Source organism: Mesocricetus auratus, unplaced genomic scaffold, assembly GCF_017639785.1.
Source record: "Mesocricetus auratus isolate SY011 unplaced genomic scaffold, BCM_Maur_2.0 Super-Scaffold_4256, whole genome shotgun sequence".
Classification (NCBI taxonomy): Eukaryota; Metazoa; Chordata; class Mammalia; order Rodentia; family Cricetidae; genus Mesocricetus; species Mesocricetus auratus.
The window spans coordinates 71056540-71124414 of NW_024429182.1; the positions used below are offsets into that span (position 1 = coordinate 71056540).

The 67875-nt window shown below is 48.3% G+C and overlaps 6 protein-coding genes across 13 annotated transcripts in view; 2 read left to right on the forward strand and 4 right to left on the reverse strand.

Moving 5' to 3' along the window:
* Nucleotides 1–3220: 3220 nt before the first annotated feature.
* Nucleotides 3221–8840, reverse strand: LOC101841405 (alpha hemoglobin stabilizing protein). 5 transcript variants are annotated; one of them, XM_040753437.1, is made up of 5 exons: nucleotides 8641–8840; nucleotides 5974–6052; nucleotides 4061–4240; nucleotides 3808–3882; nucleotides 3221–3574 (listed from the first exon to the last, which is right to left on the reverse strand). In XM_040753437.1, exons 4-5 carry the CDS (start codon nucleotides 3880–3882, stop codon nucleotides 3341–3343), a joined length of 309 nt encoding a protein of 102 aa, XP_040609371.1. In that variant the 5' UTR covers nucleotides 4061–4240; nucleotides 5974–6052; nucleotides 8641–8840; the 3' UTR covers nucleotides 3221–3340. The 5 variants fall into 5 exon arrangements, with proteins under 5 accessions (XP_040609371.1, XP_012967883.1, XP_040609360.1 ...); XM_013112429.3 differs by lacking the exon at nucleotides 5974–6052; XM_040753426.1 differs by having other exon boundaries at nucleotides 4061–6052.
* Nucleotides 7924–29341, forward strand: Rusf1 (RUS family member 1). Its single transcript, XM_005064317.4, has 13 exons — nucleotides 7924–8283; nucleotides 8502–8616; nucleotides 16006–16051; nucleotides 17702–17734; nucleotides 17822–17927; nucleotides 20282–20383; nucleotides 24696–24766; nucleotides 24849–25033; nucleotides 25117–25174; nucleotides 26598–26668; nucleotides 27430–27573; nucleotides 27671–27748; nucleotides 28128–29341. The coding sequence occupies exons 1-13, from the start codon at nucleotides 7990–7992 to the stop codon at nucleotides 28223–28225; spliced, it is 1401 nt and encodes a 466-aa protein (XP_005064374.1). The 5' UTR covers nucleotides 7924–7989; the 3' UTR covers nucleotides 28226–29341.
* On the reverse strand, nucleotides 28538–34479 carry Slc5a2 (solute carrier family 5 member 2). The gene is made up of 14 exons (XM_005064316.4): nucleotides 34360–34479; nucleotides 33622–33693; nucleotides 33441–33545; nucleotides 32529–32693; nucleotides 32133–32238; nucleotides 31540–31620; nucleotides 31158–31387; nucleotides 30699–30834; nucleotides 30355–30462; nucleotides 30074–30224; nucleotides 29787–29955; nucleotides 29496–29711; nucleotides 28846–28969; nucleotides 28538–28761 (listed from the first exon to the last, which is right to left on the reverse strand). Exons 1-14 carry the CDS (start codon nucleotides 34477–34479, stop codon nucleotides 28538–28540), a joined length of 2007 nt encoding a protein of 668 aa, XP_005064373.2.
* A 14978-nt stretch (nucleotides 34480–49457) lies between these two features.
* On the reverse strand, nucleotides 49458–55888 carry Tgfb1i1 (transforming growth factor beta 1 induced transcript 1). Of its 4 annotated transcripts, none has more exons than XM_040753461.1 (11): nucleotides 55691–55888; nucleotides 54435–54550; nucleotides 54254–54306; nucleotides 54005–54142; nucleotides 53761–53848; nucleotides 53537–53642; nucleotides 53232–53426; nucleotides 50915–51088; nucleotides 50579–50660; nucleotides 50264–50412; nucleotides 49458–50083 (listed from the first exon to the last, which is right to left on the reverse strand). In XM_040753461.1, exons 2-11 carry the CDS (start codon nucleotides 54449–54451, stop codon nucleotides 49817–49819), a joined length of 1269 nt encoding a protein of 422 aa, XP_040609395.1. In that variant the 5' UTR covers nucleotides 54452–54550; nucleotides 55691–55888; the 3' UTR covers nucleotides 49458–49816. The 4 variants fall into 4 exon arrangements, with proteins under 4 accessions (XP_040609395.1, XP_005064375.1, XP_040609402.1 ...); XM_005064318.4 differs by having other exon boundaries at nucleotides 54005–54147; nucleotides 55691–55723; XM_013111243.3 differs by having other exon boundaries at nucleotides 49829–50083; nucleotides 50915–51089; nucleotides 53237–53426; nucleotides 54005–54147; nucleotides 55691–55718.
* A 1712-nt stretch (nucleotides 55889–57600) lies between these two features.
* On the reverse strand, nucleotides 57601–65088 carry Armc5 (armadillo repeat containing 5). The gene is made up of 6 exons (XM_005064320.4): nucleotides 64626–65088; nucleotides 62207–62314; nucleotides 61329–62115; nucleotides 59516–60012; nucleotides 58776–58908; nucleotides 57601–58676 (listed from the first exon to the last, which is right to left on the reverse strand). The coding sequence occupies exons 1-6, from the start codon at nucleotides 65086–65088 to the stop codon at nucleotides 57884–57886; spliced, it is 2781 nt and encodes a 926-aa protein (XP_005064377.1). The 3' UTR covers nucleotides 57601–57883.
* Nucleotides 65089–65711: 623 nt separating this feature from the next.
* Nucleotides 65712–67875, forward strand: part of LOC101842915 (zinc finger protein 239-like) — a 4158-nt gene continuing 1994 nt past the window's right edge. The window contains exon 1 of the mRNA XM_013116039.3: nucleotides 65712–67875. This exon is cut by the window's right edge and continues 1994 nt beyond it. Coding sequence (XP_012971493.2) covers nucleotides 65712–66725 — 1014 coding nt within the window. The 3' untranslated portion in view covers nucleotides 66726–67875.

Sequence of the window (67875 nt, forward strand, 5' to 3'; positions counted from 1 at the left end):
TTCTGGAATTAGATGTCTATTGGCAACAAAATAAATAAAAGTTAATTAATTAGAATTTTAAAGTGTCCCCTCTCTTTTGGACTTGCACTCCTAGACTCCACCCCCTTTCAGCCAAGATTAGTGGGAGGAGTTGGGTAAGGGAGTGACAGCAAACTAGAACATGACAGGGCTGAGGGCCCCCCTAGAGCTCAGGGCTACCAAGCTGCCTTCATGATAATGAAGATGACAATGATGATAGTGATAATGAAAATGACCATGGTGCTTCAGGAGATAAATTTGTACCATAACATATACTTGTTTGCCATACTGTTGATTCTAAAAGTGTTTGAATAAATACGGGGAAAATACCGCTTTCAAATGCATTGAGACACAGCCGGGAGCCAACCAAGGAGGGAAGAGCAGCGGGCAGACAGGCGGCCTAGAGGCCAGTGGCGATGAGGAGCTCCTTTGACATTTACAGTCTTAGTTGATGTCAACGGAACAGTTGTCCCTGGGAAGTCCACCCTGAAGTCTCCAGGACACTAGGGAGCAGTGCTCCTGGAGTGGGGGTGTTTGGAGGAGGTCATGTGCAGTGACAAGAAATCCAAGAAAATCAGAAGAAGCCTTTGCCCTTGTCAAGGATGTCTTTAGTCTTTTCTGGGACTGTCGTTTAAAAGCATTTTTGTCAACCTTCCTAGCACCCCAGTCACCTATTGCCACCTGTCCTTCTTATCATCCCAGGGAGGGAAGTTCTGTCAGAAGCAGCTGCGGAGGGTTGGCAGGTCAAGGCTGCCAGGTTACAGCAGAGGAGCCAGAGGAGGAATGGGCTTCACATTCTGAAGTCTCGTCATACGGGGTCTTTTTATTGGGGTGGGGGGGACATCCAGCCAACAGTCACATGGGATTGGAGATGAGATGCCCTCCTTGACCTGGCAGCTGTTCTCTGACCTTTACTGGTGATATTTTAAAAGCCAAAGCAAATTTGAGTTCGTCAGTGTTCTGCTGGTTGACTGAGCATTGGTTGCTCACTGTCTGAACTAGTGTTAGGACGAAGTCACAGCATCTAGAATTGCTTTTCGGAGAAGACTGTTTTCTGCATTGCTTTTGTGCTCACAACCAAACGTGGGCAGTCCTGTACCAGCTGTGATATACTCACTATATGTGTCATTTTCAAATAGATACAACAATTATATTGCTTGCTTTCATACTTAAAATCTAGATAGCTCTTTGAAAAAACCCTTAATTCGAATGTTATACCATAACCTTTAAGGAAGGAACCTGCTTGAACCCTATGGGGAAATTTGACTATAAGAGTAATATACAACTTTTTTCAAGTAAAATTTTTATGTAAAATTTTCACAAAGCTTATAAAGATTTTATAAAAGTCTGAAAAAAAAAGAGAGAGCCAGGTTCAAGGTTAGAATCATGCCACTAGTCAGAGCAACTTCATCCTCAAGATTAGTGTGAATAAAGTCTGTGTGCAATCTGGGGACACAGTGAGTGAGGGCAAGGTGTCTGCCATGGGCACAGGGAAGTCGGGTGGGGCGTGGTATCAGAGCTGAAGGTGTGGTTCAAGTTCGGAGCCAGCCCTTGGTGAGGGTTGGTTCCGGGTGTAGATAAGGTGGGACTGTGGCTTCATCTCACCTCCTTCCAGCTAAAGTTTGCTTCGTTTTTCTTAAGCAATGGATTCAAGGCACACAGTAAGTCAGTAACTTTATTTGTATTCATTTTATTGTTTTGGACTATTAGAGATTCCACCACCTGTGATACAAAGCTCAAAGCATTCTAGATGTTCTTCTAGGTAGACTTATGACTAAACACATGGAATAAGAATGTAAGAACTTGGACACCACTAAAAGGTACCTTCTCAATTTCATAGTTTAAGGAACAGTTGGTGCTACATTGTTCACCTTACTAGACATACCTATACTCATTTATTGTCTTCCCTGGTCTGAATGCTCGAGGAGAGGTTAAATAGCATCCCAAGACTTACAGAAAGATTATCTTCATGCATTACGGCCAACTGGCTCCTGACTAGTCTTTGCACGTACATTGTGTGCTCAGTAACATTGTAAATAAGTAACTTCCTTATCTGGCTCCCCAGTGACTCCTGCACCCACCTATACTCTACTCCAAGTCCCAACCCAGGAGTCAAGCGGTGTTTTGTCCTCTGCAAAGGCACCAGACTCCCATTAACAGCCTGAGATTTTCCAAGGGGGTCCATGGAAAAGTCTCCAGCCACCATCAGAACTAGCTGTCCTCAGAAGGGCATGTATCCTGCTTCCCTGGAAAGCTGCCACTCCCAGTAAGTTGGGGGTGCCCTCCAAGTTGCTGGCACACTGTGCTGGTTCACTGTTACTCTGAACCAGATGTAACCCCACCCTCGTGTGTCCTCCATGTCTCCCTCCCTCCCTCCCCTTCCTCCCTCCCTCCCTCCACTCTCAAACTGAGCTTCACAGATGCACCTTACTCCTCCCAAATTTTCCCACTGGAAAGGAACCATGAAGAACGACATGAAAACACTCTTCCTCTCACCCTGCTGCTGCCTCCATCCTTTGTGTGGTCAGGCTTTCATGGAAGACTGAACTATGTTCTTGAAATTTTTTCCCTAGCCTGGCTCTGTATGCACCCAAACTTCCTAAAGTAAAAAGCCTGGAGCTAAAAAAAAAAAAGTCCCTAGTCCATGAAACAGCTAATGCAGTTGGAAAGCTGACTGCTTCTGTCTCTATTTCTGGGGCCTGGAACCTACACTGTGTGATGGTAGAGCCAAAGGTAAGGATATCCCACCTGATATATAAAGGATGTGCCAAATGGTTCCCAACATCCTATCCAACTGTAAATGACTACGCTGCACCTCTGAGGTCCTCAGGGCTGCCTCGTAACTGAAGATCCTAAAATATTGTCAAGATGGAGCTAAGAGAGATGGAAATACCAGAGGAAAGATGAGGCAGAGGCTCTGCTGCACAAACAAGTCTGGAAACAGTGGTTTACAGAAGACTCCTATTTGCTTTTCTTTCTTCTGCTACCTTCCTCACTCAGGGCTTTCTCTGTGGCCCCTGGCTGGCTGAACACACAACTACACCCTACTCCAACATTATCCAGTGTTTCCTTAAAGCTACCAAGATCTATTGCACTAAATTAAACCTTTAAAATCATTTTTTAAAAATTGCTTAGTGAGGAAAAAGTGATCAAATGAGCCCCCATCCAGGAGCGATGGGAAAAAGAGACAGGAGTCAACGAATTAGTATCGGCCTTTATTGAGATGTCAAGGTACAAAAAGGCCGTGGGACAACAGCCCGAAGACATAACCCAGAGACTAAGAACTTCAGGGTTCTTAGATGTGATGCTGTGAGCCTTTAGGCTATGAGGAAGGTGGTTCACTGTTTGGGTGATCTCTGGACTTCAGAAAGGTCCTATATTTGGTCAAAAACTGGCTGCCCAAAGTCTTCAGCTCTTGCTGGAGTTCTTGCAGAGTCTTGTCTTGTTCCTGCTGCCCCCCAAGCACGAGCGGCTTGTAATAGTTGATGTACAAGTTCACCCAGTCATCCACCACAGTCACCATGCCTTCTTCAGGGATAAGGGGGTCACTAAAGACCTGGGGGTGGGGGTAGAAGAGAGAGATTAGCAAGGGAGAATGTGCTTAGCAATGTGGAGTGCCAGGATGGTCTTATAAACGCTCACATCCTCTTTTCTTGAGTTTGCATTCCCTGTTTCTAGACATTTGGACCAATGTCACCATTGCCCTTGTAGTTTCAAATGAACTTTCTCTACCCTCCCAACACACACTCTGTCCATCTCTGTCCTTTAAAACAAACTGCGCCAGCTTACCTGCTGATCCAGCAGAACATTAAATTGCTTTATTCCTGTAGAAATCAGCTCCTCATTGGTCTGAAAAGGGGCCATCTGTCAGTTAAAGAAAGAGGTAAAATGTCACCTTTTCTTTCACACCCGAGTATCCTCCCAGTTCTCTCACCCCTTACGTGCCCTCAAACATCCCCGAGGAAGGAGCGGGAAGCCTCCTTTCCGGAACCTTTTCAGTCCTGCTCTGTTGGAAGTCACACTTCTACCCATGTGGGCTTACCTTCAAATCCAATGGTGCTGAGCTTGCCCGCCCACACTCTTCAGGGTTGGTGTGTCCTCTGCACCAAGCTAGATGTAGGCAGAGTCCAGGGTTAGCTTAAGTCGGAAACGCCCTGCTTGGAGGTCCTGAAGGAGTATGATAGGTCATCTTGGGGCGGGGAAGGTGGGTGGTGAGGCTTCCCTGGAGTTAGAAAGATAGAGACACCAAGAAAAAAAATAGATAAATGAAGACAGAAAACAGCAAGAAACAAACCAGGAACACATGCTTGCCCTATTCCCTACAACCCCAAACCAGTCTCTATATTTTAAGGAAACAAACATTTACTGGACCCCATTACGTTATGGGTACTTTTGTGTTACACACAATGACATTTGTTTCTCCGTCTACAGCTCCCATATTCATAGCAGTTTAGAAGCCAGACTACCATCCCCCACTCAGGAGGCAGAGGAAGGAGAATCAAGTTAAAGGCCAGTACTAGGCTATATCCAAACAAAACCTTGTTCTCAAAAAAGAAGTTTATGCTACTTTTCTTCTCTTTTGCCATTTTATGTATTCTTTTATGCCAGGCATTTTTTCAAGCAAGTATTTATTATAAAAATCCCTTCAGAAAATGTAGAATATATACATAATGGAGCTTTGCAACTATAAAGAAAAATGACATTATGTCTTTGCCGCAGCAGAGCGAAGGAATCTTTGAATCACTATCTCCAAATCATTTGTAACATCTAAATAGTTATGTCCTAGGCTGGCAAGATGGCTCACTGGTACTTGCTGCCAAGACTGATGACCTGAGTTCAATGCCTGGGACCCACATTGTGGAAGGAGAGAAATGATTGCCACAAGTTGCCTTTTGATGTCCATATGCACACCATGGTGTATATGTATATCTCTCTCATACACATACACAAATAAATAAAAAATAAGTAAGTAAAAGTAAAATAGTGTATACCATTAGCCAAATCTGACTTAGACCCCTACACATATAATCTGTTTAGCCCTCACCCTGACCCTGTCTGTATTGTTTCCATTTTTTAGATGGAAAAACTGAATGCCGGAGAAACAAGTAACTTTCCCAAGATCTCACAGTTACAAATATGTCTTCCAAGTAAGGCCCTTGGGTGAATTCATTCATGGAAAGTGTCTTCAGGGTTTGGTTTATTCACAGAAGCTAGCATAAAGAATATAGCACAGTGTTGAGCAACCTTTGACTTTCTCATTCTTCCTGGGAACTCAATTTTTCACAGAAGTGCTAGTGTTTATCTCAACCTTAGACAGACTCTGTGTGGGGTCAGATACAGAGGCATGGGCTGGCAGGGTGCTCCTAGCCACAGTTTATGATGAAGCCAGAAGCCCTTGAGAATCAGAAGTTTCCAGAATGGAGTTGTTATCGGGGTCAAACGGAGTACGGTTGGGGGCGGGGTGACCATCCAAGAATGCCAGGCAAAGGAACAATGATACTTTATTTTCTGATTTAAAGAGAAAAAGGAGATGCTTTTGGCAAATTCCTACTTTAGGGCTAGGTCCCTAAAGTTGGTGGGAAAGAGAAAGAGGAGAAAGGAAAGGGGTGAGTTTGGAGGGAGAGAAACCTTGTGGCTTAGATTCTCCTCCTAACTCCATGGAGCAGCCCTGCTATGAAACACACAAGAACTTCCCTGTACTTATGCTGTTTTCTGGAACTGTTCCTGCAACAGCTGGAAGTTCTCACTCCCCAGGATCCTTAGAGGCCTTTTGGAAATAACACTCTAATCTGGAGAACTGAAGGACAGAGGATCTCCTCACAGTGTTAGGGAGCCAAGGAAACAAAGTGGCTAAAGCCAATGAAAACCATCTGGGTGGGGAAGGGCTTTATAGAGAGGAAAGCCAAGCAGCAAACAAGAAAGCGCTAATAGCTGAGGAGATTTTAAAAACAAAACCCCGATGGCTGGTGCTTTCCTGGGGCCACTCCAGTGGCTGTAGCTGGTTGAGTTACTCTTAATCTTGATGTCTTCAGCCCTGAAGGGAAGAGAAGCAGTTTAAGTCAAATCAACCTTGTTCTAGACAAAGTGGTTCTTAATGATTAATATATCTGCATGCAGAGTTGGGCAGAAATGGTCTGAATCAAGATTAAGGTAGCAAAGGACACAGAGACCTGGCAGAGATGACATTGTTACTGGATCTTACTCTGTTTTCCCCCTCAGTGCCCAGTCCTGGTGTTCTCTATTGAGTGAATTCAGGTGAGACACAGTGTGGTGTAGAAGATGGAGTTTAATGCATAATAATAAGGGATGAGAGTGGACAATGGCCAAAGAGACCTTTGTGGAGAGTGTGCTCTCTAGGGGTAGGGATGGACAATGGTCAGAGGGACTATTTGTATCACCCTACATGTTTAGGGGGGCTATTACATGACAGCCCTACATGACCAAACAGTGCTTGGCTGAATCTATTTGGGCTCTCTCCTCAGTTCTACCCTTCCATTCTTGGAGAGCCCTTTACTCTTTCATAACAAGCTATCTACTTCTATTCCATGCCTAACTTAAAAGACATGAGTTTTCTCCATTGCTCCTCCTAGTGGTTGCCAGGATTTCTGTTCAACCTGTTCCTCTTAAATTAATAAAACTATCCTCAAGATTCCTGTTCATTCCATTTCTAAATAAATTCTTTTATTAAAAGATTGTATTACTCCCCCCTCTCTCTGTCTCTGTCTCTGTCTCTCTGTCTCTGTCTCTGTCTCTCTCTCTCTCGCTCGCTCTCTCTGTGTGTGTGTGTGTGTGTGTAAGTGCACATCTTGTGGAGTCAAGAAAGAGGGTATCTGAGCTCCTGAAGTTGGAGTCACAGGTAGTTTGTGAGCTGACATGAGTGTGGGAACCAAACCCTAGCCTTCTGGAAGAACTGCATGTATTTAACCACTAAGCTATCTCTCAGCCTCTAAATTCTTTTAATTAAAGAGATTAAGAAGTTTCCATGGGAATCTCAGTTTCCCCAGTAACAAAATAACAACAAACGTTGGCAAAGAACTCTTATATGCTGCTAGTGAGAATGTAAACTGTTGCAGCTGCTATTAAAAGCATAAGAAACAAACAATAGAACCACCACATGATTACAGCTTTGCTACTTGTAGGTATACACCAAAGGACTGTGGCCTACCAAAGAAATACCTGTACATCTGTGTTTATTGAGGCAGTATTCACAACAGCTAAGAAATGGAATCGGCTTGGGTCTCTGTTAGTACACAAATGGGTAACTAAGTGTGGAATAACAGTGGAATTTTATTCAGCCATAAAGAAAAGTGAAATCATGACATTTGCAGGAAAATGAGTTTAAGACTGTTTCAGAAAGACAAATTTACTCAATTTTTTCTCATATGCAATTCCTAGATCTGAACTTCTATATGTGTGTATGTGTGGGAGGAGCTATAGGTCATGAAGTTAGAAATGGAACCATGAAGAGGGAAGAGGGGATCTTCAGGAGAGTAGAAGACGAAAACCATGTGACAAAAAAGCAACATGTGTGTGTGTGGGGGGGGGTAGGTGTCTATCCAGTAAGGAGTCAGGCAAGGGAACAGGGGAGGCGAGTGGTGAAAGAGAAACAATAGGAAGAAAGTATGTATAAGATGCCATAATGAAGCTCACTAAGTCACTAGCTAATTTTAAAAATTTCAAAAGCTATATTGTCCCTAGCGCCACAGGGGTAAAAAGGCACCTGGGACCCAGAGAAGGATACTTTTCAAACTTATATAGCCAAAAATTTGAGATCGGAATGGGGTCTTGATCACAACTACTTTGCCAGGAAGGCATCGTTCCCTCTCCCAGTTGTTGGAATTTACAACAGTCTGATTTCCAAGACTGTAAAGGAAGATGATTGCTCCTCTGCGGCCGCCGTAGCCGACCAGGAAATGTAGTTCCTCTTGTTTTTTGCCGCGTTGGACTTGGACGGACCCGCTACTCCTGGGCATGGCTGACTCTGCAAGCTTGCGAGTGCAGCTGTGCACGGAACAGTTTGGTTCCCGAGCCCCGCGCGGCTGCCGCGCTGCCGCCGACGGGAGTCTGCAGTGGGACGGGGCTCGGCGCTGGGGCTGGCTCTCCGGGGCCCCGACCGCGAAACCCGGGCAGGACGCGGGTGCAGGCGGGGGTCCCTGGGCAGCGCTGCCCGCTCTTTCGGGCCTCAGAGCCGTGCTGCTGCCTCAGGGCTTCCCAGACAGCGTCAGCCCGGACTACCTGCCCTACCAACTGTGGGATTCCGTGCAGGTGTGGCCGGCCGACTGCCGAGGGGGTGGGGGTGAGGGGCGCCTAATAGCTGGGGACCAAGGGAACCGGCCGTTGCGGTCCACGTTTGCACATGGAAGGCTGGGGTGCACCGCAGAGTCCTGACCGTTTTCCAGGTCACACCACTGCGGAGAGCTGGTATGGTACAGTAGGCCCCCTGCTCCTGCGACCACGCCTCACTCCACTCCTTTTCTCTCCAGGCCTTTGCTTCCAGCCTCTCCGGCTCCCTAGCCACCCAGGCAGTATTGCAGGGCTTAGGGGTAGGCGATGCGAAAGCCTCTGTTTCAGCTGCCACGTCTACCTGGCTCCTGAAAGGTGAGCTGGACCCGGGAGCCTTACCTGTTGCACTTTCTTTGTCTCTCTCTCTGTCTCTGTCTCTCTCTGTGTGTCTGTGTCTCTGTCTCTCTGTCTCTGTCTGTCTGTCTCTTCCACTTCAAATCATCGTAGTCTTGCCGTTCCGCAGTGTGTGGTTATTGGTGTGTGTTTATTGCTGTCTGTTGTCTGATGAGACAGCACACAGAAGCTACGTGTCCCCATGCCTACAACAGTATTCTCGTTGCTCATAGTTGGAATACGTCACGGGCGAATCAGCCCAAAAGACACAACTTGTTCCCCTTGCAAAGTTCAGAATCCTCAAGTCGTCTGGGTCCCTCCTCCTTAAATTAACTTTAGTCCTACTCTGTGCAGGATTGCAGAGAAATGCAGCTTATTACATAAAGCTGCCAGCTTCTTGGGATGGTGAAAATTGGATACCTCAAGTTGGGGAAAGGGGATCTAGCTGGACCTAAGTTGGTGAGGTTAAAATGTATTCTGACTCCTCTGGGGTAGAAGACAGTGCTGAATCAATGATTACAGTAAGCTCAGAGTGTACAGCTTTTCGATAAAAAAAAATCACCAAGAAAAAAGTTAATTAAGCACCATGCCACCTGAGAGTGAAGCAGAGAAAAGGGATATCGCCACTAGTTTCTCGTTTAGGTCTTGTGGTTCAGTCTTCCGGCCTCTGCCGGCTGTTCCCAGTGGTATTTGTAGTGGGAGTTCCCGAAGAGCTTTGCGCTTGGCTTGATTCCAGGTGTGTTAGCACCTGGGCCTTGCTCTGCTTTTTGTGACTGCTACCTTGTGTATGGGCTACCTCCTGTTTGGAGTATATGAATCTTATCTGGGAGTTTCTTAAAGGTTGAAAGCCTATGAAAAACTTGGTTGAGGGAGGACTCAGAAAAGTGAGGTGCCTGTGACTGGGAACTGCTTGGGCGTTTGTCTCTTTGGGGAGAGTCAGATAAGAGGTTTTGGGATGTGGAAATTGACTTGTTAAGGTGTAAATTGTGTAACAATAAAAAGTTTTTTGCAAAGCTACATTCAATCAGTTCACCAGAAAGGCTGCAAAGGCCAAAAATCATCCTGGAGTGACCCTGTTTCTTCCGATCCTCGTGAACTGAACACCTGATGCCACAGGTATTTAAAGGAAACCTAGGGGCAAACTCATCCTCTCTTCATCGGTCTGGCCATGTCTTTGGTGAGCCTCCCTGAACCCTTTGGACATCAGGAGGCTTCTGTCTATGCCCTAACTGTTAGAACTGAGCACACTGTGTAGCTACGGGCCATCTCTTGAAAGAACATGTTAGAACAGAAGTGATCCATGACTTCTTGTCCTCATTGTCTTTTAATAATGGCAATAATAACAATAGCTGCTGCCGTCTTTAAATTTGCTGATTAGACATCATAGTAGCTGTAGGACAGGTGTTGCTGTTTTCCCTACTTTATAGCTGGGGAAATAGAAGTGTCGAGGTTACACATCTGATAAGTTATACTGCCTGGATTTGGACATAGGTGACTTAGTCCTTTTCACAGTATCACACTGTGCTTAACGTCATCTTTTCCATTGTTCTCCTGTTAGTCAAGGTTCAAAACTGCGGTTGAAGTCTGGGTCAGTATTTTAGCCTGGGTCAGTGTTTTAGTATCATTTCTAAGCATCCCTTTCTTACCACCAGCATGTTGCATATGCCTAACAGGTTTTTAAGAAAAGCTGAGACCATTTTAAGATATGAAAGTATATTTACTTTAGAACCTGTTACTGGTGTTAAAAGAAACCCTCTTTATTTAGAAACGGTTTAACAAGCTTGTTTCCCTCAAGGATAAGATTTTATATGCACCACATAAGTACCCTTGGAATTTTTGTTGTTGGCTTGTTTTTGACACAGGATCTTCTGTAGCCCAGGCTAGCCTAGAACTACATGTATCACTGGAAATAACCCCTGTTTCTTCACTTGGAATTGTAGGCATGCACTACCATACCTGGCTTTAGAATGTATGTTGTAATCATTTTCAGACACATACTGTCCTGATTGGTTGGCTAGATAGTTTTGCTTAGTGGTTTTTGTTTGTTTGCCATTAACTTGAAACAAGCTAAGATTATTTGATAAAAGGGAACCTCCATTGAGAGCATTCCTCTGTAAAAGTGGTCTGAGCCTGTGGGAACTTTCTTAGTTGATTGATGTGGAAGGGCGCAGCCCACTGGGCAGTGCCATCCCTGGGGAGGTTGTCCTTGAGTATTAAGAAAGCAAACTGAGCAAGCCTGTAAGCAGCATCCTCCTGGCCTCTGCTTTAGTTCCTGTCTCCAGACTCTTGCTCTGTTTCACTTCCTGCCTTGACTTCTGTCAGTGGACAGTGACCAGGGCGTATAAGCCAATAAACCCTTTCCTTCCCAAGCTGCTCTTGGTCATATGTTTTATCACAGCAATAGAACCCCAGCTAACTCACATGCTCTGTTGGGACCATATTAATTGTTGTAAACAACAATAGTAATATCACTAGCAGCTAGTATTTTAACAGCCTACTGTAGGCCAGGCATTTTGCCCTCTTACACATAGTTTGTCTCTCAATGCCTACTGTAGCCAGTTTGATGACATTATTTATTTTTCAGACAGAGAAACTCCAATCAGTCCCAGGCCAAGTGACTCTTGTGTCTCCTTTTTTATGTTTTTAAGAATTTCATGTGAATGCTGCATTTACATAATTTACCTTCCTCTTCTCCCTTCATCACCCCACTCCTGAAATTCACAGCCTCTTATTTTTAATTATTATTGTTACACACACACACACACACACACACACACACACATACACTCACACGGGGGGGGGGTGTTCATTTAATGTTGAATAGGATTATCAGGGAGCACATTATTCCTAGAGAAGAGAGTTTCTCTCTCTCAGCAACTAATAATTGCCTGTAGCTCTTTATCTGGGGGTGGAGCCCTGTGAGCTCCCCCCCCCCATCCATACTGGCAAGTAAGCTGGCATCATTTTCAGGTCTTGTTTAGGCAACCATATTTGTTGAGATTTCATGAGTTCCACCCCCTGTCATACAGTGAAGGCACCATCTCAAAGAAGACTTCCTGGTCCTCTGGCTCTTACACTCTTTCTGCCCCCTTTTCTAAGATGCTCCCCTGAGCCTTAGATATAGGAGTTGTATTGTAGATGTATTGAGGTTAGGAACCCAATAGTCAGCTGTTCTCTGTATTTTGACCAAATCTGCTGCATAAAAATGGTTTTTTGTTTTCGTTTTTTAATGAGGGATGAGACCTGCTTATCTATGGGCATAAAAATAAGAATTTAGAGTACAGTTAGAAATTATACTGGTTGAAGGAAGTAGAATCAATGGCTTCACTGGGCATGGGGACTGGGCTCCATTTGCAATACCAGGCATAGGAGTTTGGAGAGATGGCTCAGCAGTTAAGAGCACTGGCTGCTCTTCCAGATGCCCTGGGTTCAGTTCCCCTCACCTACATGGCAGCTGCAACTGTCTGTAATTCCAGTTCCAGGAAGTCTGACATCCTCACATAGACATACGTGTGAGTCCAACACCAATGCACATGAATTATAAATAATAAATCGTTAGAAAACATACCAGATATGAATTTCCTATTATTGAGCAGGACGTAAGTCGAATGGGTTGGTTAACCCCAGAATATAAGCACCACCATTGTACCTTTGGGAATATCATGCCATTCTAGTCATTGTGGCCGTGGGTGTTGCAGTTAAGTAGGACTATTGGTTGCTTTTCTCCCTTGGTGCCTTACATACTTCTTTCAGACGCTGGGAGAGTAGTCCTGGTATTTATTAGCTTCTGTATGCTGAGTCATCCCTGACTCTCTGGGATAAAGCCAACTTATTCATGATCTTCTTGTTATATACCTATATTATGTTTACTGGTATTTTATGGAGGGTTTTGCATCTGTGTTCATGAGGGATATTGGTCTGTAGTTATCCTTTTTTGTTGCGTCTTTACTGTTTTTTTGAGACAGAGTTTCTCTGTATTGCTTTGGAGCCTGTCCTGGAACTCACTCTGTAGACCAGGCTGGCCTGGAACTCACAGAGATCCACTTGCTTCAGCCTCCCGAGTGCTGGGAAAAAGGCACACGCCACCAACGTCCAGCTGTCTTTACTGGTTTTGATTTTGGAGTGACACTGGCTTCTTAGAAGGAGTTTGAAAGTGTTCCTTCTGTTCCTATTTTGTAATACTTTCCCTAATCTTTTAGTTTTTCAAGTCAGGGTTTCTCTGTGTAGCTTTAAATAAATAAAAGGTATATGTTGATTGCTGCCACGTTTTTTTTCTGTTTGTGTTCTTAGTTATATACTGTGTTTCAGTAATTATTGCTTCATTTGTTTTCTTTTTATAGTCTCAGCTATGCTGATTCCTCTCTTCAGTATAAAGTATTGCTTCCAGTATTCTCTGTATGTCTAGTTTAGTGTACGTGAGTCCGTCCCTTTAGCCTATTTCTTCATCCTTCAACTATGGCAGATTGTTTTGCTGGGTCTAAGAGTCTAGACTGGCAGTAGGTTAAGTGCATTGCCCCAGGCTTTTCTGGTTTTTAAAGTTTCCATTGAGAAATCAGTTGTTATACTGTTGTTTTTCCCTTAATGCCTTCAGTACCCATCCCTGTTCTAAGTATTAAGTACTTTGACTATAGTATGTCCTGGAAGTTTCTTCTCTGGTCTTGTCTATTTGGTGTTATGTGTGTTCCTTGTATCTGTCTTTTCTTATTAGGGAATTTTTCTTCTATGATCTTGTTGAAGATCTAGTTTATGTCATTAACCTGGGATTCTTGTGTATTTGTTCCTTTAATTCAAAGATCTGGTCGTCTCATGGTGTTCACAGTTCTTTGGTTCGATTTGTTGTTGTTGTTTTGGTTTTGTTTTTTTGAGACAGGGTTTCTCTGTGTAGCTTTGGAGCCTGTCCTGGAATTCGCTCCATATACCAGGCTGGCCTCGAACTCACAGAGATCTGCCTACCTGTGCCTCTGCCTCCCAAGTGCTGGGATTAAAGGTATAAGTCATGACTGTCTGGCTCCTTTTGTATGTTTTTAAATTTTTTTATTATTTCCTTGAATGATCTAATTCCTCTACTCTATCCTCAGATCTTGATCCATTATAATTACAAGGCTTCCCTCCTGAGTTTTCTAATTAGGTTATTGAGTTTTTCAATTCCATCTCAATTTCATCTTAAGTTATCTTCAATGTTTACATCTCTTCACCAACTTAGTATTTCAGATTCTGAATTGTCTCCATTAGTGTTTTCCTGGACACCATTCAGGCATTTATTGTTATCCTGTGTAGGTGGTTGAGCTGACCTTTGAGTCTTTCTTGAACTCCTTTAATTCTTTACTAAAGTTTGTGGTTCTTTTATATTTGGTGTTCTGGGTTCATGTAGTTCTCACTGGAGAATGTTTCTGGAGGACTACTGCAGTTGAGTGAGGACATACTCTGTGACCTTTTATATTGCTATGTGTTCATGATGTGGCCTGAACATGTGGGCTTCTTTGGTTGTGTGTCTGATGTGAGATTATGGCCTGCCTTAGGGTGAGCTGGTTCAGGAGCTGCATGATCGAGGCTAGGCTAGGAACAACCGATGGATGAGCTGCTGGAGATGTTGTGGAGGTTGGTGGGGTCAGGGCAACTGAAAGGTGGTGCCACACCCTACACATCCAGATGTAGGCCTGCGAGTGCGGCAGTGGCACTGACATGGGTTGGGGTCAGAAACCCGTTCGGCAGAGGCGGTTTGTGAGCTGCATGTCCCATTCTTTGCGCTTCTTACAGGGACTTTACAGTAGGTCCACATATAATTTGCGGACAGGCGATTACTAATTCATCAATTAGACTGAGAAAGCTCTAGATCCTCAACTCTACTAATTATAAGGCAAAGAAGAGGAGGTGAACATTAAGTTTCCTATTATGGTAGGCAATATTGACTTTCAGATAACAGGCAGGACATTTTGCCATTATTTTACCACAATGCCACTCTCCAGACTGTGATGAAGGCCCTAGAGACTGCTTCTATTGATCCACAGACATCCCCTTGTTTCTGTCAAATGGCCCAAGTTGGATGTATGCCCTGTTGGTGTAAGTGTGCCACTAAAAGGAAGAAGTGGAGTCTGTCCCAGTCACTCCCTCTGGATCAGTAATAGTAATCTTGCCATATTCAAAAGTAAAAACGGATATAATAAAAATCTCAAACATAAACACATTGTTTATAATATAATGTACTTAAAGGGAAGAAGTTCACGTGAGTTTTAGAAAGTAGGATACCTATAAAGTTGCTTTGCTGGGTATTCCAGGACCAGGCAAGGGACAGAAATGGAGAAGCAGACTGGATAGGAAAGTGTCGTGCACATAATAGCTTTTGAGTGATTGTGGTAGTGCGGGAAGGTGATCCCATATCCCTCAAGTCCAGGATTCAGTGGGTGTGCTAGAAGGCACGTAAGCATGGAGGCTCTGCCAGGGCTGAATGTGCTTAGTAGTAAAGAAAGGGGAGGCTCTTCCTATAGTTTTATATGGTGGGACCTCCCAGCTTAACTTTCTTTCAACCTTCTCTTTGCATTCTCTACTTAAGGGTCTGTGCCCTCAAACTCAAACAAGATGGAGCCCTCCACCTCTTCAGTCTCTCCTTTCCAGTGCCATCCTGGGAGTTCCTCCCAGTTGTCTGTTTCTAAGACATTCCTTCCCTGTAATCCTACTGCCAGGCCTAGTGGATGCTGTCTCCACGTAGGGATGGGCTGAATTAGCAGATGTCTTCTGTGGGTCAGACAGTATTGCCTTTTGCAGAGCTACTCAGTTCTACCATTCTGTGATAGAAACAGCTATAGTGCAGACAAACTTTTGAATGGTTGTGCCGAGTAGATAAGTATTCCTCAACCTTGTAGTTGTACGACTTCCTGAAAAGCATATTGCGCTGTATGTGGTTTCTATGAATTAATTAGTCCTTCATACAAGATTATGACACTAAGTATTTATCTGTGATATTGTGAGTAATTGGCTCATGTCATTGTCCCTGTCTAATATGCAACTGAGTAGATCTACCAGAATGTTATGAACTCCTTATCTTTAAACATTCACATCATTTTAGTGTTTCGCTGTTATTTGACAGCATTGCAGGCTGAGGATGCAGCTCTCTTCATGGAGTACCTGTCCAGCGAGGTTGCAAACAACATTTCTTGTCTACTCTATACACAGGCACATAGCTCTCGTGTGCCGGAAACTGCTGGCCTTGGTGCACCCCTCAGTATTAACTCTGTCTAGAATTTGCCACACCAGATGTTTTCCCAAGGGCAACGTGACTGGAAGTGAATCAGCCAGTTCAGTGCCAGTGTCTGTGTTGCCCTGCAGCTCCTGAGCTCCTTTCTTGTCCTTACGATGCCTTCTTCTCGTCCCCAGATTCCACTGGCATGTTGGGCCGCATCATCTTTGCCTGGTGGAAAGGGTGAGTTTGTCTCTCTTCCGGTCAGCTGGCTCTGGTAGTGCTTCTCACTGGCACTGGTAATAATGCAAGCCTTTGTTTGTTGGAGAAAGTTCAATGGAAAAAAAAAGATCTATGCAAAGTGCTTAACATTTTGTATCCTACTTGCATTTTGTATCATCTCCAATCCTTGTAAGCTTTTTGGATAGGATTGAACATTTTGGAGATGCCATTCTGGGGTTGTAGCTCAGATATAGAGCATTTGCCTTGCCATGGACAAGGCCCTGGGTTCAGTTCCCCCAAACTGAAAAGAAGATGACAACAACACTTTTCAAGATGTGAAATATACCTAGAAGCGGGAAATTATTTTTCCCAAGCCACTCACTCTGTAATTGCTGCGGTGGGACCGAGACCTTTCTTCTTACCATGCCATCAGGCTGGGTAAGTGGGAAGAGTGCCCATGTGTTCAGCAACTCCCCTGGGCACATATAGTATACCCTAGATAGGGCTCCCCCTCCCTCTGAGGGATTCCAGATGAAGATCCAAAGCTAGGGGTGCAAATCTGGGCTGGACTACACTGGAGCATCTCCTAACACTAAGATCTTAGAGAAATTACCTTCAAGTGTTTATGCACGGGCCAGAGAATAACTTTAGAATGGAGACAGAAGAGGTAGCCACCTATAGTGGTGTATAACAGAAACATCCTCGGCCTGGATAGTGGTGCCCAGACATTTCTCTTGGTCTTTCTCCCCACCCATCCATTGTTTGGTGAGCCAGGAGAGCCTGGGCTAGCTATCTGTACCCTGTGTTACACTGAGTGTGTGTCAAGCAGTCCCGGGTATGTGGACTTTGGCCTGGTTACCTTTGAAGAACACAAGAAAGGAAAAAAAGGAGAATTGTCCAGAAATAGCCTCTTCAAAGGTTGCCCGGGGAGTGGGAAAACAGCCAGTAAACAGGATTATTTTTCCTTGGAGCCAGTAAGAGGAGATATACCCAGCAGTCACAGATGACCCATATTTCAGGCAGCCGTGACAGTCTGAAAGAAACACTGGCAGAGAAGCAGATACGAAGTTACCTTTCAGAAGGGCTTCATCTGGAGAGGGAGCTTCCTGCCTTGCGGCAGGAGATCAATTAGGAAGGATAGAACATCCTGCCAAGGCCAGCATGGTGGGGCCCCAACAGAAGAGAACAGGCCTTCCTTTCAAAGCCCAGAGAGAAGCTAGGTGAGGGAAGATGACAGCCATGCATGTACAGTGTGGCAAGAGGAGCCCAAAGGAAAAACCTTCAAATCCTCCAGATCTGACTTTCATAGATTTTTTTCAGAGGAGTATCAGCAAGTTCCACACCACACGATTTAGTCTGGACAATCTGTTGCTAAGGGGGATGGAGCCAGCAGTAGATAGGGCTTGGACTTGCTCTGCAGCTCAGCTGGGAAGGGCTGCAAGGCTCCAACAGCTGCTGTCATAGACCTGCAGCAGGCGTGGCCCGATTTCCCGGATAGTGAAAAGCAGCTAGGGGATTTGTGATGTAACAGCGACAGGCAGGGTCACAGCTGTATGGTTGGAAGCACATGTCCTCCCTGAGCCCTTTAGACCTCACCATGATGAAGGACAACTCCCTTAGAGCCCACAGCATTTTTCTTTGTTCTAAATTATAACTTCTTATCCCCAACAGGAGCAAACTGGACTGTAACGCGAAGCAGTGGCGGTGAGAAGGGACTGGAGAGAGGGCGGGCAGTCTGCCCTTCCCATGAAAGCCTCTCCTTATGACCTCTGCCTCTGGGCCTTCCCCTAGGCTCTTTGCTGATGTCCTCAACGATATAGCCATGTTCCTGGAGATTATGGCTCCCATGTATCCGATCTTTTTCACCATGACTGTCAGCATCAGCAACCTAGCCAAGGTACCCACCCCTGGGGCACTTCTGTAACTGAAGTAGGTCCTTAATGATGCTGTGTGTGGACCCTGTACTGAAGGCACTTCTGAAAGGGAAACAAAGTTCGTGTGTGCCTACTCAGACACGGATGAGTTTGCTGATCCTCCTTTGACAGGACAGACCTTGTACCTCCGCCAGCCAGTGCAGGGCCATGTTGGGAAACCATAGTGGTGAGGGAGCCCTGAGCTAGAGCTGGAGGACAGTCCGACACCAGCGTCTGGGGCTAGCTTCTTTTCATTCTTCCTAAAACATCTCTTTCGTGCCTACTACATGAGTGACACAGACCACAGACTCTCCCATCTTTAAAGGAAATGATGCATAATTACACAAATATTTATAGAATTGCAGTTCTTGGCATACCAGATGGGAAATGGTCTGGGGCTGTAGGAAGGCCCTGCCTGAAGCTGAGTCCTGAAGAAGGCGCCGGGTGGGGGTGGGGGGGGCAAGGCGGGTGGGGGGAGGGAGGGGGGAGGGGGGAGGGCGAGGGGTGATATGGTGAAAGAACGAAATCACACACACAGCGATCCACAAATCACAGCAGATTCAAATCGAGAGGCTGAGGGGCCACTGAAACAAACGTAAGCTTTCCCTCTGTGATAGGGGTTCACTTGCCGTCACAGCTCCTGGTGAGGAAACAGGCCTAGCAGGGTCAGGAGAAAAGCCCACCATGGTCTGGTATGTAGAACACAGTAAAGCTCCATGACTCAGTGCTGGACCCATCTCAAGGACCTATCTGTCAACACCGCACCCAAGCAGCCACTTTTGGTATTTGGGGTCAAGTAGTCTTTTTGTTTAAGGGCAAGTGGTAAATGCTGCACACACCGCATCCTTCACCTCTGCTTTTGTAACTAGAGTAGGAAACACCAGAGATAAACACTGCTGTAGCTGTGGACCAAGGGTTATGACTGTTGGCGTGTCTCTCAAATCCTGCATTAAACTCTTCTGAGGCCTGTGTGACTACCAAATACTGCAATGGATGACAGCCTCTTTCTGGCTGCTGTAGCTGTGGATGAAGTGCTGGTCACAGAGTGATCTCAAGGGGAAAGACCTCACTTCATCCGCAGCTACAGCAGCCAGAAAGAGGCTGTCATCCACGCTTCCTCCCAACTGTCACCTCCCCCCCTGTTCTTAGGAGTTTCCCTCCTACTTCCACTCATCGCCCTGTCTCCCGTCAGCACCTCTGCTGAAGAAGCAGTTCTTTCCTAGGTAGTATAATCCCTCTTTAGTCCTTAACAAAGTCTAATAGTCTTTGGAAAGTGGAAGTCATTGGGCCAGCAAGATGGCGGCACCAAGCCTGCCAACCTGAGTTCAGTCCCTGGGACCAACATGGTAAAGGGAAAATCAGGGGCTCCTACAAATCCTTTAACCTCCATGCATGCATTACTACAAACATGCACACATATACAATAAATAAATATTTTAATTAAAAATAATAAAGGTGGAAATCAAATTGAGTTACTTATCTGACCCATTGCTTTTTGTGACCGTAAAGGCTTCCAAGGCTCCACTTGGACCAGACTGTGCGCTGCCAGTCACTCCAGCCTCATTTTGTGCCACTTTTCTCTTGTTTTTGAACAAATTAGTTCCTCTACTTTCATAGCTATACACGCGTTTCATCAAGAAATTGTGTCTGACTTTTAGCACAGCCTGTCATTCTGTCATCTACAAGAGGCATGATGAGCAGAGTCATCAAACTAGTGACTCTAGTTAATGGATTTTGCTACTAGAGTTCTCAGAAGGAGAGGTGTAAGTACCTCACTCCAGTGCCCCTGGAATAAACTTGGATTGGCCTGAAAGGCTAAATGGGGCTAAACTGGGGCAGGGCGAAGACGCACTTATACATAGGTGAGTAGAGATCATACAGGACCTCATTGTTCAGTCAGAGAAAGGTTGCAGCCAAAGTGAGAAAAGGAGATGGGAGGTATTGCTTAAAAATATCTCTGTGGAGGCACACACCTGTGTCTGTAGCATGCTGGGGTCTGGTGCAAGTTCTAGGGCAGCCTAGGTTATATAGCAAGACCCTGACTCAAAGAGCAAAAAAAGATATTTGGGCAGGAAAGGAAGTTGGAATTCCCTACAGTCAGGGCCACAGGGTGATAGTGGCAGGCAAGGCTTTCGTTCTTTTCATGGAGCAAGATAGGGAGCATGCGCCTAAAGACACAAGTCAGGGACTGGCTTTGGTTTTTGCTGGAGGGGAGGGGTCACCTGAGACCAGCCGATTTCCGAATGGTTTGAGTTATTTATGTGCTCATCCACAGAAGGGTCTGCATTCCTACAGCACATGGCTGCTCTGAACTTCAGTCTTCTCTTTTACCCCCCAGTGCATTGTGGGTGTGGCTGGTGGGGCCACTCGAGCGGCACTGACCATGCACCAGGCCCGAAGAAACAACATGGCTGATGTGTCAGCCAAGGACAGCAGCCAGGTGAGCATCAAGCACTGGGGAAACAGTGTGAGGTAGGGAAGGGGCTGGAACAGGCCGCAGTTGGGAAGTATGGAAAGAGGTCCCTGAGTGCTCCTGGGAAAGAGGTGAGTAGGGACTGTAAGTGCCCCTGCTGTGACTCAGGGTGTGGGGCAGATCTGACACCACAACACAGTTTTGGAGACAAGTTCAAGCTCATTTCAGCCCCTGCTCACTGCCTATTGGCCAAGAGAGAACCTTTGCCCTCTCTAGGCCTAATTCCCACCCTGGGAGCTGGTTTTACTGATCACAGTTGGCAAGTTGAGGTGTACTCTGCATGTGGGGTTGTTGGGGTCACCAGCCAGAGGCCTCCACTCCTTCTGGCCCAGCACCTTCCCCCTAACTGTGGGAGCCTGGAGCAGAGTCGGCTGGGAGGGACAGCCCTAAGATTGATAGGTGGTAGGTTTTGCCCCAAACCTCTGTGCTAAGTGCTCTCTGGGCTTTCTCATTTAACTCACACCTATCCTGTAAAGTCAGCACTGGTAGGACTCTGGATCACAGCTGAGGAACGTAAGGCTTGGGCAGGTCCCCGAAATGTGAAGGGATGTTGTTGTTGTTATTATTTGTTTATTCCTATAGTCGTCGAATCAGTTTAGAAACCTATTCTATCCGGTCCTAGTTCTAACCTTATCTTACATTGTTTTGCTCAGTAATCCTTAACTAATATTTATAAAGCATTAATCACATGTCAGGTATATCCTCTCCTTGAACTAGTCCAGTCCTTACCGTGTTATATGTACCTGTTGTGACCATTTCACAAATAAGGAACTGAAGCACGGAAAGTCCCAAGTTCAGCTAAGTCCCTCCTCTCAGGCGTTGGTTGAACTAAATCAAGTGAAATCCAGGTCTTTCTGTCCAGCACCTCCCAGTGTCTCATGTTAGTTCTCCCTGTCTCCCAGTCCTGCCTCAGTCCCCAAGCTATGTTTCTGTAGAGCTTCGTCACTGAGGAAGAAATGTGTCACCAGGGCACTGTAGACCATGTGCTTAGTCTCTGGCCCCTGCTTTCTGTTTGTTTCCAGAGAAAGTGAGATTCCCTTTGGGGGTTATTAGTCTCGTTAATAAAAGAATTTAGAAACAGATTCACTGTATATGAGAGGGTACGGTGAGGAAACTACTAAAATGGTCACTTAATTATTAGGGTGTTTATTGTTATTATTTTTATTATTAGATTTTTATTGTAGATACAAGAAAATATTTAGAGACAACTGGAAGAGTCCATAACAGAGAGAAAAGAAGTAGACTGGGCATGGCCAGGGCTATCGGCAAGAGAGGCAAGAGACCAGGAAAGAATAGAGGAGATAGCAAGAGATAGAGAATGTAAGATAGCAAGAGCGGGGAAGACAGGGCTAAAGAAAGGGTCAGGATGCTGCTGTGGGGGCTTTGAAATGTAGAGCAAGTGCTTGTGAGGAGCTGGAGGCCAGCACAGGCTTGATATGAAACCCACAGGGACATGTCAATGGAGCACCAATGTCCCTTCTGCTAGACGCTAGGTGTAAATCCCAGCAGCCTCCTGGAGGAGGGGTGGAGAAAAGGTTAATGCCCTTTAAGTTAGACATGGAACATAAATAGCTTATTAAAGGAAGACGTCCAAGAATGGAAGTGACTAGCAAGCTAAGGAAAGATCCCAAAGAGCATCCAGCGTGCGTGTGTATGTGGTCTTTCATAGCCGCCGCTTTGCAGGCTGTGTTTCACATGGGCTCTGTGAGATGATACCAGGGTAAAGAGGAGCAGCAGTTGTTAACACAAAGCCTAGAGAGTATCCCTTCATGGAGAATGGGCTCCCAAAGTCCGTTTGTGCACTAGGGATACATCCTGGTCTACTGCCCAGCCCCCCAACTGACCTCCACATTCAAGGGCCTAGTTCGGTCTTGTACAGGTTTCCCAGCTGTTAGTCTGGAGTCAGTGAGCTCCCACTTGCTCAGATCAGCTGTCTCTGTGAATTTCCCCAACATGCAAGACCATGTTGAAGACCATACATTTCTTTTTTTAAGTGACATTTTTCAGATACTTAGTGGCTTTTCTGATGTGCATGCCCTTGATGACCTAGACAATTTCAAGGATATTCTTTTTTATATAAATTTTATTTAAATTAGAAACAATCTTATTTTACATATCAATCCCAGTTCCCTCTCCCTCTCATCCTCCCATACCCCCCCCCACTGAACCTCCTCCCTGTCCCATCCCCCCCATCCACTCCCCTGTGAGGGTGAAGCCTTCCATGAGGAATCATCAAAATCTGTCAAGTCATTTGGGGCATGGCTTAGGCCCTCCCCCATGTATCTAGGTTAGAGAGTATCCCTTCATGGAGAATGGGCTCCCAAAGTCCATTTGTGCACTAGGGATACATCCTGGTTCTACTGCCAGAGGCTCTATAGACTGCCCAGACCTCCTAGTGACATCCACATTCAGGGGGCCTGGTTTGGTTCTACGTTGGTTCCCCAACTGTCAGTCTGGGGTCCACGAGTTCCCACTTGCTCAGGTCAGCTGTTTCTGTGGGTTTTCCCAGCATGGTCGTGACCCCTTTGTTCGTCACTCCTTCTCTACAAAGGGATTCCAGGAGTTTGGCTCAAGTGCTTAGCAATGAATCTCTGCTTCTGCTTCTACCAGATACTGGGTGAAGGCTCTTTTTAATTCACACTGTAACTGAAGCTTAAAACGGAAAGGGGTCATATTGGGCTCTGCCGTCACAGCCCTCCAGCCCTTATGGATCAGCCAGGTTTGTGGGCGCACCAGGGATCTAGGTACCGAGCCTCAAGTCCTGAGGTAGAGCAGAAGACAAAGCCTGGGGACAGGGCTTCAAAGGGAATCGTGGATGGCAGGGAGCTGAACCTTCCAAGGAGCCTCTGTGGATTCCTTCCTAGTTACCACATCTTACAGGGGAAACCAGTGTTCTTGTGGGGGTTCCAAGTCTCATTAATGAAAGAGTTTAGAAACAGACCGAGAAGGAAGCTCAAGGATACCTTTATTAGTGCTTAAGAAAAACAGTACAAGTGAAAAATTCCAGCAGCCTCCAGGAGGGGAGATAGAGAAAAAGTCAACAACTTCTAAGTTAGACACGGAATAGAAATAGATTATTTAAAGGGGGGTAAAGGTCCACCAAGAATGGGAGTGGGCGGTGAGCTGAGGAAAAGTCCATGGAGCACCCAGGCAAGCTGTGTGTTCTCTCATGAACACACACGCCCCCACCACTGTAGGGGCGAGCCCACAGCATTGTCCACGCCCCCACCACTGTAGGGGCGAGCCCACAGCATTGTCCACGCCCCCACCACTGTAGGGGCGCGCCCACAGCATTGTCCACGCCCCTCGGTGAGGATAAAAGGAAAGGAAAAGCAAAGGCACTCTCTCGGAAGCCTGCCACGCTTCTGATCTTCCAGTCATTTCTCTGGTAAATAAATACATTAAGTTCCATATTACGTTGACCTCCCTCATCAGCTGGTGTCAGAAGTGGGATCCACTTTGGTATTTCTCTGGCTATTTGGAGAATGCTGTTGTCAGATGATGCCTAGATAAAGAAAAGTGCGAGTCTTCCTCAGAACCTGGCTCCTTTCACATGTTTGTCTGGAGGTAGCTTCTCTCGGGTCCCTCGTTCACATGCTCACATAGTGTTGTTGCACTTTACATGGCTGCTGGAACTTTCTCTCCCTTTCTGCTCCTGAGCTCCTGAGCACCTCGATCCCTGGTTTACCACTTCATCCGTAGCCTTCGTCCCCTCCGCCTGCCTCCTTGCATAGAAAGCCGGGAGCAAATGAGCTCTTGAGCCTCGGGGCCCCTGTATGCCAAGACCAGCTTTCCCAGAACCCTAGTAATTAGGAACCCCAATTCATACTCTTGAGTAATACATTGGGGCAGGCAGCAGGACTCTTTCCCCCTAAGATGTCTTCATCCAGTTATCAGGGCTCTGGCTACTTTGGTCCACAACCCAAGGCCAAGGCCTGTTCCTGTCTTTCTGGGCTTCCTTGTTGCCAGTATTTCCCAACACACTATAGAAAACTAGCCGTGCACAGCCAGGAGTACCCAGTGTGGGAATTCAGATGAGTCGACAAAGACATGTTCCATGGGTGTTCTGAAGGCATTGTGTCTATTGAGCAGAGAAATTCTCAGCATCTTTTAATTAGCAGTCCATTCACCAAAACATGAAAAATGTAGTTGGCACTCCCATCAAGTAGGGAGCCCTGGCTGGTTCTGAGCAGTAAGGATTATAATGAAAAGCATCCAAGGCCGTCCCTTCTGCCTTGAAGAAAGCCCTCTAATGCTCAACTTCTCTGCTGTTTTCCAGGAGACAGTGGTGAACCTAGCAGGGCTCCTGGTCAGCCTGTTGATGCTTCCTCTGGTATCAGGTTGCCCAAGGTAAGCCAGGAGTGAGACTAGGACAAAGACGCCCAGCGCAGCCTCTTCCTGTACATATTGGCCGCCTTACTGTCTTCCCCAGCCTCAGCTTTGGATGCTTCATCCTCCTGACCGCTCTCCACATCTATGCCAACTACCGGGCAGTTCGAGCCCTTGTCCTGGAGACCTTGAATGAAAGCCGGCTCCAGCTGGTTCTAAAGCACTTCCTTCAGAGGGGAGAAGTACTTGAGCCTGCTTCAGCCAATCGGATGGAGCCATTGTGGACAGGTGACCCGACCCTTTGGTCTCTTGCCCCCCTGTCTCCCAGCCTTTCTCCTGTGCCTGAGCATTCTGACTACAGCTTCCTACAGGTTTCTGGCCATCCCTGTCTCTGTCCCTGGGTGTTCCCTTACACCAGTTGGTGTCCAGGTGAGTGGCCTGGGGTCTCCTGCCTCACTGCTGCTTCAGACACTTTCCACATAGGCCCCTATTTTCCGTTACACACCGATTTGGGGGCAGGTTTTACTGTGTATCCTGTTCTAGGTTTCTTATTGTCATTGTACAGGCCTACAGACCAGCCTGAGTGCTTGAGGGAAGCAGTGAGCAGATACATGTTAAGAGCAAACTGCCCTCTAAATACCTCTGTGTACACCCATAGACAAAAGCAGCCCTCAGCCTCTCCTTATGAATGGCGGTAAATGCAGAGACTCATGGCCACCCAAGGTACACAGAATAAATGGAGGCTGTAGACCCATCCTTACAAGTCACTAACACCATCCCTTCTAAGGCTCATGGACCATTATGAATAGGGGGCAGGAAGTGTGTAGGAGCTGGAAGATAGAATAAACAGCTTTGAAATTCCATTTTCTACACTTGATATGATCTGGTTTACTTTTCTGCTACTTGGGGAGGAGAGGGTTTCTTTGGCGTAGATTTCCAGGAGACAGTCAATCATCAGTGGAAGTCAGGGCACAAGTAAGACAGAAGCCATGCTGTTTGCTAGCTCACTCGCTGGCTCATGCTCAGCTAGCTTTTTAATGCACCCCTGGCCTGCCTGCATAAGGATGGTGTCACCCATAGTGGGCTGGAGGATGGTGTCACCCATAGTGGGCTGGAGGATAGTGTCACCCATAGTGGGCTGGTCCTTCCCAAATCAATCATCAGCCAAGGCAGTATCTCACAGACATATCCAAAGACCAGCCTGGTCAAGGCAGTTCTTCAGGTGAGGTTCCTCCTTCTCTGGTGACTCTAGGTTGTGTCAAGTTGCCAAAAACTAAGCCCTACACAGTACAACCAATGCAGTCATTAACTCAGCTGAAGTGACCTGCACTAAAGCCCACACAAGGCTGGCACTACCAGTCAGCCAAGGAAGAGGACTGTTAGTGATTAGTGGATTCTATAGGGAGGGAAAATTACATCTTTAGCCATGTATCCCCTGCTGAGCCCACCAGGCTTCAACTATTGCTCCAAGCTCCTGGTCATAAAGAAGGCTCAGTGAGCCACAAAACAAAATAGGCAGCAAATATGAGCGAGAGACTTGTAGGGAGAAGGGAGATGGAGAGGGGTGGGAGGTAGATGGGGAGGGTTTAAGTGAGCGGCGTGCAGGATGTGCATGTGCAAACTGCAACGGATAATTTCAGCAAGAGACGCATGTAGATGAAGGGGATGGTGCACAGGGAGAGCGGGGGCCACATATAGGAAGGGGGAAGGTGGGAGTGGGTCAGCGTAGTGCGTAGGAAACAGTGGGCAGTGGGCAGAAGGTCAGTGGCAAACTGGCGGTCACCGGCAGCAGTTTGACCAGCGGGTCCTTCTGCCTTGCTCCCCGGCCCCGGTGCACTCTTCTCTCCATCAGTGTCTCTGAGCTCAAGCAGCTGGTTGAAGGGCATCAGGAACCATACCTCCTTTGCTGGAACCAATCACAAAGTGAGTGTGCTACGTTTTCCCAGTTCCCCTACTTCCTCCAGGCCTTCGATCTCTGGACAGTTTGGAGTCTGCCTAGTGTCTTAGAGGATGCTCTAGATTAAAATTTTGGTGCATTCAAATTAATAGTTTCATGCTTAATGAATTCACGGTATCTCGCTATAACAGCAATTCTCAACCTGTAGGTTACAACCCTTTTGGGGATTGAACAACCCTTTCACAGGGGTCGAATATCAGATAGCCCACATATGAGATATTTACATTATAATTCGTAGGTAGCAAAATAATTTTATGGTGAGGGTCACCACAACTTAAGGAACTGTATTAAAAGTATGTAGCATTGGAAGGTTGAGAGCCAGTGATCTATAACATGAAGCTACAGAGGCTGCCTTATTACTTGTGGCATTTTTCTAAGGACTGAATGGGGTAATTATGTAAAAAGTACTTTGTATATTGTAACATAGTCAAATAAGACTGTGGCCCATTGGCTTTTATGGAGATCACCTTGTCTCTTAGCCTGAGTCCTTTGGCAAGGAAACAAGTTCTTAAGATTGCTGATAACCTCTCTGAGCTACTGTGAAATTGTCCTTAGGATCTGAGCATGTCAGTTTGGCTAACGAAGCAACTGAATTGGAAGTTGGAAAGGGGAGGATAGGGACTTCCGTGCCTGGCAGTGACCTCAGGCAGATCAGTGAATCAGAAGATGGGGGGAAGGCATTTGAGAAATAGTTCTTTTCTGATCTTTGTCCTGTGGGTCTCTCCAGACCAGGTCCAGGTTGCTCTGAGCCAAGTGGCAGGCCCTGAGGCTGTCTTAAGGGCTGCCACTCATGGCCTGGTTCTTGGAGCCCTGCAGGAAGATGGACCACTTCCAAAAGAGCTAGCAGAGCTGAGGGAGCAGGCTCAGGCTGGTAAGAGCTTCGTGGTCCAGGGCTGATGACAGCAACAGTGTGAAGGGACTATCTGTTTCAATGAGGATATGAGAATTTCTGATTTTACACCCACCAGGTCCTAAGAAAGAAAGCTGGATTCTCGTCAGGGAGACCCATCAAGTGTTGGACACACTGTTCCCAAAGTTCTTGAAAGGTAACACCAGCTCCTGGCTCCTTCAGCCTTGGGCCCTGCCTGGGAGATAAGGACTGATTTGTCTGTGGTCTTCAGTCTCAGTCTGTGCCCCTTCTACAGGATTGCAATACAGGATGTCTCTGAAGCGCTATTGATACCGATAGTCTGTAAACCAAGCTGGTCCTAGAGTACTTACTTCACCCTGCCCCTTTCCATGTGCTGTGCCTGATCTCTGACTACACAAGTGAAATCTTAGCCTTGTTTTCTGCCATAGATAATCCCAACAAAAGAGCCCACGCAGTGCGAAAGGCTGCACCAGCCTGTGTTTCTGCTCCCATAACCCGTCCCCAGGCTCAGCCCAGAGCCTCCTCCCTGGCCTCACCCTGTGACCTGTTTGTAGGACTGCAGGCTGCTGGCTGGAACACTGAGAAGCACCATCTAGAAGTGGATGAGTGGAGGGCCACATGGCCCCTGTCTCCAGAAAAGAAGATCTCATGAGCAGCCCAGTTAGAGACCCAGAGCCCAGGACAGGTGCCTGGAACAAGGATGCTTCAGCCACACCAGGATGTTAGATGGGCAACTTTATTTTCACATAGGCAAACTGCTATGACCAATTGGTCACCACCTTGTGGGAAGTGACAGCCAATCAAATGGACTGGACCCCAGGCAAAGAGGAAGGGAACCAGTTCCTTCCTACCACATTCTTGCCCCTTTGCCTTTTCTGGGACCCACTACAAGAGCCTCACCCTCACTCTCTGTGAGGCCCAGGCATGCCCCGGTTGCAGCTCATGGTACTGAACACGTTTGATTTTATGCATAAAAGCCCCAGAGGAACACAGCCACAGTCATCATGAGCAGGGCGTTGAGGTTGACTACACGGACCCAGCCAGGGTCCTCACTGATGTCCTCCAGCCTCCTCTCTGTTGCAGCCTCCTCCCCACTAGTGGGTGGAGGACTCCCTGGCCCACTCTTGCCCATTCCACAGAACCAGAGCAGGCACCGGCGGAGCAGGCTTGGTGCTGGGGACTGGACATCTGGAAGAAGTGGCAATTATAGAGTTAGTTTGAAGGGAGTTAGCTTCCCTAGCTTCCCAGGACACTCACTGGAGCCAGCCTTACCTTCGATCACCACTGCGTGTTCCTGGTACCCATTCTGCACAGGGGTTGGGCTTTGTAACTCATCAGCATCTAGATCCTCCCGTTCCTCCTTGCTGTGCCGGAGACTGAAAACCAGGCGGTGGAGCTGGGAAGTTAGGGAGAAGGGACCAGGTGGGAGCTCTGCTCTCCACCCCGGGTGCACACTGGCTCACCACTGCTTCCCTAGCCCCTGCCCTGGCCTGCACGCTTGCCCAGGCTCAGCTCAAGACTCCTCTTTCCAGGATAGCCTTTGCCCTCACACTGGACCCCAGACTCTCAGCTGAGTATCAAAGTCATTGGCCTTGCCCGGTCCCATCCTATGTTTCACCCTGGATTTTATGTCTACACCCAGAACTGTAGTTCTTCAGACTGGTCTGAAAGTTCTGATCACAGTGTGTTCCTATTGTCATTTTCTCTGCTTCCCCAAAATGTCACGTAGGTAAATGTGCTTGCCCTGGAAATAAAACGTCATACTGAACTCCCAGCCTTCTCCTACCAACACTTGGCATGAGATTTCTTAGTCTTTCTCTGTGGTCCTCCCTTGAAGCAGAGTGACTAACGGGGCGAAAATGGTTCTTCCGTCCCACACGGTTCATGTTTGTCCTCCCAGTTCCCCAGAGGCCAGCACTTACATGCTTCTGCGGGATGGGTGCACTGCACAGGGAGACGACCAGTGTGAGGAGGCCAGAGCAGATGAAGAGTACGATGGCAAAATAGAGGTAGTGGACCCGGCAGAGGAGCGCCGGACATGCTGAGGGTCGGACACAGCTGCCCGAGCCAAAGAAGACCTCGGGTATGAGCCGTGCTAGGCCCATCAGCAGGCCCCCAACTAGTCCCCAGAAGGCACCCTGCAGGAGAAACAAGCGTTAGCCCACCCCAGATGCCCAAGCCTCACCGAGTGCCCATGTACATGCCCTGCTCACCTTCTCGTTAACACGGGGCACGAAGAGTGCCAACACAAAGACGGCCGACACTGGAGGTGCCAAGTAGCTGGAGACAGACTGGATGTAGTCAAAGAGCTGCCCGCCCTGTGCCGCCTGCACCACAGGCAGCCAAGCCACTGACACTGCCACAATGAATACCACCCAAAGCCTGCAATAGAGGGCCATCAGCTTTTACCAAGGACCCCAGCTTCCCCATCACCCTTCTGGTGTTCCATGCCCACACCCCAGGTTCACTTACGGAGCGGGAGATGGGACCCAGGCCATACCTTCCAACTATCAGCAGCTCCCTGTCACCTGCACGGGGCCGCAGGCGTGTGTAGATGTCCATAGTGAAAAGGGTGCTACTGCTGTTAAAGATTGATGCTAGGGAAGACATGAGGGCGGCCAGCATGACTGCTAGCATGAGTCCACGCAAACCTGTGGCCAACAAGAGCTGTCAGGCCAGGGCCGTTGGTGTGTTCAAGGTGGTGAACGCTTGGCAAGAGGTGACCCTCCCATAGGCAGTCCCTGCAGGCTTGGCCAAAGGCAGCCCACGCGCAGCTCTCACCGTTGGGCATGAGCCTCACAACAAGCTGTGGGTAGGCGATATTAGAGCAGCCCACCTCGGTGCCACACACCCGCTTACACACTTCAGGCACCACACATGCAACCTCATCTGCAAGAAAGAAGGCATAGGTGGCTAGGAAGGACTGTACTCTGGAAATGAAGATCACTGAAGCCATGTGGGCTGGGGATCCTAGAGATGGTGCTCCTGGTGGGAAGCAGGACTGACATACCAGGTTCCCAAGTCTAGGGATGCTATAAGAGACAGGCACTTTGGTCCTTGCACAAGAAGGTAGGGGTGCTGGATGGGGCACAGTCCTATTGAGCCTGGTGTGATGCAGACATTACCTGGGTAAAGAATGCGGCTGATCATGCCTGGCATGACCATAAGGAACATGGGCATCAGCTTCAGGTAGCCACACAAGATGCAGCCAGCTTTGATGTGAGTCAGATTCTTCCCAGCCAGGCAGCGCTGCACTATCACCTGTGATGGGGGTGTTCAACTATACAGGTCATCCCTGTACCTCACCCCCATGGGCTCTGCTGCCACTCTTCATGGGCCCTCGACACTAGCCTTCACCCCTACTCTAATTCATCCTCAGCCTCTAGCTCTGCGGAGCCCCTGCTATATCTCCACCCTCAGATCCTGCCAGGGGATTCTGGCTTCTACCCTGGCACGATTCCATCAGCTCAGGCCCTGCCTTCGACCTAACTCCAGAAGGGTGGCGTCAGGCACGCCTACAAACCAGCACAAGGCACTTAAAGTTCCACCCCAGGTGCACACACCACCCCAAACCTTGACCTCACCTGGTCACTGCACCAATACCAGCCTGAGACAATGGTAAGCCCCAGGAGCAGTGCAGGCCACGGCAGGTCTCCTGTCACCGGGTCACGCAATAGGTGATAGGAGTCGGGCCTCGGCTGGTAGCAGGTGCTGGAGATGTTGCCGATGGCTGGATCCTTGGACACTGTCAGTGACGTCACTGCTCCCAGGTATTTGTCGAAGAGACCCGAGTACCCGCCCACTTCATGGAAAGCTGTGCAGGCAAGGTTTTCAGGGGATCTCACCCAAGTGTTAAGGCCCTCCTTAGGACCCGCATGGCAGAGACAAGCAAGGTTCCAGACCCTGGGTTAAAAGCTCTTTGACAGCACAGATCCGTGTCCCGCCCACGCTGGGAAAACCCCATACCGTAACCACTGAGGATGAAGGCCCCGGCAAGAATGACAAAGGTCTGCACAGTGTCTGTGTACATCAGTGCTGCCAGCCCTCCTGCAATGACCTGGAGTCAGTGGAGGGCAGCACAGCTGCTGGGCCCCGGCACCCATGTTTTTTGAGAAGCGCCCATTCTAGAGAACAAGTTTTATTTAAGAAAACGATGCTAGGCTTGTGCACTGGGGCACCGGTAAGCAGAGTTGAGTTTTAGAGTTCACTGATGCTTTCTTGGCCAGGAATCCGTGTGGTACAAGATGCCCATAACGTGTTCCCTAACCTGTTTTTTCTACTGAGTAGTGGGGTGGGGGCTAACCCTCTAAGGCTCAGCCCTTGCTTGCACCCTGTCCCGCAGCAGGCTTCCAAGCCCACTTAGCACCCTTCTACCCAACTGTGTGTGATCCGGGCTCCTGGGAACTGCACTGGATTCAGCCAAAGATCTTGGAGACTGACCAAGTCAACTTTTCAGACTTCCAAGAAGGGTAGAAGCTTCTAAATCATTTCCAAGCCAGCTCTCTGTCACCATCACCAAGTTCCCCGCCCACCACTGCCACCTCCGTGCAGCCAGCCACCTGTCACAGTGTAAATCATGGTGATGCCCAAGAGTGCAATGACAGAAGCGTAAATGTTCCAGCCCAGGGCCTGCTGTATGAATACCGCCCCGGAAAACATGTCCACCTTTCAGGAGAAAACAAACGCATACATCAGAGGCAAAGGCAGTGACCCAGGTGCACCTCCTGCCCCCTAAACCATCCATCCACCCTATGTGGCCACACCTCAAAAGTCCACTCATTTGTCAATGACCTAGTCTTCCCGGGTCCTAACCACTGTGCCCACAGCTTTTCAGTACCCCCCTCCGCCCCCATGATTCCTGCATTTCTCCTTGGTCCCGTCTCTTCTAGAGCTCTCTGAAGATCTCATTGGATGGTTCTACCTTTCTAGCTGTACTGCCCACCGCACATGCGCACCGAGATTTTGGTGAAGATGTACAAAAAAAGTGAGAGCACCGACAGGTAGAGGCGGATACGGTGCCCACCAAAGCGCTTGCGTAGGTACTGAGGCATTGTAATCACACCGGCGGTCAGATACACAGGCACGAAGAGCCAGCCGAGTAGCAGCACTACAAAGAGCGCCTGTGGGAACACGTGACAGCCCAGAGTGACTCGGTCGTAGCATCTTAAGCAGGCCTGTACTAATCCTCACACCCAGGACCCAGAAGACACAGCGGAAGAGCCTGGGCCCTGAATGGGGGACAGAATCTCGACATCTTCCTGGCACCTTAGCTAGAGCCTATTTTGCACGTACAGGCCATCACCTACCAGTCTCCTCCAAGGAGGTCTTTCTGGCCCCTGCCTACCTCTCTAGGAAACGAAGCTGTGTGCACTGACTCTTCATCTGCCGGGCTCCTCCCCTCCTCCACCCACCCAGGAATTTTATCCTCAAAGGCTCAGTTCAGAGGTCTCCTCCAGGAAGGCTCAAACTCTTCTCTCTCCAACCCTCTGCGGTGAGCTCAGTCTCAGGGCTTGGTCTCCTTGTTTTTGAAAAGGACTTCAATTCAGTCTAGAGATGACCAGAGACCACATCATCAAAGAACATGGGGACAGGTACTTCTGCATCTATGAGCTGCCTGCCCAGCTTCAGAGTGGAGTACATAAGCCAAGGCCCACCGAGGACCCATACTGGCATAGGAAATCAGGGGCAGGACCTACCTGTAACCTACTGCCCATAAACAAGCATGTGATTCTTGCTCCCAGCCCAGCCTCTCCCCACAACTGGGCTGTTCCAACTTGTTCATATCCCCACACCAGGAGCCTCCCCACAGTGTGATCTTCCCGGGAGTTTCCACTGGGGTGGGTTATTATAGAAAAAAAAGACCTCACATTCCACTCAAATCCAGCCACAGCCAAGCCGCTTGCTGCACCAGTCCCTGCCAGGCCCACAAAATGACCGCTGCCAATGTTGCTGGCGAACAGAGAGGCTCCAACCTGGGTGGCCAGAAATGAGGGTGAGCTAGGCTGCTCCTCTAGGGTCCCTCCCATCCCATTGCCCGGCCCCGCTCACCGGCCACCACACCATGTTTCGTCCTGCCAGGAAGTAGCCACCAACCGTGCCTCTGTTGGTTCTGAGCATAGACTGGGAAACAGACGTGGGGGGAACTGGGATTGGGGCACATCTTTGGACCTCATTAGCTTCCTCAACACATTCCTCAGCCTTGTTTCAGGCTGAAGATTAACCAGCACTAGACTCCCCCCGATTGTTTGTCCCCTTACCCCCAGCCTCCTCCCAGACTCTCAGAACATCCCGGCCCTAATCCTAGTGTAACCGCTGGAGCCTGAATATGACTGGATTCAGCCTGACTTATCTGGTGACTTCAGATATGGGCTGCAACCATAATGCAGACAGGGAAACAGAGACCTCATTTAGAATGCTTAGCTTAATGAAAACCCACGGATACCCCCACCCTTTTTTTTTTTTTTTTTTTTTTACAAGACAGGGTTTCTCTGTATTGTTTTGGAGGCTGTCGGTCCAGCCCGGCCTCAAACTCACAGAGATCCGCCTGCCTCTGCCTCCCGAGTGCTGAGATTAAAGGCGTGCGCCACCAACGCCCGGCCCCCACCCCCCTTTTTTACAGTCCAGAACACATGAAGACAAAAAGTGAAAGATTTGCTTGCCTACTAGACCTACGTTTCTCCCTCAGATATCCAAGTACCCTTCTCCCACCTCTCTCTGAGGACCTTCTAAATCTTTACCCTCAAGCCCCCAAAGCGATTCCCTATCAGAACCCCCTCAACTTCTCACCCACAAGCCAACGCCAATGACCAGCAGGAAATACGCAACAATGACCAGAATGTCAGCAAGGTTGTCAATTAGGACCCTCTGTTCCCCAAGTTCAGAGCCTTCCTTCATTCGTTCGTCCATTCTCTCCAGCATCTGCCCCTCAAAGGGCTAGTCCCTGGATTCTCCCAGTGGAAAGATTAATGGTTACCTCAGGAGCACTGAGCCGACAAGTCCCCCAGGTTTCAACCTCCCTCTCCCACTTTATTTAGCTGAATCAGGTTTCTATCAAGGCCGAAGGCTGGTCCTGGGGTGCTGGGCCCTTCTGAGTTCAGGAGCATCCCATCCCCAGTGTTCCAGGCAAAGTCACTTCCTGCATTCTCTGAAAATATACACCCTCTAGCTTCAATGTAGGGAGTCTGGCTTAGCCAGCCTCTAGGTTCTAACCCAAAGCTGACAGTGTTGGTCCTATGCCCAGAAGTCCTCCATAGCTCCCCACCACAGTCGGGAGGAAGTACATGCTCCCCAGGCTGACTACCCAGGCCTGCCAGACCCTGACCTCTTCCATATAAAACCCAGAATGAAATTATATTGCCCTCACCACTCCCCTGCCCTTCTCAACCCAAGGACTTTCTAGTTTCTTTTTGTTCTATCCCAGGAATTTTTTAAATTTTATTTTGGACATATTCATTCCCTTCCTCAACTCTTCATGGATTTCCTCCCCTCCACAATCAGCTTCATATTTTTTTTCTCTCTCAAAGAAAGAAAGGAAGACAGGAAAAAAGAAAGAGAGCAGAAAAAGAAGGAAGGAAGGAAGGAAGGAAAAAAGAAAAAGAGAGAAAGAGGAAGGAAGGAAGGAAGGAAGGAAGGAAGGAAGGAAGGAAGGAAGGAAAAGAGCAGAAAAAGAAAAGATGGAGGCTGTTTCATGTTGAGCAGCTACTCCTGAGAATGCGGTCTGCCCTGGGGTGTACTTAATACACCCAGTGTCTCTTCATTGCGGAAACCGATTTTCCTCTTCCGGTAGCTAACAATCACAAATAGTTTCTTGACTGGGATTTTGTGCCCACTTCCCCTTCTCCATGCTGGAATTTCGTCTCGTTTGAACTTGTGCAGGTCTTATACATGCTGTCATAGTCTGTGAGTTAGGATAGGCATCAGCACTGTTGTGTCTGGAAAATTCTGCTTCTTGGGGTCAACCTCCACCTCAATGACATTAGTAAGTACCATCTTCAGCAATGGAGCCTTACCTTCAGGTTATGAAGAGTAACCAGTAGCCTTGGCAATAGCCTGTAATGCTTGATATTCCACAGACCTCTATGGCCAACAACTTCATCAGATGGTAACCAGTTCTTGGTACTGGGATTTTGTTGAGTAGCACATGGTGTCCAGTTGAGACATTGTCTCCCTCATTATATGGCAACTTCATTTAAATTCCATTAATGTATATGTATATTTTAGGAAGCTTCTACAGTAGTAGGTTTCCATATTGTTCTTCTTTTATTTCTTTTTTATTGAAAATGGACTTTTTCATATTATATATTCTGAATACAGTTTCTCTTCCCTCCAACTCCTCCCAGATCCTTCCCACCTCTCCACCCACTCAAATCTACACCCTTTCTCCCTCTCTTTCATTAGAAAACAGTCATCTAAAAAAAATAAAATAAAAACAAGCAGAATAGGACAAAATTAAGAGAAAAAAGAGCCAAAGAAAAAGTAAAAACAAAAAACAAAACACACACATACAGATGCAGAGACACACATATTTGCATACACAAAACTCCCATAAAACCAGAAACTATAAGCAAAAGACCCATAAAGAAAAAAAACCCCAGACTAAGCTTTATGAGACAGACAAAAATAGCTCCCAAAATATCATTGAGTTTGTATTTATGTTGGCCGTTTACTGCTGGGCATAGGGCCTACCATTCAGTGTGGTTTGTATACCTCCTGAGACCTCATTGGAGAAAACTAATTTTTCCTTTGCAAGTGGATATCATTTGAAGAGAGCTTCTGAGTTAGGAATGGAGGTTCATGCCCACTTACCCTCTTGGAGCTGGACCCATACAGCTTAGACCTGGGCAGGCCCTGTGCATGATGCCACAGTCTCCGTGAGTTCATGTCTACATCAGTCCTAGTGTGTCCAGAAGGCCTTGTTTCATTGGTGTCTTTCATCCCCAGATCAGGGATTTAATGCAGACATCCCATTTAGGCCTGAATGCTCCAAGGTCCCTGTTCCTGTCTCTGTCTCTGTCTCCTTCTCTGTCTCTGTTTGTCTCTCTCTCTCTCTCTCCACATTGCCCAGATGTGGGTCCCCATATTGGTTCCCATCTACATCAGGAGGAAGCTACTCTGCTTCCACACAGCTTTTCAAAAGCCCTTTAGTGTCCCTCCTCATATCCCCTCCTCTACCCTGTGCCCCCATTGAATCCTCTATTCTAGTTTTCTCTTTGTCTCTTTATAACACTATATTCTATTTCCTCTGCCTTGGAAAAAAATCTGTCCTCCTTGGTCACTTAGTAGCTACCTAACATCTGTGTATATCATGAACGAAACAAAATATCTAAAATTTAAAAGCTAGCGTCCACATCTAAGAGAAAACTTGCAATGTTTCTTCCTGGGTGTGGATTATCTCATTCAAAATTATTGTTTATAGTTCAGTCGGCTTCTCAGTTACTTGTTTCATCTTTTGATAACTCTCTACCTACTTGGATACCCCATTTTTAAATTGGGTTATATTTTTCTTGATGTTCAATTATTTTTAATTCTTTGTATATTCCAGATACTAATCTTCTACCAGATGAGTAACTGGTAAAGATTTTTCTCATTGTGTAGACTGCCTCTTTGCTCAAATGATGGTGTCCTTTCCTATACTGAAACATTTTAGCTTAGTGAGGTCCCATTTAGTTATTGTTGATCTCAATGCCTGTGCTATCAGGATCCTGTTCAGAAAATTATTCCCTGTACTAATGAGTTCAGCTAACTGGAAATTTTCATAGTCCTCAAGTCTTTGCATATGTTGTGTCTTCTACTTAGAGGAGCTGGGATATTTGTATGCTGTATGAAGATATAATTGCTGTGATTGACTTAAAGAGCTGAATAGCCAATAGCTAGACAGGAGAGATAGGTGGGATTTCTGGGGAAAGAAAGGAAGAGGAGGAGGAAGCTAGGCATGCAGAAGACACCAGAAGACATGGAGAGGAGATACTAGATGGAAGAGAGGTAACACCCCATGATAGAATGTAGATTAATATAAATGGATTAATTTAAATTATATGCACTAGTTAGGAACAAATCTAAGCTATAGGCTGAGCTTTCATAATTAATAAGAAGTCTACATGTCATTATTTGGGAGCTGACAGGACAGAAAAAAACTCATTACAGAGTTCTCCACCTCCCAAATGAAGGTCTCCTTGGCCTTCAGTACCTAGTCTATGACACCCCCTTACAAAAGATTTCTCAGCTGGTATACAGCTATAAGCACAACATTCAGTAGATGGATACATAGGAATCCTAAGTTCAAGGTCAGCTGGGACTACATAATGAGATCTGGTTTCAAAAACCCATGGGCTGAGGATGTAACTCAGTGGTTGTTATGGTGCATGAAATGTCTCTCACAAACTCATGTTTTAAATGTCTGAGCCCAATACAGTGACATTATTTTTGGAAGGCTAGAGACTTTTGAAGACAATACTCAGTTCCTGGTTCCTGCTTTTCTGCTCGCTGGTCTGCCATGATGTACAGAGCCTCTACCACAGTCACTGAGCTGGTCTGCAGTGACTTCTCAACGATGGTGGATAAACCCTGTGAAACTGTGAGCCAAGACACACCCTTGCTCCTTTTAAGTCCTTGTCAGGTATTTTGGTCTCTGTGACATGAAAGTAAATGATGCTATGGCAGAGCACTTGCCCAGCATGTACAAGCTCCCTGGATTTGATTGTGAGCCCTGGAGGTCGGGTGGGGGGAAGGGAATCGGGTTTCTTTGACTTTTCTGATATAGTTCTGGATATTCTTGTGGTGGTTGTCTAGGTTTCTATCTCTCTCGCCAGCAGATTAAAGACTCCTCAAGAGCAGTCTGATGTGACTGGTTCTTGGTGGCCCATTGCTGAGCATAGGTGAATACAGGAAGGGATAGGAAATATCCACACTTCTGCCTTCTAGAATTTACCAGACTGGAAGTCAGAAAGTGGCATCCTGAGTCAGGAGGACTTGTTGCAAGCATCCTTGAAATGGGAAACAGAGAAAGATGTTTTGAATGAACATGATGGCCTGTGTTTAAGTAGTGCCTAATGTTGCAAAAACAGACCTTAAGATGAGCAGAGGGAGGCACATAGTCCCTCAAGACATAAGAATGAAAGAAAGATGTTTTGGTGAGTATCCAGCTGAAGTTTCTGTTCTGGTTCCACCAGACAGAATGGCACAGGTCACCACCACCTTAAGTCTAGAATTCATGTGATAATTAAAGAATACTCATTCCTTACAGGTCCTGGTTCCAGATCCCCTACAGAAGTGAAGATCTAAGCATGCTCTAGTGCGACCCCCGGGAAGGGACCCCCGACCTGCGGGGGTGAGGTGATGAGGGTCGCTACTAATTTGGTGGGCCTTCACGAGCAGATCCGATCTGGAAAGTGAACTTCAAGAGGTTAATGAAATCAGGCTCAAGACAACGTTTGCTGATCAAGAGCCTTTATTTTTTGGGGCGCGCTGGAATTTATAGAGGAAGGACCTCAGGGGGGTGGTACAAGCATGTCAATCAGGTCTCAATTCAAATATACACCAAATACGGTAAAGACAAAGCTGTAATTTTCCATCAGTCATCAGTTGCATTCCACAAATGCTTGTCAGCGTAAGTCAGGTGCAGGAATTAGGGAGGGGTAGGAAGTATACAACAGAACACTTTAACCTTTTGTTAACAAAGACAATTACTCTGTAAGGGTACTTCCCTCTGGCTAGGCGGGTGGGCTGCCCTGTGTAAATTTAACTTTAATGGTTAGCCTTTTCCTTTGTCTCAAGGGCATGTGTGCTCGCAGTCACGTAGGCGGAAGGCCAAGAAATGGTTGACAGACTCCATTTTGTTCAAGGTTCTAGCAGTCCCCAACATCTCCCCCTTTTCTATATAGTAAAAGAAGAGAGCAATTGGGTGGAGTGCCTGTCTTAGGTTACCTGGTGGGCTTCCAGTTCTGGACATGGCGAGAGAGGATACGAATTAAGTTTTTGCCGGCAATGTTTAGAGAGCCATGTTTGCTCCCAGATTCTGGCACCAAGCTATCCCCGTCTTAAGCATCTCCACAGCCTGGAGCAGAGTGAACGCGGGCGGTTGGCCAGGTACTCAAACTCCTGAAAGCTCAAAGGCTGGAATGTAGGTTTGTCTACAGCCTCAGGTTCTTCGGGGTCTTGTTGAGAGAGCTGCTGATAGTGAACCTGAACTGAATTTTTGGTAGCCTCATCAACCTGATTTTTAACAAAACCAGTAAGGCGGCGAAATGCCCAAGGACCAAAGGAAATAAGTAACATAAGGCCAATAAAAGGTCCTAACAAACTAGGCAGCAAAGTCGATAGCCAGGGAGAGGTAGAAAACCAATTTTTGTACCAAGATTCACTTTGATCCAAATTTCTTTTTGTTTCTTCCAGACTCTGTTCAACTCTTCTGATACTATCTCTAACTAATCCTGATTTGTCTTTGAAAAAGCAACATTCCTCTTTAAGGGCGGCACAAACTCCTCCCTCCCGCAAAAAGGCGAGGTCGAGACCTCGGCGGTTTTGTTGTACCACTTCAGCTAAGGAACCAACAGTTTGTTCTAAGTAATCTAAACCTCTTTTTAGCTCATCTACGTCTCTAATAACAGTGCGGGTTAGAGCATTAACAGAGTCCTTTGTGTGGATTAGGGAGTAAATTCCTGTGCCAGCACCTGTCGCACCCAGACCAACCAATATGGCTAGTGTGAGGGCGCTGACTGGCTCTCTTTTTTTGGCGAGAGAGAGTTACAGTTGGATCACTTTGGGGCAATAAATCAGATTCAGGGAGAACAGTCAATTTGGGCACAAGTACAACAAGGACGCAGTAGTCCTTGTGCGCAAGAAAAACATCTACAATAATATGCGGGGATAACCCTGTGGAGCAAGCAAAAAAGGTGAGGTTGGGGGCAATAAGAAAGGAAGCATGAGCAGCAACTTGCATGGTTTGAGTACATGCTTCTAACAGCGGGGTGGGGGGGAACCGGGGGTGAGGTGATGAGGGTCGCTACTAATTTAGTGGGCCTTCACGAGCAGATCCGATCTGGAAAGTGAACTTCAAGAGGTTAATGGAAACAGGCTCAAGACAACGTTTGCTAATCAAGAGCCTTTATTTTTTGGGGCGCGCTGGAACTTATAGAGGAAGGACCTCAGGGGGGTGGTACAAGCATGTCAATCAGGTCTCAATTCAAATATACACCAAATACGGTAAAGACAAAGCTGTAATTTTCCATCAGTCATCAGTTGCATTCCACAAATGCTTGTCAGCGTAAGTCAGGTGCAGGAATTAGGGAGGGGTAGGAAGTATACAACAGAACACTTTAACCTTTTGTTAACAAAGACAATTACTCTGTAAGGGTACTTCTCTCTGGCTAGGCGGGTGGGCTGCCCTGTGTAAATTTAACTTTAATGGTTAGCCTTTTCCTTTGTCTCAAGGGCATGTGTGCTCACAGTCACGTAGGGGCTGCAGAGATAGTTAAGAGCACTGGCCGGCTTCCCTTGCAGAAGACCCACAATCAATTCCAAGAACCCGCATGGCACCAATAGAGACATGCAATAATCTACTTTAATTTAAACTATTTTTCATACAATACATTCTGATCTGTTTCCCCTCCTTCATCTCCTTGCAGATCCTCCCCACCACTCTACTCTTCCATCTCCAAGCCTTCGTTCTCTCTCCCTCTTTAGAAAGTAGGCAAATAAAGCAAACCAGAATAAAACAAAACAAAGAATGAGAAACATATACACAGAGACAGACACAAACACAGGCACACACACACACAGAAACACACACACACAGAAACACAAAATAGGAAATCATAATGTACAAACAAAAGACACGGAGTTTTTAAAAAGCCCCAACAAAGCAGTATGAGACAAAAAGTCTCCAAAACTACCATTGAGTTCATGATATATTGACCATCTACTTCTGGGCATGTATAACCAGGGAGATTCCACTGGAGAAAACTAGTTTTTCTTTAGCAAGTGGCTATCAGTTGAAGATAACTCTTGGTTAGGGTGGGAGTTTCTGTTCATTTCCCCCTCTCAGCTGTGGGACTCCATTTGGCTTGGACCTGTGCGAGCCCTGTGCATGCGGCCACAGTCTCTGAGTTCATATTTGAGTCAGTCTTGTTGTGCCTGGAGATACGGTTTCCTTGATGTCTTTCATTCCCTCTGGATCTTACAATATATTTGTCTTCTATTCGGCATAGTTCTCTGATCCCTGGGGGGGGATTGATGAAGACATGCAATTAAGCTCTTTCTCTCTCACTCACTCTCTCTCTCTCAATCTCTCTCTCTCTCTCTCTCTCTCTCTCTCTCTCTCTCTCTCTCTCTCTCTCTCTCTCTCTGCAGACTGTCTAGTCTTTTTATATTAGTTCCCACATACTGCAGGAAGATGTTTCTCTGATGATAGTTAGGTCAGAGATGTGGGGACACCAGACCTTGAGCAGAGATCCACTTCCCCATCAGCCTGGGAGTAGGCAGCTGTAAGACAATGTTTACTAAAAACATGTTTACTAAAAACAGTAAAATTCCCCGGGGCAATAAGTTCCTGAAAAGGGCTGGCCCACAGGAACTGCCCTGACCTCGACCTTTTCCAAAGACGAACTGCCTCTTTCTAGCCACCCACCACCCCTCTGGTGTCAGGGTATATAATAACCAGCCAGGGTAGGAATAAAGGAGAGCCTTCTTGAGGAGCCTTCGGTGTTGTCAATCCCCGACACCCTCCACACATTCTCGGACACAGGCTGCGCAGTGGGCGTGGCAATTGGAGGTCCCACCGAGATGTGAAAGCGAGGTACGAGGTAAGTGGACGGGGTTGTCCCTTTTGCCAGCCAGGGACGGATGGGGGAAAATAGGAAAAGAAATGATGGGAAATAGTCCCTGGAAGTTTAAATTACAGTATCATGTAAAAAAGTTACTTGAAGAACAGGGGACTACAACCATGGAAGGCTTTCTAAAATGGATTGAGCATGCGAGTCCATGGTTTATTACTGGGGGAGGCGGAAATGTCCCAGATTGGGAGGATGTTTGCCATGATTTTCAGAGAGCCGGGTGTTGGTGGCACAAGCCTTTAATCCCAACACTCGGGAGACAGAGGTAGGAAGGAATGAGGCCATCCTGGTCTATAGAGCGAGTTCCAGGCCAGCCTCCAAAAGGATAGAGAGAAACCCAGTCTCAAAAAAAAAAGGCAAAATAAGAAATAAAATAAAAAATCTCCAGTCTTTCGCCTGATCCACTGAGGTCAGGAAAATAAAGGGGAACTGAGAGATCTAAAAGGCTAGCCAGTAAGTAAGGCTATGCAGATGTATTAAAAAGGGGTGCCAAGCTAGGCGTACCAGATTAAATCTCCAGGCCTTCGCCTGACAAAGGTCAGGAAAGTAAGGGGACCCTGAGAGATCGCCCTCAGTTGGAGGGTGGATTGGATTAAATCTCCAGTAAGAAAGAAAAATTGAGAAGTTGCCCTCAGTTGGAGGGTAGATTACATTAAATCTCTAGGCCTCAGCCTGACACCAAGGTCGGGAAATAGGTGAACCCAAGAGATTGCCCTCAGTTGGAGGGTGGATTGTGTAAATCTTAAGGCTTTTTGTCTGAGGGAACGTCCTGGGTTGAAGGATGGATTGAAAATGGGTGAATGGCCAGGCGTTGGCGGCACACACACCTTTAATCCCAGCACGCCTTCAATCCCAGTACTCAGGAGACACAGGCAGGCAGATCTCTTGAGTTCAAGGCCAGCCTGGTCTACAAAGCAGTTCCGGGACAGCCTCCAAATAATACAGAGAAACCCTGTCTCGAAAAAAAAAATGGGTGAATCAAAAAAAATTTGGTAACAGTAAAGAGGTACTGGTATTAAGTAAAGAAAAAGTAGAAGACAAAGGTATATGGAATGGAAAATTTTGCTTGCATTTAAGGTCAATTTTGTGAGTCATCTCTAAAAACTTTTGGCCAAAAGCCTGGCCTCTCCACCTACAGAGTTACAAGGAGTAGATATGGCTGTACCCCATGACTGTAGCTCAAATGGAGGAATGATGAAGGGCATACAGGACTTTTTAACCTTTTTAGTTCAAGGATTGGCTGGAGTTGTTCTTTTACATAGATTTCAAATAAGGAAGTTTCATTTCAATAGACGACTCATGACCTAGGGAAAAAGGATGACTGAAAGATGCATGTATGTTCTGAATGTATGGTGTGGCCACACCGGTATATATGAAATGTGATTGTGAACTGCTTATATGATTAAAAAAGGATACTTAAATCCCTTCAAAAATAGTTTAAAAATCTACCTAAATTGCTTTAGATATAGCCAAAAGGAACATCCAGCCAGTCAGTTAATGTCTTAACAGAAAAGTTAAAATGCAAATGAGGCCTTGTCAGCTAGTGAGAGCTCTACAGGTTAGATTGGGAAAGACTGCTCACAGACTTCAAATAATTTTCAAAAGTCATTTGGGACAAAGTATAGTTTACAATCTTTGAGTGATTTTCAGAAGTTTTTAGCAAATACTTAATGGATATGTCCTTTTTAAAGGGCATCTACAAATAATCTAGGTAGTGATCCCAATTCATCTAGATAGTTAACCAAGGAGGGTAGACAAATCCTTCTACTGTTATGGTCCAGCTTCAACAGTTCAAACAAAATTTAGAAAATAAAAAAGGGGGAGTAATGTCCCCAGTCCCCACATGACTCATCAAATAATACACTCCTCATTTAAAAATTTTAATAACGTCCCCAGTCCCCACATGACTCATCAAATAATACACTCCTCATTTAAAAATTTTAAAAATGTGAATGCCAGTGAGCAATCTGCTTCAGACAGATTCTGGCATGATGGAACTTGAGCAACTATTGCTCAGTTCAAATGGAGACATCCATGCACTAGACAGTGGAGAAGACCCTAATTTGGGGTCAAGGGCATGTTTGTATTTTCTTGCAGGAAAAGAATAAAGCTTCGACAGCTGTCAGACCATTTAGTGAGATGCATGGAGCAGAGAAAAACTGGACCTGAGACCATGGGAGCCTACCTAAGCCCGTTTGAGTGAGATCTCCTAAATCAGTGTTCCTGACCCTTGATGGCATCGAATCTCCAGCCCGAGAAAGAAGGAAAACAGTCGGTTCGAGATTTCCAGTTTCTCAACAGGCCTACTGCATCAACCTCCCGGACCTGTGAGTTTTCATCCTGAAGCCAACAGAGAACTGGAAAGACTAACTGTCTGCCCTTGACACACCTTGAAACAACAGAATTCATTTTGCCAGTTTTTCCCTTTGGGGGAAAAAGGACCCATTTAAAACATTTAGACATTGGTATGGACTGTGATGAGTGGCAAAAGCCTCTTTTCAGTATTTGAACAGAACATGGTCACTTGAAATATTAGACTTGGTGGTTCCTGTTTCTGGAATCACGCTTATGCCAGTGTATTTATCTGGAGAAATGCAACTTTTCCTAATGCGACAAAAAGGAGACTTTGACTCAAGTTGCATATTCAGCTGAGGCTAGTGATGTTAAATCAACAAACTGCATCACCACAGGAACAAATTGGTGCTCTGTGGATAGTGCAACAAGCCTCTTGTTCATATTTTTTATAATGCTACATGTGTAACATCAATGATTGTGCCTAGTGTATCTGTGCAAGTGCACTTTCTAAATGCTTCCCTGAGCAGATCTTAGAACGATTGTAAACTTTATCACTGTTTTGACCATCAAATTGTAAATGTAAATCACTTGCGGGTTACCCTTGTAACAGAGGAAGGCTGGTAGAATGTTATGGCCCAGATCTGGTGATGGGTACGGTGATGGAGAGGCGCTATGTCAATGGGGGTCCTGGAAATGGTGGCAGTGGCGGTAGGCATTCCGGCTTTATGCCGAGCTCAAACGTGCCTTGTTCCAGAGGCAAGAGATCTGTAACCAAGTATTGCTTAGCTTAGCCCATGGCAATCCCTATAGCCATGAAGGTTGGTTACAGATGATTTAAAGACGAGGTTCTTCCGTTGATGGGCAACCTGTGGGGAAGACCCCTCCCACCTAAGACAGGGGTTCAAGGTCCCCCAAAGACGGGCAAGGGAGGGTGACCCTACTTGACCTAAGCCAGGAGTGCCTCAGAAAATAAAAAAGAGGGAATTGTGGGGACGCCAGACCTTGAGCAGAGACCCACTTCCCCATTGGCCTGGGAGTAGGCAGCTGTAAGACAATGTTTACTAAAAACATGTTTACTAAAAACAATACAATGCCCGGGGCAATAAGTTCCTGAAAAGGGCTTGCCCACAGAACCGCCCTGACCTCGACCTTTTCCACCCACCACCCCTCTGGTGTCAGGGTATATAATAACCAGCCAGAGTAGGAATAAAGGAGAGCCTTCTTGAGGAGCCTTAGGTGTTGTCAATCCCCGACACCCACCGCACATTCTTGGACACAGGCTGCGCAGTGGACGTGGCAAGAGAGACACTGATCTTTGGGTAGAGTCATTAGGAGGAATTTTATTGCTATGTCTCTAGCAGAACACAGTGTTTTGTTCTCCCCTAGGTCTATGACCTACTTAGTCTCAGTTTCTTGGCTGCCTGAATGGCACAAGGCATGGGCTCCCTCTCATGGAGTGGGCCTTAACTAGTGGCTGGTCACTCCTTCCACTGCACCAGCAACCAGGCAGGCAGGTCACCATAGTATATACTGAGGGCTTATGGCTGGGTTGGTGCTTACCTTTCTCCTCCAGTAGCATGCAGAGTACCTTCCAGGACCATGAACACTAGTGAGTAGGGGTGAAGGTTCTTATTAGACACCGGCTTGACTTCTCCATGAGATATGTGTAACCTTCAGCAATACGGAGGACCTCACTGTCAGTTTGTGGAGAGCAACCAGTATCCTTGGTAATAGCCTGAGATGTTTGGAGGTTTCCAGGGGACTCCTTTGGCCGATGACTCAACTAGATGTAACCCGTTCCTGGCACTGGAAGTTTCCCTTGGCGGTATAAGATGTCTATCTGAAGCATTGTCTTCCCCATTATTTGGTTACTCCATTTAGAATGTGTGCATTTTAGGAAGCATCTGTAGTAGCAAGTTTCCATATGGCCCCTCCAGTGGCCCTGAGGGTTAGTTGCCCCCTTTCTCACATTCCCTCTCTTACCTCCCTTTCCTCCCCTTCTTCGTTTAATCTTCCTGTGCCTCACCCCCTGTCTCTCCATAACCACATATTCTGTTTCCCTTTCCTTGGGAGATCTTCCCCTCCACTCCTAGTCACTCTATACCTAACTTCTGTGGTTATATGAATTGGAGCATGTCTCTCAACGGCTTAGGAGCTAACGCCTTCAAAAAAGAGAATACATACCATATTTGTCTTTTGGGGTCTGAGTTACCTTGCTCAGGATGATTTTTTCTTCCTCCATCCATTCACCTGTGATTTTCATGATTATGCTTTTAACAACTGAATAATATTCCATTGTGTAAGTGTATCGCATTTTCTTTATGCATTCATTTCTTGATAGGCATCAATGCTGTTTCCAATTTCTGGCTATTATGAATAGAACAGCAATGAGCATGGCTGTGCAAGTGTCTCTGTAGTAGGATGTAGAGTCCTTTGGTTTTTGTTTTGTTTTGTTTTGTTTTGTTTTGTTTTGTTTGCTTGAGAGTGGTATAGCTGGATCTTGAAGCAGACCTATTCCCAGATTCCCAAGGAAGCTCTACACTGATTTCCATAGTGGCGTATGAGTTGACACTCCCATCAGCAATGGATAAGTGGTCCCCATACCCCACATCCTCACCAGCATGAGCTGTCATTTGTTTTACTGATCTTGGCCATTCTGACTGAAGTATTCTGACTGAAGATGAAATCTCAAAGTAGTTTGGTTTTTTGTTTGTTCATTTTTGTTTTTCAAGACAGGGTTTCTCTGTGTAGCCCTGGCTGTCCTGGAACTTGATCTGTAGATCAGGCTGACCTCAAACTCAGAGATCTGTGTGGTGATATATTATTTATGATTTAATAAATATTGCCTGAAGTATCAGAATGCAAAGCCATCCACATTAGTTAGCCATAGAAGCTAGGTGGTGGTGGTACACACCTTTAATCCCAGGACTCAGGCCTATCTCTGCCTCCCAAGTACTGTTCAAAGTAGTTTCGATTTGCATTTCCTGATGACTAAGGATGCTGGACATTTCTTTAAATGTTTCTCAGACATTTGTATTTCTTCTTTTGAGAACTCTGTTTAGTTCTGTACCCATTTTAAACCAGGTTATTTGTTTTCTTAACATTAAGGATTTTTAAGTTCTTTTTATATTTTAGATACCAACCTTCTATTGGATGTGCAACTGGTAAAGATCTTTTAATTCTGTAGCCTGACACTTTGTCCAAATTCATAGTCATAATTTTCAAAAAGAGGAGTAGAAACAGAGAAGTAGAGGATAACCTGGACACTCATTAGCAGCTAAAATTCTGTATCTGCTCACCACTAGGACACTCATTAGCAGCTAAAATTCTGTATTTGCTTACCACTAGGACACTTAGGCTCAACTTGTCTGTCATTGAGGAGAACACACATGTGGTTTGAGGTAGTTCTTCCTCTCTCTTGACCCTATGGTTAAGACCTATGTTAAAAATGTCTTTTTAATACACAATAACTCTGCTTTATAAACTAGTTCATCCTGGAGTCCTCTTCTGTGGTGTTGTCAGGGGCCTAGTTTTCCATGATTTGTGGTCCTCTAAAATAGTAAAAGGAACTTTTTGCCTTTGATGTGACATTGGAGAGTCCTTGGAGGAGTTGGGTGAAGCTGGGGGTGGTGGATCTCTAAATTCAAGGTTAGCCTGGTCCACAGAGTGCGTTCCGTGACAACCAGGGCTACACAGAGAAACCTGTCTCTAAACACCAAACCACACAGCAACAAAGGAGTTGGGGGAATAAAATCTGGGAACCAAGCTGAGCAGAGAGAGACAGCACAAATCTACCACCTATCTCCGTACTACGGGGAACTGGGAAGGCGCAGGGAGAAGGAGTGAGCAGGTTGAAAGGTGTCCCAGACTCTGCCCTTGTGCTGGTGCTACCACAGGCTGTCCATCCAGTATTTCACAGCTGGGCGTTCTCTGCAGCCTAGAACTCTTAAATTGTTTTTAATATGTGAATGTGTACCTGGATGTATGTGTGCTCAGCACACGAATGAAGGAGCCCCCCTTAGATCTGGAGTCACAAATGGTTTTGAGCCACCATGTGGGTGCTAGGAACCGAACACATCTTCTGATTATGCAATAGCAACTCTTAACCACCAAGCTGTTTCTCCAACCCTTTTTAAAAATTTGTGTTTTGTATGTATGGGTGTTTTGTCAACATGTATGGCTGCGTACCATGTATGTACCTGGTGCCTATGGAGGCCAGAAGAGGGTGCTGGAATCCATGAAGTGGAGTCACATGGAGTTGTGGGTGCTAGGAATTGAACCTGGGTCTTCCCCCCCCACCCCCACCCCACCTCACCCTGCCTTGATACTAGGTTTTATACTGTAGTCTAGGATCCAGGCTGGGGCCTGGAACTCACAATAGACAACTAGACTGGTTTTGAACTTGCTTCCCTCATGCTAGGATTAGCATGAACTACCACACCCTTCACTCTGCTGCCATTGCTTTGGATTTTGGATTTTGGTTTCCAGTTGGGGGAGGGGGTGTTTTGAGATAGTCTCAAAAATTCAACTCAACTTAAATTTTGCTATGCAACGAGGATAGCCTGCCTATCCTGGTCTCCATGTTGGGACTACAGGCATGCCTCTCTGAGCTTGCCTTTGTTGGATATTTGTATTCATCCACAAAGCCCAGGAGAGCAGTACTGCCGTCTCCTCCCCAGAGCTGTGGCCTATAGCCCTCAGCAGAGCACAGGGCCTGGCCAAGGGTCTGGGTAGTAAAGCAAGGTTCTCTGGCACTGAGAGTTATGGAGTGTGTTTTTATGTTTGTAGAAAAAAAAGAGTGTACAGAATAGTGGGCGGTGGGGAAATAGGGATATCCTGGCTTCTGATTGGTTGGATTTACAAGAACCGGGATCAGGCCAGAGTGAGATCTGCATTCCAAGCAAGTGGATGTTTTAGGCACGTGGGTCCCTTTCCGAACTTGACAAACCTTGAGTGAGTACCTTAGGGGTAGGTCGCTCCAGTGGCTGGGCTACAACGGGAATGGGAGTGGGGGTAGGGACAAGGGATGTCTGGGTAGATAGGGATCTGGAGGACTCAAGCTTCTTCACAAATGGGTCTTTGGAGATTTAGTTTTGGAGCCGCGTGATCCCACCAGGGCGTCAGCCGAAGAGCTTCAGGAAGCAAGGCTGGCAGTAAGGCTTGCCGGCGCGCTCCTGGAAGGAGCCTTTTGTGAGTGGACGCAGGCAGAATGTGCAGGTGAAGTGATCCGGGTGGAAGCGGCGTCCCAGAGCAGACACGCAGCGGCCAGTCACCGGGAGGCCACACGTGGCACACAGCGAACCACGCTGGGCGTGGAAATGGTTCTCACACAGCGGGCGACCCTCGTGCTCAAAAAAGCTGCCTCCGGAGAAGGGCGCGAGGCATTCCTTCAGAAGGAGGAATTGACAAAATGAGCCAAATGAGCAAAACCCTGACCAGATAACCCACGTGCATAACTAACATCTACCCTGACCCCTGTAGCCTCGCAGCAGAGGTGAAGAGGCGCTTCCAGAAAGAGCCAGCCGGACTAACTCTGGACTTCTAGCCCGTTCCTCACAGCCACGCACCCTGCAGACGAAGCAGTCTGGATGCCAGAGCGCGCTGAGCGCCGAGATGTAGTTATCCAAAATGGGGCCTTGGCAGCCCTGGCAGCGCGGGGCGAACAGCTGCAGGAAGTCCCGCCGGCAGTAGGGGCGGCCCTCCCGCTCGTGGAAACCTGGGGGCAGGGACAGAGGGTGTGGGCAGTGGGTCTGGGTAGTAGGGAGAGAAGGAAAGGGGGAGAGAGGATAGGACCCCACGGGGAAATGGGGGTGGGGAGGGCAGACGAAATAGAAGAAAACTGAAGGCGGGGAGAACAGTGAACCTGTAGTGTGAGCTCTCACCCTCTTCTCCGAAGGGCTCCCCACAGCTGACGCAGCAGAAATGTTCTGGGTGCCAGTGGGTGCCCAAGGCAGTAACCATTTTCTGCAGAAAACGAAAAGGGACACTACTGTCCCCTGTCCCTTCTTCCCTCCGCCTCCCTTTGGGAACCTGGGGGAGTAGGGACAGCATTCTGAATGAAGTTTGTGTCTGTAGGGGCAAGAACTAACAAGGAATTTGGGGTAAGAGGAGAAACAGGAACGGCAGGATGGGGTGGAGGTAGGGAGGAGAGGCAGCTCTGCCTTTGGCAGGTTTCTCTGAATGAAACCGGCAAATGGGCGGGGCTCTGTAGAGCTTACATGTCGGATGGGTTGGTTGCAGAAGCCACAACGTGGGGAAAAGCGCTCGAAGTAGCACTCGGGGCAAAAGGGAGCCCCATCCTTCTCGAAGAAACTGCTGCCTCCCAGGGTTGTGGAACAACCGCTGCAAAGGAAGTGCTCAGGGTGCCAGGCTTTGCCCAGCGCAGTAACCACCTGCGAAGTCGAATGGGCGGTTTCCGTCAGAGTGGCTCGCCTCTGGCGGGTGCTGGCTGAGCTAAGGTTTACAAACCTGACATTTTCCCAGTCTTAACCCCGAGGGATCAGGATGAAAAACCCAAAGTCCAAGGTGTGTTAGAGGTCCAAAGCTGGCCTTCCAGCTTTACTCCGGGATCTATATTCACAAAGCACAGAGGGCATGGTGTATTTGGGCACATACCCCTTCCAATGGCCCACAGAAAGGTTTAGTTACTTTAGATTTTGTGTAGAGTGCTTGGGTTTGGGGTTTTTTGTTTGTTTGTTTGTTTGTTTGTTTGTTTGTTTGTTTTGAGAGAGAATCTTTCTAAGCTGCCCTGGCTTCAAACTCACTGTGTAGTTCAATTCTCCTACCTCTCAACCTCCAGGGTGCTAGAATTAAAGCATATACCACCATGCCAGGAATCATCTTCAGGCCAGGAAGCAACCTATGAAGATTGTGCTATGGGAGAATCTCCTTACTCTAAGGAGATGCTTTAAGCCAATCGGGCACAGCTATTCTGGATCATATCTGCACAATCCATGATCCAAGAACCAGGACTCCTCGACCAACTCTGAGAGGAAAAGACAGTGTTTGCTATGCTTAAGAGATACTAGGCAAAATCCAGGAGGCTGTTGTGAAGATAACATGAAATAGTGGTGTGAAAAGGAACTAGCACCGTGTCTGGCACACAGTAGGGCCACATCAAATACTAGCCAGGTTAGAATTCTTACCCTATGGCCTATCACTAAGAGTTTCAGTTTTCTCATCCATAAAAACGCATGCTGCTAAGGGTTAGTTCAATGGCAAAAGATGTAGTTAGCATTAGTAAAGGCCCCGTGTTCAGTCCCTGGTGCACTTTTTGAATTATGAAAACATGAAGCACAGCTGGGCATGGCGGCTCACCTTATACTTCCAGCACTTGGGAGGCTGAGGTAGGAGGACTGTCATGAGCTCAAGGCCAGTCCGGGATACAGAGTGTGTTTCTGGTCAGCCTAGGCTACAGTGAGACACTGCCTCAAAAAGCAAAATAGTGTTTTGTTTTTTAAAAACCACATAAAGCATAAATAGTAATGTCTACTCCAGGTGGACAAGGTAGCACATGCTGGAAATTCTAGAACTTGGGAGGTAAAAGTGGGATGATCATGGGTTTTAGGGCAGCCTGGGCTACATAGTAAGATCTTATCTCAAACTTCTAAGGGTTGGACTGGGGCTGTGTCTCAGGTGGTAGAGAACTTGCCTAGCATACACAAAGTCCTGGGTTCTATCCCCAAGAATCCCATATGAACTGGGAAGAGGAAGGGATGCCTATCAACCCAGGACTCAGGAGGGAGAGACTAGAGGGTCAGAGACGGGGCCTTATCCTTGACTGTATACTGAATTGGAGGCCAGCATGAGCTACATGAAACACTGTCTCAAAACAAAACAAAAAACAAAGAATCCAGGAGCTCTGATACAGAGCAGTGACAGAGGGTCTACCTAGTATACACAAGGGCCTCAACTTCACAAGAAAAACAATTTGCACCCCTCGGGTATTCATTGAAAGGGGACGGGGACGGCACACTGTCCCAAATGGAACATCTATAGCACACCCTCTCCCCACATGGCTCAGAGACCATCACAGAAGAGGGGAGGGGAAGACAGTAAGAGCCAGAAGTTGGGGAGACTGCTGTGAATCAGTGCGTTCGCCACATGACAGGAACTCACAGCAGCTGTGGATCTTTCACAAGACCTCCCGAGCACCAAGCTAGTTAGAATTCCATCAAGGATGAGGGAGGGGCTCACTTAGCCCAGCCTCTAGCAGGGGATCTACTGGCAGTCATAGCCTCCTGGGAGAGGAGGCTTCTGTTTTCTCCAGGAATGTGGCCCCTAGGAGATACCAATGCCCCAGAGGATGGCCCTGCGCCCATGCGCATATCGGAAGCACTAACTGTACTGGGTGACTTTAAAAAGATGAATGAAGTTGGGGGCACTGGAAGGAATTAAGACGGGTTATTCGGAACCAGCATATGCTGTATACGCACATTACATTCTCAAAGAACAAACTACTTATGAAAGGAAAAGCAGAGTCTGGTTCTCAAAGTGGCTATGTGAGCACATGCCTCCCTTCTCGGCTGCACTTACTTGGCCGGCTATAGGTTTATTGCAGGAGCCACAGAGGCCTTTGGCCTGAGTGGGAACACCACGGCGGCTGAGGTCGGATTGCAGCAGGCCCAGCATGGTGTCCAGACTGCCCTTGCTAGTCTGTCCTGGTGGAGAAGGGCACCTCTCTTGGGTGGAGCTCACCACTGGGGGCTGAGATGGCCCTGAGGCTGGGAGCTGCAGTGAAGAGTACACGGACATTGAGTCAACAAGGCCCCAAACTGGAAATGTCAAAACTGGATTGGTGAACCACAGAGCAACACCAATCAAAATCCTTCCAGACTCACGTGGTTCTGGACCCGGAAGTCGGAGAGTGATGCCATCAGTCTATCCAACTCCAGAGTGGCTGAGGTGGCTGAAGGCTTGGGGGAGACAGGGAATGGGCTGGGGGGACTGTGGAGAACACAGTTGTGTAACCTTAGGGCCTGCCAGCATGACACACCCCTCTAGTAACTCAGACACCCAGGACCCATCACCTCCTTCCTAGCCTTGTCAACTACACCAAACTCACACAGTGGGTGTGCTCTTGTCTTCAGTTTGGTCCTCCTTCTCTTCCCCTTCAGCCATCTTACTAGATGGGAACTGAGACATGATCTCATCTGGAGAGATGAGAAAATAACACTAGGTTAGGGGCACACTCAGTTCACCCTCCCAGTGAAGTCTTTATGTCCTTTAACTGCTCCTTGGAGAAGTCAGTGTCCCTTAGACTCTGCCCTGCTTTGCTCTGCCCCCAGCCCATCAAAGATTGCTGGTACCTGTGATGTTGAACTGGGTGGCATTAAGTTCCTGAAGCAAACGATCTAGCTCACAGAGCCCATTGCCCAAGACACCACTGGAAGAGGAGAATGGTGGAGCCACAGGGGCCACAGGCTTTGGGGACCGAGGCTTGCATACTGTGCTAAGGGACAGGAGGGAATCTGGGTTTAGGGTGGGGAATCCAAGTGCCCTCACCTGAACTTCAACTGGGTTCTCCCTCTTCATGCCCCAGTCCCCGGGCCTCTCACCTGTACAGATGATCCTTCTCCCCAGAGGCTCCTGAAGGCTCTCCAGACCCTGTCTGCAGAGTAGAGGTGTGTGTGGACGGACAGTCATGTTCCCTGCCTGACTCAGACTCTGATTTCCCCTAGCCCAGACCAACCCAGGCCCTCCTAGTGGTTGCCCCAGACCCCCAGACTTTCATCTCACCTGTGGCTGGTGGCCATAGGGTGGGGGAGGTGTGAGTGTCTCTGGTGGGCGCTCTTTTGGAGCCCCTAACCGTGACATGTGTGAAGTGGTGGTCTCCAGGTCAGAGAGCAGGGCATCTGCAGTGAGAGGCCCTCGGGTGAGAGGTCGGGGGTCAAGGTCTTAAGGGTTAGAGGACAAAGGGTTCCAAGTGGCAGTATTTGAAAAGATAGACGCCAGTGTTAAAGGCAGAGGCTAAGAAACAAACACAGGGCCAGACCAAGGCAAAGAAGGAGAATGGTAGCAGGGAGTCTTTATGACTAGACATCTCCCTTGACTTATCCCGGGAGCCAAGTACACACCCAGTCACTTGACTCTTTTATTCTCTCCATCCTTCCTGATGCAGCCAAGATTAGCTCTCGCTGAACCCCAGTTGTTCCATTGGCTGTATGCTTGACACCCAACTTCCTGGTTAAGTCTTCTCTGTACACACTAATTCTTCCCCATACTTAAACAGCCTGGCCAACCTGGCACACTTCTTGGTCACAATGAAGTCTCACCCAGTTCTCAGGGGCAAGTAGTGCTGGCAGGGAGCGGCCTTTTCGGGATACTTCTTATCCTTGTACTATTATTGAGGAGCGCCCTCTGCTGTTGGGTTCAGAAATCCTGCCATGCGGAGCACACACTTCGCAAATAGGGAGGATGAACGCCTGGGGCGCTTTGAATCTGTGAACTCGCCGTCCCTTCACTCTTCTCTGAGCATCTAGGTAGACGCCTTAAACTTCTTTCTGTCACCCTGGCACTCTCTGTCTGCTACTCTCTTTCTTGCCCTGAGGACTTACCTGACCTCTGCTATACTTGAGAGCGCTTACCCCTCTCTTCTTGAAGCCCTGGCGCAGGCTATCTGGTCCCTTTTCATCTCCGAAACTTGATGTCACACTCTCCGCTCCAGTCTATGTTCCCAGTCTCGGGACCCAAGGATCCCTTAACCCCTTCCTTCCCAGAGTCTCTGAATCCAGGCCCCCGCGGGTGTCTCAACGCCTAATCCATTACACAAACCCGGGTTGAGGGAGCAGAGCCCGGGAAGAACGGAGGAGGGTGCGGCATCGCAAGCAGGCAGGAAGGGAGAGGCAGGAACGGGTACGTGGATTTGGGAGGGAGGCACAGGCAGGCAGAGGCGAGAAAATGGAGGGAGAAAACTGGAATGGGAGAAATGTGGGAGTGTGAGTGGGTTAGATGCAGGCAGGGGGAGAGGCTAAGGGGATCCGGTCCCCACTCACCCAGGTCCTCCATGGCGGTGCGCTGGCAGACAGCTTGGGGCGAGCAGGGCGGGGGCCGTGTCCGGTGTGGGCGGGGGACGGGGTGGGGGAACGTCAGGGAGTTAGAAGCAGGGCCGTGACCATGTATGGAAGCCAGGACCCGCTGGGATACGGTCGAGGGGGGAGCGATGAAGGGGGAGCATGGGGACATGAAGAAAGACAGCACCAGGGCCCACCCAACCAACCCAGCCTTCTGGCTCCCTCAGAGGAGGCCACACCCCAGTTTTTGCCTCGGAGGCAGCAAGTCCCAGAAGCTGAAGCCAAGTCAGAAGTGGTTCTTCCTAGCTCCCTCCTACGGAGCCCCCGTAAACTGAAGCCCCCCAAGCCTGCTCCTCCCAAAGTCAGCACCTGATTTCTAGGCAGAGCTCCATTCCCCACCAGGGTATCTTTTAAAAAGAGTGTTCCTTGCAGAATTTGGTTAGAGACAGGAGTGACTCCAAGTCTGACAGGCAGCCAAATAGAGATCGAACAGCAAGAAATGTCTCACTAAGAAATGTCTCACACGAAGAGCACCAATCTGAAATCAGGGCTTTCCCTGCAAAACATACCTGGAAATAGATACACAGAACAGGGAGGGCAGAAACCAGACCTAAGCCCCCCCACCCCCGTGTAAACTCCCAGGATGCCAAACCCCGGACAATTTGTAAAAAACACCTCCCTAACGCTGAGGTGACCAGTCTGTTCCCAAACAGCGCTTTCCTCAGAGACTGATGAAAGGAGGAGGCAAGCAGCATAGACACAGCAGCCACAGAGGGATAAGAACCTGTCCCTGGACTGACTCCCTAAAAAACCAAGTTGGAAACACCTGGAGATGGGTGTGGACAGATGGCTGCTGTCTTACAGACATCCTGGAGGACAGATCTGAACATTGGACTATGGGGCCTCAACCCAGGAACCAGAAAGTTTGGTTAAAACACTGAAGCCCAGCGTAGCCCTCCATGCTGGCCTAAATCAATTGGAAAGAGACCAGGTATAAGTACCTTTTACAAAGATAGGGTCTCACTATACAACTCTGGCTGGCCTAGAACTCAGAGATCCACCCGCCTCTGCCTCCTGAGTGCTGGAATTAAAGGCGTGCGTCACCACACCTTAAATGCACACTCTGAACCTCAAGGGGCTCAAGGGCGGCAAAAGCCCCACCTTAACTCACCCTTCTGAAGTGCCCAGACCCTGGCAGGCTGAGTCCAGTGATGGAGCCTGGTGATGGAGACCCTTCCTTCATCTGAGCCCCAGCAATGCAGCTTTCCCTGAATGTGACTAAGACGGGGTTGAGAAGCCCGAAGAATGCAGCCGGCCTCCCCTTAGGCGGATAACATTTTAAACTTGGCTTAGACCAATAAGATGACTCAGCAGGTAAAGGCACTTTCTGCCGAGCCAAATGACCTGAGTCTGGGATCCATATGATGGAAACAGAGAGGTGACTCCCTCACGCTGTCCTCTGACTTCCACATAGGAGCCATGACAAGCACATGCCCCCACATGAACTAGTATCTTTAAAAAAGAAATTTGACTCAGGAGATGGGAATGGACACAGAGACTGACAGGTAAAGGACAGTCAGCAGGCAGAAGATTCAGGACATGCCAACACACTAGTTGCCCTCAGCCCAAACCTTGCAGGCTGGCCAGGTTCTGTATTTAGGTGGATGGCTGTGTCTAAGCAATGAGGACCCATAAACAGAAAGCAGCTCCCCCACCCCAGGGTCCAAAACGTCACCCCCATAGAAAACCCACCATGTCCCAGGCCTACAGTAACCCCTTTATTCTTTATTGAACTCTGAAGTCTAAGGACACCCATGCTACAGCACGGGCCTCTTGGCGGAGAATGGGTGGAGTGTCCCCAGAGGAAAGCAAGCAGAGGCACCATACAACAGTAGTGTCCAAATCTCATTTTTAATTTCAATGCCCCAGGGTCAGGTCAGACCAGACCCGGGGCCCTGAGCTGTCCCCGCTCCAAGCACAGATTCTGGTGTTGACTTTTTAGTCGCAGATCTTCAGATCTTCAGCCTGGATTTGGTTCCACTTTCTCTTCAGTCCCTGAGGATAGCTCCTTCTGCAGTCTTCCCTCATGCCATGCTGAGAGAAGCCTCCCGTCCAGCCAACTCATGGCTGGGTGCGCTTCCAGGGATGCAAACAGTTTAGCCTGGAGTACCTGTGCTATGGCCCAATCCCCGTTACCACCGCCATCAAAGCTTCGGTGAGAGGCCCTGCCTCCTCACCTGATGCTTTCACGAGCCCTGTAAGGGCCAAGGCCCTTTTTCTAGGGCACTGCCCAGGCCCCAGTGTCCATCGTACACAGTGGGCAGCCAGCCGGGGCCGACCTAAGCGGAACACCTCACCCACTGACTCAGGGTCACCTTGGGGACCCAAGTGGATGCGGCCAACAGCCTCTTCTAGTTCCTCCTCTAGTTCAGGCAGCAAGAAACGTCCAGCAGCCTCTAGAGCTTCCTCAGCCTTGGAGCCCAGCAGGGGCTGGCCAGGTGGGGGTATTGGCCCCAGAGCAGCCCCACATCCCCGACAGCCATGCAAATGATGCAGGACTGGCCATGCTGCACTAGGGGACAGGTCTCGAAGTGGTACCAAATCCATCTGTGCCTCAGCAAAGCTTCCAGATAGCAGGGCCTGGAAGAAGGGGGAGGCAGTAGCTGAAACAGCCCGCTGAGCAGGGAGCTGTAGGCCTGAATCCAGAACGAAGTGCAGGTCAGGGGCTGGAACAGGGGCTGGGCCCAGGAGAGATTCATAGAGGCAAGGGGAGGTTGAGTCAGGTTCCGAAGGCATGGCGGGGAAAAGGACTGGGCTCAAGGTGGGCGACACCAGGCCTTGGAGACAGGAAAGGGAATCTGCTGCAAAGAAGAGGAAGAGTGGGTGTGGAACGGGCTGCGTCAGTGCTGCGAGGAGGTGGCGGAGGCCACCCTGGTCCAGAAGTAAGCGGCGCCACAGAGTAGGCTTCCTGTGGAGTAAAGGGCATCTTTCAGCAGGGGTCTCAGGGCAGGACAGAAGAGTCAAAATCTTATTCACAATCCCCGCAAGACATCAGCTTCCCGCTTACCGGCAGATGAAGGGTAGGGTCAGCGCACAGGCTACACGGTCCTCGGGACTGCCAGAGAGCAGCAGGTGGGTTAGGGCGCCCACTCCAAAGGGGGACTCAGCCTGAACAGTCAGGTTCTGTAGTAGCATCTCACCTGCAGAGATGACACAAGGGCCAGGTTGGGGTGCTGTGGGCAAGACAGGACTCTGGGCCTGTGAAAGGGAGGAGAGTAAGATCTCAGGGCAAGAAGTCAACAGAGTGCAAAGAGAACTGGTCAAGGACAGGCAAATGGCTGGTCAGGGTGCAGATCTGGGCCCTTAAGGAGTGAAACAGCCTACAGTCAGGCCAGAAGACAGGGGAGTCCTAAGATGAAAACGGAGTAGAGCCTGAGAGGACACGGTGTGTCAGTCTGAGTGTGTGAGTGAGTGTGCCCAGGGTAGAAACAGGACAGTGCAGACCCAAGAGCAGAGTGGGTAAAGGATTACAGAAAGGTCAGATTCTACGGTACCAGGAGCCAAACCTGGTACCAGGTTATTTGGGCCCCAAGATTTGGGCAAAGAACAGAACAAACTCTCTGTATTCCAGGGCTATGGAACAGAAGGGACAGTCCCCTGCCTTCCAGTCACCGCCCCCCACCCCATGCTGAGGGCTGAGAAGCTTGGATGGTGGGCTGGAGAGAACAATGAGGGCAAGTGAGTAGGACCACAAAGGGTGTGAGAGGAAACAGGCCTTTCATGTGGGTAGGGGTAGGGGAAACATACCCAGCTCTCGGTGCTGGCTCCCGTGGACAGGCCGGGTCCGTGGCACAGGCCAGTCTTCTGGTGAGACGCCGAGTATCAGCCAGGCCCGCAGTAGTGCTGCACCATAGCTCCGCACAAAGGCCTCGAGGCATGCAGGGTTACAGGTGAGACGCGCCAAGATACGCAGTGCACGTGGGTTCAGCGGTCCTGGTGCACCTGTCACATAGGCCAACAGGCCACACAGTGCTGGACCAGTCACCAGAGCTCCACTTGGGTCAGGAGCCTGGGAGAAGCGTGACAACAGCAACAGTGCTGGCCCCTCTTGGCCCCAAGGCTCCTCAGTAGTGACAGCAGGGATACGGCCCAGTTTGCGACGCGTGCGGGGTGTTGACGTTGAGTTCTGGCCAGGGGTAGGATTCACTGACTCAGACAGCTCTGGCATCGGACAACGCTCAGGAGACCAATCTGGGGAGATATCTCCAGGGCCTGCTGCATAACCCTCGGAAATCAGCCACAACCTACAGAGGATAAGAAGAAAAGGAGTCTGAACCCACAGCCAAGGGGAGGAAGCAGAATCAAAAAAGATGGTTCTGTGCCACAAATGCAAGGCAAGCCTGCGACCGTGACTTCCAGGACAGCTTGCTGCCACACTGCCTCAAAAAGGAAAAAAGCAGACAGATGGGAAGGAGAGGGAAGAAAGAGAAAGGGAGGAAGGCAGGGGAGAGGAAGGGAGGAAGGGGGCAGTTCTGTGAAGGTGTGTAAGTGGGGAAGACAAGGCTGAGGTGGGCCACCTCACTCTCAATTACTAGTGTTTACCATGTGCCCGTCCAGCCTCAGGTGCTCAAGAAAAGCAATGAACAAAACCCTGAGGAGAAACAGCATGTAGGACCAGGTACGCAGTGTTTTATGCCTGTGATCCTGGCACTCAGGCACTGATGCAGGAGGAGGAGAAGTTTAAGATCAGCCTAGGCTACAGAGTGAGACCCCTTGTCCAAACAAAACAAAACAACCCTTTGTTGTTTTGTGTATTGTGTGACGTCAGTGTAGCAAGATATGGTATCAGAAGGGGGAAGGGACACTGAAGCCCAGAGGAGAGGTGAAATACTATATAAGATGGTGATCAGGACCCCTTGCAAAGATGGTAGAACCGAACAAAGACTTGAAGGGGGTGAGCAATGAAGGCACACAGGAGGAAGCGTGCTCTAGACAGAGACTCTCAGACGGTACTTCCTCATCACATTTAGGAACTACAGAGGAGGCCTTCAGGGAGCGAGGGTAGAGATGTAGTGAGTTCACAAGACTGCCATTACTGACCATCACTTAGAGTGAGGTAAGGGGTAGTCTTTGCAGCAACTCTGTGAGTATGTATGCTATTACGCTCCATTGCACACGCAAGAAATCAGTGGCTCAGAAAACTCAGTTTCCCAAACATTTTGGTGATGGCAACAGAATAAGAAGAGGCAAGAGGATTGCTGCAAGTTCAAGGACAGTCTGAGATACCCAATGAGAGTCAGGAAACCTGGCCTCCAAAGTAAAATGCCATCTCAGAAAAATACAAATAAATAAAAATCAGGCTCCATAGCACACCACTAGTCACCAGGTCACATGCCACCCCTAATCAACTTGAGTAGGGCCCAGAGTTCTGGGTGGTGGGGTGGAGCCAGGGTCAGATGGCAGAGGCATGCCCTAGTAGGGAAGAGCAATGAATAAGGAATACACCTTGGTAAATCTCTTCAGACAGAAAAGAGGCAGAGGTAAGGAAGATGACCATAGCAGACACAAACTCCCTCCCCAAAGCACCACCTATCCCTCAGGCCCTGGTAAGAGGACTCACCTAAGGCTTCGGAAGCTTCCCACCTCTGTCTGCTCAGGGGTCCGTTCCTCAGGGAAGTCCCAGGAAGCAGCTTCTATTCCTTCATCTTCCTCTTCGCCAGCTTCACCACACAGCTGCCTGGCCAGAAGAGGCACAAGGCCCAGAGCCTGTAACTTGCCCAAGGCCCCAGTATCATAAAGGAAGCCTACAAGAGCAGCCACAACACGTGGATGCCAGGCACGGGCACCAGGGTCCTGCAAGAGGCCCATCAGCAGCTCCAAACCACCAGCGTCCCGAAGCCGGGCCCGGTTGATGGCTTCCCGGCACAAGAGACACACAGCCCGCACTAGGGGCTGCTGGGAAGCTGAGCTGGTCCCGTTGGGACCCCGCCGTCGCCTAAGCTCACCTAGTAACACCTCCACGCCACCAGCGTTGCCCAGTGCAGGCCGCACCAGGCCCTGAGCACATAGATTGGCAAGAATCAGGATGGCTGCCTCACGTATGGACCGTTTAGGGTGAGAAGCCAGGCTGACAAGTGGGCCCAGTCCTCCACCCAGACTCAGCTGCTCAGCACAGGCCCGGGAACAGCCTCGGCTGAGTTCCAAGAGAGCTCGAACTAGGGCTGAGGTCAATGCAGGGTCTGGGGCAGTAGCCAGGAGCTCAGCCAGTGGCCGAACTGCTCCCTGTTGTGCCAGGGCTAGGCGGTGCTGGGGTGAGTCTGCCAAGTTGCGGAGGGCACGGACTATGCTCTGTAAACATTGTGAGTCCTGGTAGGCCGTCAGGCTCTCAACAAGAAAGGGAACAGCACCTGGAGAAGAGAGAGGAAGTCAGATGATGCGGAAGGGTAAGCATGGAAGTCCTCCAAGTCCCAGCTAACCCCACTCTCACAGCCTTCTCACCAGCAGAGTGGATGTCCCTGCAGCTCTCGGGTTCCATGGCTAAGTTCCCCAGTGCACGAGCCGTTCGGTTCTGGATGCTGTCTGTCTTCACACACTGAAGGATGGTCACTGCAAGGACAGTTTGTCGTCTTGAAGGCTCTACCCCTTATTTGTTACTAGTTAATCAAGTCAAGAATGTCTAGGGATGAAGGCCAGTGGTAGAGTGCTCGTCTAGCTTGTATCAAGACCTGAGTCAGTCCCCAACAACCCAAACAGAGAGGGAGGAGAGGAGTGCTATGGAATATTCCTATACACGTAAATTATGCTCTGATTGGTTTAATAGAGGCACGGTAAAGTCAGGAGGAAAACCAAACTAGGAAGGGAAGAGGGGCAGAGTCAGGAGTCACCCAAGCCAGTCTTAGGGGAAGCAAGATGCTAGAGGGCCCGTAAAGCCACAAGCCACGTGGCAACACATAGATTTATAAAAATGGGTTAGTTTAAATATAAAAGCTAATTAATAATAAACCTCAACTATTGGCCAGCATTTGTAATTAATGTAAGCTTTTGTGTGTTTATTTGGGACCAGGTGGTCAGGACGAGAAAACTCTAAGGGAGAGAGAGAAGGAAAAAAACAAATGTGATTTGAGGATGTTAGGGAAACATCTTTAAAAAATGCTAAACAAGCCAAGCGGTGGTGGCGGACACCTTTAATCCCAGAACAAGGGAGGCAGAGGCAGGTGGATCTCTGTGAGTTCAAGGCCAGCCTGGTCTACAGAGTGAGTTCCAGGACAGCCTCTAAAGTCACAGAGAAACCCTGTCTCAAAAAACCAAAAAAAAAAAAAAAGAAGAAGAAGAAGAAGAAGCTAAATAGTGAGCAAGAGCTGGAGGACTGAATAGATATCTGCCAGAAGGATGGTAAATGGAAAGGCTAGAGTGTCTCAGATTTGGAAGCAGCTTTCCCAAATGCCTCAAGGTAATAGTGTCAAAACTGTCTAGAGGAGTCAAAGTTTAAATGTGAAGTTTAAATGTGAAGGCAACAGCAGCCACAAAAGGGTTCTAAGAAAGGCAGTGACCTCTACACTCCTGCAACTGCAGTGACGGGGTATTACAAGGAATAGGGCAGGAAGAATGCTTGACGTTGTCACAGTAGTGCAGGTAACTTGGCTTGAACCAAGTCAGCTTTCATTTCTGCCAAACAAAAGGTAATCCTGCCCAGTACAGAAATGTGGAAGCAAGGTTAGAGAGAACTAGGTATTTATGGGAGCTATTGTCAAGCCTCTTGTCAAACACTACTGTACTAGTGCATCCTAAGCAAGTTTTAAATATATAAATGTTTTACTTTAAAAATTAAGATTTTTAGCTGGTGGTGCACGCCTTTAATCCAGCACTTGGGAGGCAGAGGCAGACAGATCTCTGTGAGTTTGAGGCCAGCCTGGTCCAGGACAGGCTTCAAAGCAATACAGAGAAACCTTGTCTCAAAAACCTCCCCCCTCTCCCCCCAGCCAAAAAGAAAAAATTAAGTTTTTTGTCAAAACTGGCATACTATCAAAGGAAAAGCAACGTCACAACTTTGTTCCCATCATTACCATTAGGAGGCGCCAAATGAGCCAATACACGGAAAGGCTTATCCATTGCTGGAATTTACTGGTTACTGTGTGTTTTTAAGAACACAGCCTGAGCTGGGCGTTGGTGGTGCACACCTTTAATCCCAGCACTTGGGAGGCAGAGGCAGGCGGATCTCTGTGAGTTCGAGGTCGGGCTAGACCGACAGCCTGCCTCGTAAAACCAAAAAAAAAAAAAAAAAAGAAAAAGAGCCCAGCCTGAGCTTGGAGTCTGGGCATTCTATATTTGAATGTCATTTTATGCCCACTTCAATTTTGAATTCTAGATATGGAGGGGCTGGGTGATTTGCCTGGTATGTCTGACAGCACTACTTTCTAAGTCCATTCGCTGAACTTTTAAAACTACACTTTCTGACCTCCAGCTCATCCACGTGAAACCTTGCATGGGTACAGCAGTAAACACTGTCTGCTATAAACACCAAAATTAGAAAGTGGTGGCGCACGCCTTTAATCCTAGTACTCAGGAGGCAGAGGCAGGTGGATCTCTGTGAGTTCGAGACCAAGCCTGGTCTACCGAGTGAGTTCCAGGACAGGCTCCAAAACAACACAGAGAAACCCTGTCTCGAAAAAACCAAAAAAAAAAAAAAAAAAAGTACAAACCGTCCGCTCAAAAGTGAGGCAGGAGCTAATACCTAGTCCCGGTCTGGGCGGGTCCAGGTATAAGGCATAGAGAGCAGTGACGTCACACAGCATGACACCTGAGGTGAGTGGCGCGGCACCATCACAAAGTTCGTACTCAGAGACCTGACATAAAGAACTATGGATAGCACAGGTCCTATGGGTGGAACCTTTCCAAGAAATGGGGGCGGAGCACTTACCCAGAGGGAGAATGCCTCCAAGTCTACGCACTTCTGCTCGGCACGCCTCTTCTGTACAGCAGTTGGCTAGAATGCTGAGCGCCAAATCCAGCGTCTTGCGCAGGCGCACTGGCAACGAAGGCGTCAAAGGCGACTCAGCAGCGGGGGCGGGGCCAGGGGAAGAACCAGCTGACGCAATGGATGAGGGGGCGGAGCCAGAGCCTGCTTGGGACGGGGCGGAGCCCGCAGCAGCCGTTCGGCGTAGCAGGGCGAGAAGGGGGCGGAGCCCGCCGCGTGCCCGGAAGCGCTCAATTCCCTCTGCTGCCTTGATGTGGCGCGTGCGAAGAGCTAAGAGCGCGCGGCCCAGGGGTGTCTCGTTGGTAGCTGGGTCCTTTCCCCAACCCGGCCCCTCCCCGGCCGCCGCCGTGAGCTGCGCCAGGCAAAACGAGAGAGAGTCCGTAAGGGCCGGTCTCGCAGCCGCCATCTTGGCCCGGGGCTAAGGCTCCGCCCCGCGTCTCGCCGGTTCTCTGAGAGAGCGGAACTGGGGGAGAGGGGCGTGGCCAGGCTGCTCCTCTGAATAGCGCCGCCGCAGTTATCCTGCGAGTCGGAATTAGAAGTTCTAGAGTCTAGGACGTGGGTGCTAGCACTGTGGCAGAAGACATGGCGAGCAGGGTTTTTATCTGTCCGAAAGTAAGAGACGCCCCCGTGCGGTGCATGCTGGGATATGTAGTCGGCCCGAGTTTGACTCCTCCCAGGGCTTAAGAGTGAGATGTGGCTTCTAGAACCAGACGGCCCGCTATGGAGTCCGTGCTGCTCAACGCGACTTAGCTACTTCGCTCCGGGTACGTCCTTGTCAGCGACCGCCTTTCCTCATTCAGGTTTTATTGACATCCCCCAAGCGTGGTGGTCTAGGGTCCCGAAGTCAGAATGATCAGCTCAATAGAACGCCAAGCTCTCGTTAAGCGAATGAGAGAGTTAAACCTACCGAGAAAGTTCGCTGCTGCTTCCTAGAGCAGCTCGGGCTTGTAAACCTTTCCGTTTCCGGTGGTGGCCTCCAAACCCCCAATGCTGACGAGCTAAGCGGATGGCGAGCGCTCTTCGCCCGCAATGGAACTTGCGGCGCCAGAAGCTGCTAGGGAGAATCCAGATGGGGCGAAGCTGCTGGGGAACCGGACATCGAAATTCCCGGGAGCCCTCAAGTCGCCCCTCGGTCGCGAGGCTGAGTGGCATGAGCGCCCTCTCCCGGCGCTGCCGGAGCAACCAGCCGCCGGGGAAAAGTTGCTGGGCCAGCAGTACCTATGTAGGTCAGGCTGCGGCCCTGGGGAAGAAACCTTTGCCAAGACCAATGACCCTGCAGTTCACAAAGCTTTCAGGTGTCGGAATTGTGGGCTGGCTGTAGCCAGCCTCTCTGACCTCATTCACCATCAAAGCAGCCATGGGTGTGACCGGCCTTACAGCTGTCCAGAGTGTGACAAAAGCTTCCGGCGTGGCTCAGATCTGGTTAAGCACTACAGGGTGCACAGCGGTGAGAAGCCTTACCCCTGCCCAGAATGTGGCCGTCGCTTCAGCCTCAGCTCTAATCTCACCAAACACCGGCGTTCTCACTCAGGTTTCAGACCTCATAAGTGTTTGGAGTGCGGAGAGGCTTTCGGCCGCAGCGCAGACCTAGCAAAACACGTGCGGGTGCACACTGGGGAGAAGCCCTATGCTTGTGCCGAGTGTGGTAAGACTTTCAGGGTCAGCTCCAACCTGATCCAGCACCAGCGTACTCACACCGGCGAGAAACCCTACCGCTGCGGACTCTGTGGCAAGAGTTTCAGCCTGAGCTCTAATCTTTTACAGCACCAGCGCTGTCACACAGGTGAGAAACCCTACTTCTGCGCCTGGTGTGGAGACAGCTTTGGGCGCAGTTCCTATCTGCTGGAACACCAGCGTTCACACACAGGTGAGAAGCCCTACAATTGCTGTGAGTGTGGTAAGAACTTCACCAACAGCTCAAACTGCCTCAGGCACCAGCGCACGCACAATGGAGAACCACCTTTCAGGTGTCTTGAATGTGGACGTGGCTTTGCTGAGAACACCATGTTCATTGAACACCAGCGCATCCACTTGAGCAAATGACCGAATGTGGCAAAATCTTATACCACAGCTCCATTAATGTTCACACATGGGCAAAAAGCCCTGCAAGTTTCCTGGTTGCCGGTAGTATTTTGTGGACAACACCAGCATATCCACACAGGCCAAAGATACCTTACTCCTGTTGAGGAGTACAGTAGCAAGAGGATGAAGGTGAACCACAGGGGATCATACAAGAAGGCTTTGTTCTAGAGAAAGGACCAAGGAATTTGAATTTGTGGTTGTTACATAAGATCTGGGTGTAGGATCCCAGTCAGTACACTCTCACCACTTAATAACGGTCTTTACTGTTCACTCTAGGATGGTGGGGAATGAGGTGAAAGCAAAGAAACAGACTGAGTGCAGGATGTTTTATGGTATTTCTAGGCATGGGCAAAGGCCCAAGATTTGTCATCTGGCCCTTTCCTAGTCCTCAATTCCTTCCCTCAAAAAATTCCCCTGCCCCCCCCCCACAAACACTTCCTCACCCCCCCTCAGTGAAGGAATAGTGAAGACTTCTGGACTTTGGAGATTGTGGCCTTTTTGTCTGACATAGAGGCAGGTTGCCCACCCAAATATCTTTCTACTGCTAAAATCAGTGTATCTGAGAGCTGGGAGGTTTCCCAAAGCACCACAGTCTTTAGTCAGAGCACAGTCCAAGCAGGGGCTGCCTGGTGCCCTGAGAGGCATGGACTAAGCTTTTTAAGGTTGAGGATGGAGTTTTCTGTTTCAAAGACCTAATAAGCCCTTTGTGACAATCCTTCCATCCTTAACTGCAAACTCCTGTTCCCTGCCTTCCAGTTTTGCTGCCATTTATTTAACTTGTGGCATCTGGAACTGCCTATATAGAGTGAGAGGCTGAAGAGGAAGAATGTCAAGTTGCCCGGCCTCAGTTTCTAGGAGTCCAGGCTCGTCTCCTCCTAGCTTTGTGACCCTTTACCTCTTCTGGGTCTCCGTTGCTTCATCTGTGAAACATGCAGTATACCTCACCAGGCTGTGAAGACTCCATGAATATACCTACCTTCATGAAGTACCTGGTTAGGGGAATGGCTCAGTAAGCCTCAGTTCTGAATCTGGAGTCCTGTTGGTTGTATCATTCAGAAAGCATCATGGCAGCTCATGGGTCAGCTTCTAAGATTACAGAAATGAACTAGAC

What these genes read in the sequence shown, in the direction of transcription:
- Armc5 (XM_005064320.4), bottom strand. Translation starts at nt 65,088, where the DNA reads ATGGCGGCTGCGAGACCGGCCCTTACGGACTCTCTCTCGTTTTGCCTG. An exon ending in CAGGGACATCCACTCTGCTG is followed by an intron (nt 62,116 to 62,206) that starts GTGAGAAGGCTG and finishes TCTCTTCTCCAG; the next exon opens with GTGCTGTTCCCTTTCTTGTT. An exon ending in GGAAGCTTCCGAAGCCTTAG is followed by an intron (nt 60,013 to 61,328) that starts GTGAGTCCTCTT and finishes TATCCTCTGTAG; the next exon opens with GTTGTGGCTGATTTCCGAGG.
- Tgfb1i1 (XM_005064318.4), bottom strand. An exon ending in GGAGCCCTTCGGAGAAGAGG is followed by an intron (nt 50,413 to 50,578) that starts GTGAGAGCTCAC and finishes CCCTGCCCCCAG; the next exon opens with GTTTCCACGAGCGGGAGGGC. An exon ending in CAGACTGCTTCGTCTGCAGG is followed by an intron (nt 50,084 to 50,263) that starts GTGCGTGGCTGT and finishes CTCCTTCTGAAG; the next exon opens with GAATGCCTCGCGCCCTTCTC.
- LOC101841405 (XM_013112429.3), bottom strand. Translation starts at nt 3,882, where the DNA reads ATGGCCCCTTTTCAGACCAATGAGGAGCTGATTTCTACAGGAATAAAG. An exon ending in ATGTTCTGCTGGATCAGCAG is followed by an intron (nt 3,575 to 3,807) that starts GTAAGCTGGCGC and finishes CCCCACCCCCAG; the next exon opens with GTCTTTAGTGACCCCCTTAT.
- Slc5a2 (XM_005064316.4), bottom strand. Translation starts at nt 34,479, where the DNA reads ATGGACGAACGAATGAAGGAAGGCTCTGAACTTGGGGAACAGAGGGTC. An exon ending in TCATTGGCGTTGGCTTGTGG is followed by an intron (nt 33,694 to 34,359) that starts GTGAGAAGTTGA and finishes TCTGTTTCCCAG; the next exon opens with TCTATGCTCAGAACCAACAG. An exon ending in CACCCATCCCGCAGAAGCAT is followed by an intron (nt 28,970 to 29,495) that starts GTAAGTGCTGGC and finishes CTAACTTCCCAG; the next exon opens with CTCCACCGCCTGGTTTTCAG.
- Rusf1 (XM_005064317.4), top strand. Translation starts at nt 7,990, where the DNA reads ATGGCTGACTCTGCAAGCTTGCGAGTGCAGCTGTGCACGGAACAGTTT. An exon ending in GCATCAGCAACCTAGCCAAG is followed by an intron (nt 17,928 to 20,281) that starts GTACCCACCCCT and finishes TTTACCCCCCAG; the next exon opens with TGCATTGTGGGTGTGGCTGG. An exon ending in CAGCCAAGGACAGCAGCCAG is followed by an intron (nt 20,384 to 24,695) that starts GTGAGCATCAAG and finishes GCTGTTTTCCAG; the next exon opens with GAGACAGTGGTGAACCTAGC.